The 72,089-nt window shown below is 46.7% G+C and overlaps 1 protein-coding gene across 3 annotated transcripts; it reads right to left on the bottom strand.

Annotated features, from left to right (window-relative positions):
* Positions 1 to 38,556: 38,556 nt before the first annotated feature.
* Positions 38,557 to 71,826, bottom strand: LOC149343522 (uncharacterized). Of its 3 annotated transcripts, XM_089545958.1 has the most exons (5): positions 71,280 to 71,826; positions 62,363 to 62,428; positions 54,006 to 54,080; positions 53,135 to 53,188; positions 38,557 to 38,930 (listed from the first exon to the last, which is right to left on the bottom strand). In XM_089545958.1, the coding sequence occupies exons 1-5, from the start codon at positions 71,340 to 71,342 to the stop codon at positions 38,829 to 38,831; spliced, it is 360 nt and encodes a 119-aa protein (XP_089402084.1). In that variant the 5' UTR covers positions 71,343 to 71,826; the 3' UTR covers positions 38,557 to 38,828. The 3 variants fall into 3 exon arrangements, with proteins under 3 accessions (XP_089402084.1, XP_089402086.1, XP_089402087.1); XM_089545960.1 differs by lacking the exon at positions 53,135 to 53,188; XM_089545961.1 differs by lacking the exon at positions 62,363 to 62,428.
* Between the last annotated feature and the right edge of the window lie 263 nt (positions 71,827 to 72,089).

The following is a 72,089-nucleotide window of genomic DNA, read 5'->3' as shown; positions in this document are numbered from 1 at the left end:
AAAATTTGCTCGTGCTTAACTATATATCATCATGACGCTACCGCTCTCCGCGCTCGCATTGGCTGCCGCTTCCCGTCGTTGCGTTTGCCGCGAGCGGCCCACCGTTGGCATAGCAGGCTGGACGCAGGCGACGAGCTCCGATCGGACGTTGCGACGCTGTTCGCAACTGCGCGCCGCAGATCGCGCTCACTTTTCGCACATGTGCCCCCACCTTTAAGTGTAGTTCGGCAATACGCTGACAAAAACTAACCGAGCGAGTGGCGGTTAGCAGCAAATGCGGCTCGCTGGTGCGTCGACTGCGCTCACGCGGCTGTGGCTGAGCCCCGCTCATCGTAAGTCACTGTATTTTGGTATGACATCACTAAAACGTTTATTTTTCTACCTACCTTGTGACGTCAGCGTTGATGGCGCTAGCGATGGGTCTAGATCTTGAAAGTTAGCATTTAGGCAATCTTTGGAACCGAATTAAAATTTTTTTAAACGTTTGTTGTGTCCAACACTTGGCTTTGAGTGCCCTTGCATACATAGGAATCCCATAGCAGGCTTTTTATAGCTTCAAAATTTGGTGTCTCCACCCCTTTAAGTTTACCAACTATCAACTTGATGTGACTGATGACAGCCTGTGCAGTTGTCCTTCAGAACTTCACCCGACCATAACGCTTATATTGGCAGCCAGCTCCGGCGGCAGTGGTTATGTCTTTATGTTGCTCCACACTTGTGCGCCTTTTTTCTTTCTTTTGACTGAAACGGGGGTACACTCCAGCCTCTGCTGTTGCTAAGAGCACATCGCCGGTCGGTTTCGGCATTACCAGCTCCCAGGATTGTTTGGATGTCTTACAGGCGATTGGCCGTTTGGGTGTGGCACAACCCCGGTGGAGCGCCTCACGGACTGTTTTTGGGCGTCCCACAGGTAAATTGCCGGTTGTGCGGCAGCCAACGCATAATTCAAACCAATCTAAATCATAACCTTAGCTTAGTCGGTTTTCTGACGCACACGAACCTACAGCTCACACGCGGATAGCGGGGCCCTCAAAGTAGATGTTGTTTTTGCCTTTGCCAGGTGAACAAACATAATGAGGGACAACACACGGCGGTAACAATGACAGATTGTCCTTTTTGAAGCCTTTTGTAGCCTTTTATATCCTTTTCAACCATATTTGTCTCACTTTCTGTCCAGAGCTTAGCAAAACATGCTCTTTTCAACAGAGGGGTAATTCATTTCTTCTCTTTCTTTAGGAGCATGAACGGCCTGTTGAAAAAGAGCTCCTGGCTGTGCGGAACTCACAGCAAATATTAAACGCATCAACTGCTTATTCCCTGCATCAAAAATATTTGCAAGCACTGAAAGGAGTAGGAAGGAAACTTCAGGAGCAGAACAACATTAATGATCGATGGCTGATGTTTTTTTTTTTTTTTCATTGCACCGCATTTACAGAAAGGAAGACAGAGGGCTTTAACATCAGATATCGTGGTGGGATCTGCGCACACAGGCAAAGTGCGGAGAGCGACTGCTAAAAAATAACCAAACATCATGCATTTTGCTTTCTGTTTAGCAGTCACGTTGCTTTCTACGTTGAAAGAGGCATCAACCGGAAAATTGCAAGTATGCGGCAAGAGTCCGGGTGAGTGCCGATAGCCCACGCGTCTTTTTTCTGAAAAACCAATTTACGTAGGCCGACAGCTCATACGATGTATGGGATCTTAAACCCAGAAGCTGCCCGAGGGCTTTGGCGAACACTGCAGCGGTGGACGCCGCATTATAATCGGCCACGTGGTGTTTCAAAGTTTCTTCAATAATATGTTCAAAATTTACTTGTATAATAGGTATACAGAAAGGGTTCTCAAAGTTAAGCACCGTAGTGGGACTTCTTACAATAAAACGAAACAAAAACCAATTAAATGAGGCAGCTTACGCATCGATATGAAAATGTTAATTAGCAATGTATAGAAAAAACACAAGTTACTTAAAAATAAACTGAATTAACCCAAAGCGACATCACTGATTATGCGGATGAAATGGGGCCGCTTCGGCCGATTTCCATGCCGCGACCTCAAGCTGAGCAGGCCTACGCCACAGCCATAGGGCTACGTGTCGCCTAGAGCGTCTGTTGCTGAGTACACGGTTTCGGTAATATTGTGTTTGACTATAACAAACTTTGGACAAAATTCTGAGAAAAGCTAGATAAAAGAAAAGGAAGTGCTCAAAGCAAGAAGCAAACATTGATCAGAAGCTTGGCGCTTAGTGCTGGAGTCACAGTCATAATTGGCCTTAGACTCGGCTATAATCGGATATGGCAGCTTTGCAGAAACTTAATGTGCTTTTCGCGTACGGCAACCGATTTCAAATACAAAAACTCCTAGCCCCTTCGCTTTATCCTCTTGCAAAGAGAAGTTTTGGCAGCGGGCTCTAACCACGGCCCATATATTGTGCCCACTCTGCTGCAGATCCAGATACCATTATCAGTGATTATGATCTTAAGGCGTCAGTTGCCGTCGGCTGCACCGTTTGCTACGAAGAAAATGCTCTCTTCAGCTATGCCCTTCGCTTTATCCTCTTGCAAAGACAGGGCTGTGTAGGGGCCTCTACACCACGGTAAATCTGTTGTATGCATTCTTCTGCAGATCTAGATTACCAGTGATTATAAACTTCAGGCATCAGTTACCGAGTACTGCATCGTTTGCGACGAAGAAAATGTCTGCTCAGCCATGCCATTCGAATGGCCGGCAACGTGGAACTGGTTTTTCAAGGCTTAGGCGCTGCGTCATTGCAGATGGGGCAACTGAGAACTGAGAAAAAATCTTCAGCTAAAGAGCCGGAAGTACAGTAAAACGAACATGCCTCTTCGGGCCCCAGTGGGGACGTCGCTATGCGATGTAAGGTTTGCTACTCGAAATAGAAGTCGAATAAATCGAAAAATATAAGGTCTCTGCATCTCTGAACGGCATTCTATAGATATTCCCGTATTAAGCTTCCAGAAAGTTCACGTTTCTTTGAAATTATAGGACCGACAGCAACCTGACAATAGTGCAAAGGTAGAACTTGAGGCTTATAGAATTAAAATATAGACGTAGGTACAAACATATGGACATAGATGGCAGCCTGCCTACGACATTTGCGGCTTTAATCACATTTTTCTACTTCGTAATATTATTAGGGGCAGATGGTTGTAATCCTAGTAATGGTCTTATATCAGCTTTCTAGCCAACGTAGATTCTTCTACTTGGTTCTATTTTTTTTTATTCTAAGAGGTTCATTTTTGAGCGGCATGATATTAGTAGTGCGAAGCCTCTCTCCCGATCCCTTGCTTACAGGTGGATTTTAAAGCAATTATTAGGCAGAGGAGGTTTGTGCTTCTTGGCGCATTACCCCATAGAGGAGGATTCCACTACCGTTATGGGATTCAGAGTGGAAGAGCAGCTGCGCGCACGTAAAACTTGCTCTGGCTGTGGGGAAAAGGAAGGCGGAGCCACGCTTTCACACGTCTACGGTGACGCTTGCGTTACCTTATCTTACCTTCTCTGCTTCAGAAAACTACAGTAAGGCACGTTGACGGCCTAGTTGGTTTTGCATCTTAAAATTTGGAAAAACCTTCTAGGCGCCAATGATTTCACACTTTAGCTGAACCCTCTTTTTTAGCCTCCCCTTTTTTGCCCCATAGGTGAGTACCGGTAAGATACAGCTCTTGTATACTTTTCTCTTCAGGAATATTGTTAAACGGCCATTCATGATCTGAGAGAACCTGCCATATGCGATACACCCAAATCTCTTTCTTCTAATTATTTCCCTCTCATGATCCGGATCAGCGGTCACTACCTGCCCTAAGTAGACATTTTCTCTTACTGCTTCCAGCACCACGCCATCAATTGCGAACTGCTGTTCTCTTGCTAGACTGTTGAATATTGTTTTGTATTTCTGAATGTTGATTTTGAGCCCCACCATTCTGCTCTGTCTAATTAATTGATCATGCTTTGCAGTTCATGTCCTGAGTGACTTAGCAAGGCAATGTCATCAACGAATCACAGATTACTTAAGTACTCTCCATTAACTCTTATCCCCAACTGTTCCCATTTCAGGCCCCGGAATACCCCCTGTAAACAGGCAGTGAATAGCACAGGCGAGATCGTGTCTCCCTTCCTGACACCTTTCCTCATTGGAATTTTATTGCTGACTTTATGGAGAACTATGGTACCTGTGCAATTGTTATAAACATCTTCCAATATTTTCGCATAACACTCTTCTACACCCTGATTCCGCAATGCCTGCATGACTGCTCAGCTTTCTACCGAGTCGAATGCTTTCTCGTAATCAATCAACGCTATGTATAGGGGCTGGTTATATTCTGCGCATTTGTCTATTGCCTGATTGATAGCGTGAATATGTTCTATTGTCGAGTATCCTTTACGAAAGCCTGCTTGATCGTTTGGTTGATTGAAGTCTAAGGTTGTCCTCACCCTATTAGCGATTATCTTAGAAATTTCCTGGTAGGCAAGAGACAATAAGCTGATCGGTCTGTAATTCTTCAAGACCTTGACGTGTCCTTTCTTATGAACTAAGATAATGTTAGCGTTTTTCCAAGCTCTAGGTACGCTCGAGTCACAAGGCATTGCCTATAGGGGTTGACTAGTTTTTCGAGCAGAATCTCTCCTTTATCCTTCAACAAATCTGCTGCTATCTGATCCTCACCAGCTGCTTTCTCCTTTTGCATTGTTCCTAAGGCTTTCTCTACTTCCTCCTTCGTTACTGGCGGGAGGTCCTATTGCTGTGCTCTACTGCCTCTTTCAGTAATATTCTGATTGCAATCGCTGCTCTAGAGGTTTGCGTGAAACTCTTCCGCTAGTTTAACTATCTTATTCATATTGATAATGTAATTGCCTTCTCTGTGTATTATCGCATACATCTGGTTTTTACCTATGCCTAGTTTTCTCTTCATTGCTTTTAGGCTAACTCCGCTCTTTAGACCGTGCTCGATTTTCTCCATGTTACCCTTCCTGATGTCGGCTACCTTGCGCTTATTTATTAACTTCGACAGCTCTACGAGTTCTATTCTGTCTATGGAGTTAGACGTCCTCATGCTTTGCCGTTTCTTAATCAGATCTTTAGTCTCCTGAGATAGCTTCCCGGTATCCTGTCGAACAATCCTACCGCCTACTTCTACGGCGCACTCCGTAATGATATCTGTGAGACGATAGTTCATTGTTTCAACATTACGGTCGTCATCTTGAGTTGAAGTGGGAAATCTGTTGTCCAGCGAAATCCTTAATTCCTCTACTTTCCCTCTTAACGCTAAATCGTTAATGTATTTCCGCTTGACTAATTTCCTCAGTTCGCTTTTCAAATCTAGGCTAATACCACTCTGTGGTCGCTAGAACGGACCCTTCCGAGGACCTCCACATCCTCTACTATGCCAGGGTGAACACACAGTATGAAGTCTATTTCATTTTTAGTCTCACCATTGGGGCTCTTCGACGTCCACTTCCTGTTGGCTGGTTTGCGGATGAAGGTATTCATGATCCGTAAATTATTTCTATCTGCGAACTCTAGTAATACCTCTTCCCTGCTGTTCCTAGCTCATATGTTATAGTGACCTACAGCCTTGTCTCCAGCTTGCTTCTTGTCTACCTTGGCATTGATGTCGCCCATCAGTACAGTGTGCTGTGATTTTGCTTGGATCATCGCCGATTCCATGTCTTCATAGAAGGCTTTAACGATCATGGTCATCATGGCTTGATATAGGCGCGTAGGCCCGCACCACCTTCAGCTTATAACTCTTATTAAGACTAATTACGATAGCTGCCACCCGCTCGTTAATATTATAAAACTCCTCTATGTTGTCAGCTATATTTCGATTGAAACTATCTGCAAACATGTGAAAAGTCGAAAGTAATAAACTCAAAGTTTCACGTCAGTCCCGCGTACAATGTTTCCGAATTGCCGAAATCAGACTATCGAAGCGCCAGTTGGGATTCTTGAGTAGACAACTGATTTTCCTGAGTTTCGCTGTTGCGTCGGGTGGGTGCCATTTCCGCACTGTCTGCTGTAGCACGTATAATTTTGTATTTAAAAAAAAGAAGCCTGCCGCGTTTTAAAAAAAAGGAGCTACACATTCTCCCGCACCGGTTCGGAACGGCTCCTTTAGAATCATCCCCGTTCGTGTTCAGTTTCATGGTAATGAAAAAATATACGTTCGGCTGGGTTCCGGTTACGGGTTCAGGTTCAGTACCGAATCTTCACCCTCTGTACATGCCCGGATTGCTCCGCCTCAATCCGTTCTTGGCTCACCAATAGTATCACCAACAGAGTTTTTAATACCTGTTCCGAAGATCACATATGCCTCTATAACCTCTCTATCCTTTCATTTTTAAGTGCTATTTTGCGGGTGTCACCAAACAACGGAATAAACTCGTGCTGAGCACAACGAGTACACAGGTTTTCTTATTTAGCAGTCAGTGTACGATCCCACGAATGTTCGCTTATTCTTTAATTACTGCACCTTCCTGATGGGCCGATGTAATGTTTGCCGCAATTTACAACTTTGCAATCTCATGTAGCCAATATTGCATCGGCCAACCACGAAAAAGCATTAATTGCTAATTAGGTGTTCTGACTGCGCACCCAGGGCACCTGGCACCACATTGTGCCCGGCAAACATGTCACCTTTTGCATGGTGAGACCAGGATTATAGGACCTGAAAGTTAAAGGATACAACGGTAAAAGCCATATGAATATATATATATATATATATATCACAAATTGCATTACACCTGAGATGACATGCTGCTTTCGCTGATCGAGTTTCGAAATTTTCAAATAGCGCGCATAAACATTGCATAATAATTTCTCGTCCCCCTGAAAGGCTCTTTGAGAATTTTGTTGTTGCACTCTAAAGCATTATCTTTTGTCATGATGAACGAAACACTATTCTGAGCCAATAGAAGCCACAAACTATTGCAGGTAATTGAAATATGTGAAGGGATGTGTAATCACGCGGGCTAGGAAGACAAAGAGAACAATAATACTTTTTTTCTTTCTTGGCAGTATTTATTGAAGGCGGAGAAATTTGAAAGCCTCTCACAGGCATTCATATAAGGCTGAGGTTGAGCTTTTCCTTCATTCTAGGTTGAGAGAGGGAACTGTGAAAAAGGCGGTGAAGCCTGAAGAGGTCACATTTGCTAAATAGTGAGCACAACACAGAAATTCAAAGCAATAAGAAAGAATAAATAGGAAACAAAATAGTTATATCAAAATTCAGTATAACCGCGTAAATATCACATGTTTACAGAGGGAGCGCACGAAAAGTCACGGCAGTCTATAAGCATGGCACGAAATAACTATATAAAAGACTCACACCACGTATTTCACGTGAGAACAAAAGATTCTTCGCGGGAAGATAGAATAAAATTGTTATTATTCTATATCAGCAAGGATTATTTGCTTTTTAAAACTTTTTCAAATTGTTTTTTGAAAGGACAAACTTGACACTAGAAGATGGGTTGTTGAGAACAACCAGAAAGTGGTAATAGAGCTTTTGTTTCATGCAATTAGTTTTTGTTATATGGATTAAGTTTCTTTGTTGGTGGAGGTAATAATTAGTAGGAGGACGGTTAGGACCGATGTGAAGGATACGAACGACCATTATTTTGATTTTTTATTTGATTAATTGGACTTTAACATCCCAAAGCGACTCAGGTAATGACGGACGCCGTAGTGAAGGCCTCCGAAAATTTCGACCACCTGGGGTTCTGTAACGTGCACTGACATCGCACAGTACACGGGCCTTTAGAATTCCGCCTCCATCGAAATTCAGCCGCCGCTTCCGGGATGAAACCCGCGTGCTTCGGGCAAGCAGCCGAGCGCCGTAACCACCTAGCCACCGTGGGGGGGGGGGGGGGGGGGGGGGGTCAAACGACCGTAATGGCAATACTGACGCAATGAAAAAATTTAGGCTTGGTTTGCTTTGAGTAGAGTATGCTTATGAAACATGGCTGATGTTGGTAAGTTCTCTGGTCTGCCAAATTGTTAACATCAATAACTCGTAGTGTCTCTCTGGCAGAAGAAAAACTTCTGGAAATTACTGAAAGTTGTGGTGCCTCAGATGAGCGCACAATATGACAATTTGATAAAAAAAAATAGTACAACCGGCCAAAACTTTAGCTGGCGTGCGCGACGGCCGCTTTTTCGGCGCTCCTGCGCTTTGTGACGAAGCAAACTTGAGGAAAGCTCAATATTAAGCAGGGGTTTAGTATGCTTCCGCTTAAATTTCATATCTTAGCAAGTTTGTGCCGTCATAAGCTTCAGGGGCACGGAAAACGCGGCCGTTACGCACGCCAGCCGGCTGTACATTGGCCATAGCGACTTTAAACAAAATGAGTAGCTGGCGCCTGACCCGGTAAGAAAACGAACAGTTTTACTAAGATCTGCAGCAAGTTTTGAAACATGCGGGTTCCAAGAAAAACGCCCACTGAACCAGACACCAAGAAACTTCACAGGTGTCATCTGTTGTAGTTGTGTGTTGGTGTATTGTGTGTAACGTGTAAGCGTGTAAGAAACTGAATGGTCTGAAAATAATATACCCCGTTTTGAACAAATTCCAATAAATTTATTCGCCCAAATCCAAGCACTTAATTTCACCAAGTAAGCGCTGAAAATATTTACTGAACCAGGTAAGGTACGGGCTGTGAAGAAAAAAATCGCGTCAGCGGCGTAATTGATCAAATATGGTGAAAACGTATTTTAGTGATATATCCTTTAAATGCGCAGGACCTAAACAAGACGAAGGGTAGGCTGATCTAGCTGCCTAAATTTTGACATGAAGGATAACAAACGCCTTTTTCGAACAGGTGTGGTGACGACTGCTCGAAGCGGAGCTTTCGGAGCGCAGCTTGTTCAGAAATGCGGCCAAAGAATTGCTCGGTTGCACGTGTACAACACAACAGTCCTTCCAAAGGCAAGTTTAAACGATGCTTCCGGTTCCATTAGGACTACGTATTGCGGTTTCTTATCCAGAGGTGGTCCAGAGTTGCGCTGGACCCTAGCTTTCTTTTATCAAGTGAAGAATTAGCGGCCGCTTCTAGACGCATACCGTATTCTCCTTTCTGGATTCCGGGGAGTACCTCGGACGTTCTGTATTTTCACGCCCAGACGGAATCTGATTATGGTGACCGATATCAAATATTCGCGGCTTGAGCTATGTCGCGGTAATGATAGGGAGAGGTGCGCTCGTGCGTTGGCACAGAAAACGTTATGGTAGAAACCCGGCGCTAAAGCAATAACCACTGGCGTCGAGATTTCCGCAGAAACGGGGCACTGCAGCATAGGCCGCCGGCGTACATTGGCTAGCTCCATTGGTGAGTGGACACTCCGTTGCGCTTTCAGGTGCATGGCGGTGGAGACCACCTGCAAAAAACTTGCTTTCGCATAATATTTCGTGCCCAGGTATGCGAAACCTCCAGCCATGTTTTCTTCTCAGAGGCTTGTTGGCCGCTGAGGTTTGAAGAGTTTTTCGGCATTTTGTTGCTTTCGGGAGCGTTTTTCTCAAACTGAATCTGAGCAAGCATGGCGTTATTCTCATGCGCCTAATAAATTTTTCATCTCGGTTCCACGTTAGTCGGCTTGTCTATTGTCTGTGGCGTAATCACCACACGCCAGCCTGTGGGAGCCACTGAAGCAGCACGAGCCTTCCACAAGAAGTGACAACGGAGAAAACCACTGTGGTCGCCCTTAAGTAAAAAAAGTGTTACAAGGGAACTGCTGTCTCCAAAGGTGCCACACAAATGCATACCTCAAGAGGACCATATTCGGCCTCGAGAGAAACCCGCGACAGTGTCGATGACACCGCCGGCCGCGTCGACAATGGGTACCCTCCAGTCTCCTTGAATGCCGTGCACTTGCAATGACATTCGAAGGTGCAGAAGACCGGTGGGACTAGTGCGGCCGCATACCAACCTTCAGCAATTGGCACATTGCTATGAAGCCATAGGATCTCTTTGCACTTCACGAACCTTCTCGCACGTGCTACAATATTCACTAGACTTCCTTGACAAGCTGAGATACATTTAGCAAGATTTCCTATAAACCTTTTCGAGTATCTTGCTAAAGGAAATGGCGGAGCTATTGCTGCAAATTCGCACCCAGCACCCGAACCAGAAAATGACCGCGTAGGTCAGAGAAATGACACGCTTATTCAGTAGTGCTGACACCGAAATGGCAGAGCAACAGAAAGTTTACCTCCTGATGCGGGCGTCAAAGAGCAACATTTTGCCGGACTCGTGCGGGATTTCCTGAAGGTAGTCGCTGAAGTATCCAGGGAAGCAAATACTATCGAAAATAATTTATACGCTTGGATGTTTATGTAGAACAACTGCCGGTAAGTTTTAAAAAATGCACCCGCACAGAACATCTGCCTGGAAGTGCAACTTGAGGGAAGTTATACGTGAAATCGTCCGAGTAGAACGGTGCCGTCTGGCGCCGACACAAAAGGAGCCTCAGGTGTTTACACTTACCGTCTAGTGTACTTCTAAACAGATACAATCTGCAAAGCTAACGAAGTGAGCCTGCTGTTCATAAGCCAGTACATCAGGCGTTAAGCCAGCGTAAAGTACCGACTTAGAGCAAAGAACAAAGGGAAATCTCTTAGGCTGCCACAGTACACAGCCGAAGACGTCCCGTGAGCCCAATTCAATAGCCGTGTGTGCCGCTTCGATGACTGCATTCATCACCCACCCACCCATGCTTCAACAAGCCACCCACCTTCCTTTCACTTGGGTGAGGGCGGCCATATACTTCGGCACTGCCTATGCAATGAACCCGCCGCGGTGGCTCAGTGGTTACGGCGCTCGGCTGCTGACCCGAAAGACGCGGGTTCGATCCGGGCTGCGGCGGCTGAATTTCGATGAAGGCGAAATTCTAGAGGCCCGTGTACTGTGCGATGTCAGTGCATGTTAAAGAACCCCAGGTGGCTGAAATTTCCGGAGCCCTTCACTACGGCGTCCCTCATAGCCTGAGTCGCTTTGGGACGTTAAACCCCAATACACCAACCAAGCCTATACAAGTGCATGGATGCTTGCAGTTTCTTCTACGATACACACGATCACTATCCGGTCAGTGACCACGTGAGGCAGGAGAGCACTTCCGTCAGGCCAGCTAGACGCTGAGACGCCCGTCAAAGTCCCCGCCGCATTCATCTGCGCGGTTTGCATCGCCATGTCTCACCTACGCAGTGGCCGTGCGAGGAAGGTCCCACTGGTCACGTGAGGCAAGCTAAAAGCAAGATGCTTTAGAAGTCGGGTTGTTGACCATGAAACGACGAAGATCCTCCACCGACCGCGTTGCATGAAAAGTACGCGCCCTCTACCACGCCCCTGCATACAAACACAAGCTCTACAACGAGGCGAATCGATGAAAATTGCACTGCAGTAAATTTTGAATGGCAAGGGCTGCTCCGGCCGTTACCACAGCGCATGAACAGTTGAGCTCAAACTCCGGGCTGCTGACCTTGAAGTGGCTACTGATGATCGCACAGTAACTGCATTGATGCACACAGAAGCCGACTCTTCTTTGATCAGTGGACCATTTGCGGCCGAGCTCAAGAAGGTGAAGACTGCTGGGGCGGCCCAAAAGTACACAACACTAGATGCCACCTTACGATGCCATCGAGATGGTGCACCATGCTAGTAAAGGAACGGACGGAACTGTCCTGTTATCTTCGTAGCCTTCAAGCAATATGCTCAAGAAGTAGCCTCAGGCGTGGGCTTCCTGTCTGAATATAAAGTGATCGTCGACAACCGTTCGAAGCTCATCAGAATTTCGACATAGGACGCCGTACCTTCGAGACAGAGCTGAAGCATTATGTTGTCCTGAGGGACCTCGATGAAGTGGGCGTCCCTCCGCGGTCAAGCCTTACTGTAACCATGGGTGTCCGGAATACCAAGACCGCCGAAGACATCATCGAGGGAAACGCGCAGTTTATCTTAAACCGAGGCTTTCGAATCGCGAGACGCATCGCCAGTTTTCGGCATGGAAAATATGAAGTGCTGGTGGCAACTATCAGGGAATAATACCGACACCTCAGCAGAGGCACTACGATTAAATTTTAGACCAAAAACCTGACGTCCCAAACGCCTTTGCAATCTGCGATCGATACGCAGAAGATTCGCCTAAATAAGACCACACGTCTAGTTTGGACGTCAAGTCGGCCCTGCCGCGGAACGTAGACGATCATTGATAAAGTGTTTGATGTTCCAGAGAGAGGTTCTGTTTGTCGTCAAAAGTATGGCAAAGGCCAAATGTCAACCACTGAATTGTACTACACGAACATGCCCGTCAGTGCACGGTAAGAACCCCAGGTGGTCGAAATTTACGAAGCCCTTCACTGCGGCGTGCCTGATATATTAGAGTCGCTTTTGGACGTTAAATCTCCATAAACCGAACCACAGCGTATAACCAGGATGAAATGCACCACCTCTGGAACTTTCCAAGTCATCATTACCCCTTTCTATATTCCATTGACCCACAGCTCAAATCAAGACAACCAGACGGGCTTCCGCGTCATCTAGAAACAATTTATGATCGCCTCCTTCTTAATGTTGCATTTAGGAAAAGTCTATGATACCGCTTCAAGCAAGCAGAAAGTCTGTACTGTGTCAAATGCGATTCATTTGAGTCTGTACTTCATATTCTCTTCGAATGTCCATCGTACGCCAATGAACGTGCGCACTATGAGTTACAATACATGCCGCCCGTCACTCAAGTGCCACTCAGAGCGGACTCTATATTAAGTCATTTAGGCTGCTACAGGCAGCAGCGAAGTGCAATGATATTCTTATTTGCCTATTGAGACGCTATTGGTGTTTTAGATAACCTCTAAACTGGCCGAAAACTTGGTAATCCCGCAGTACACGACCCGCCTCGACTTCGGTCTTATCCTAAGAAGCCTTCATGCAGTGCACTATTGCGATACTACCATCTACAATGACCGCCCTCTTTTCTAGCCCCCGTCTTCCATCTTTACTTCCCTATTCCCTCCCCTACGCAGAGTAGCATGTCAGCTAATATTCATGCCGGATAAAACCCCTACTTTTCATTAAAGAGCTCTCTCTATCTCTTCATGTTATCGAGCTGGATCCCACTTCGTGGACAAGACAGATACTTGCCATCTCTCTTGGCTACGAAGCGTTTCATCGAAAAATGAAAGGCTCCTGCGTCAAACTTTAGCTTGGCAAGAAGAAAGTTTTGGGAGCGAAAGTGTGCTAAAGTGTTAGAGCAAAGGTAGGGAGGTTAAAGAGAACAATGTTCTGGCTGGCTACCCTGCACTGCCGGAGAGGGGTGAGGGGGGGGGGGGGGGGCATAAAACTATAAGAGGAAGTAGAGCAATGCGCTCGATAGCAAGCGCTACAAGCAATCACAGCCCCCACTGAAAGCCACAGGCCACCGCAGCTGTAGGCTGCCCACCATGAGGGCTGTGGAGCGCTGCGACCTGAATAGAACGAAGCAAAGCTGCTCGCGGTTGTGGCAGATAATGTGGATGAGAACGTAACACATCTGGACTTAATCTTGGAACAATGAGGCTGGAGGATGCGTTGTGCCAGCTATTGGAGCGCTGCATGCAATGGATTCAACCAATCCAGCATCTGCAGTGCATTCTGTGCAGCTGGTGTGTGCATGCTGGAAAGTAAGGCACACATGATATTCATGAATGTCTTCGTCATCTCAATAACGCGCTCCTCTGTGACTTGGGCCGGGTACTGGCCTACTTACTCCCCGACCAGCAGTAGGCTCAGCACAGTGGGTGCGTGGTGGCTGTTCCATCATTGAGGGTGCGCAATGCTTCGGGAGCGATGTCAAGTCACTTGCCTGTCCGGTCTTGCATCGGAGTCTGAGCCTGCTGCTTGATTACTAATAGGCTCGGGACTCTGGGTGCGCAATACCTTCCTAGTAACTGCGGGTGTGCGTAGCTCAGGGAGGTGTGGCTAACGCCCGTGTCCGACAACCGTCCCTGCCTCCCCAGTCACATGGCTCCTGTTTCTTGTATGTTCCTGTATGTGGAGTGTATGTTCCTGTATGTGTTCCTGTTCCTGTTTGTGGAGAGAGAGGGCAAGTTGCGAAAATTCCTAGACGATCCTTTGCAATGATCACTACAATATCAGAGGTTCTGTGACGACCGTGACGACATAGTCGAACCTTAGCGGAAGCTTTATGTGTGTGGAATTGTCTCTTGTCATTTGTTTAAGTATAGCCCGTTTCCTTTTTAGGCGAGAACAATCTCTTGAGGCAGCTTCATGTGAGCCGCGGCAATTGGTAACCTTTAGGGCTGTTGTCCGGCAAGCATAATGGTAGTAAGCAACAGAGGCCTCGGCGTTGCTTAAGGACTTATCATCAAAGACTGACGACATCGGAAGTGCCTCACGAGTCCTCCCGTCCTGGAGTCGCTCTGTCTTTGCATTGCATGGTCTCTACGGCCCTAGAATTCAGTCTCTTTCCAGGCTCCCGACTTCTGTTGCTGAAAGCTCCAGAAGGCTGTCAAGCTTTAACGTTGTCGAAGTTGTTTCCTTGACACCAGCTGTCGAACCAGCTACAAAAGACCAGTGCTACTTCATGCATATAGCACGAGGTAACTCCGGAAAAGAATGTCATAGAGCACCGCGGAAAATTATGCCCTGCTCGTGCCCCCAGAATTCCAGTTCTGTGATGTTGATAAAAACTTGTTAGTGCCGTGGTGTCGGTCGTCAAACGAACAGGCGTCAACTTGCGAAGACTGCAAAAATAGTCATTCTCCCAGCGCGTCTTGTTCCCGAAACGTTTTTTCAGCGTAGCAATGGCGTAGACATAACAACTCGTGCTTGTAGGAAGGTCCGCGATGACTGCAGAAGACTTGCCTTCGAGAAAAAGCCGCAAACAGTGAGATTTGTCGGAGGCAGTGAGGCCGTGGTTTCGGTGGATTATCTGGTCGAATTACACCAGGAAATCTCTCCAGCGGACCAAAAGCAGAGAAAAAGAAGCTATGGTAAGCTTCAGTAGCTTGATTCTCGTCGTTTCGGAGAGGCGGCGACGATTTGAGCAGTGGCTGGGGAAAGTGAGGTCCCCGGTGACGAGACAGCCCCATGGCTAAGAACGTCGATAGTGCATGCATCGCGCTTTCTTCGTGCTCAATGGCCGCTGCGTACTCTTCAAAAGTTGCAACATCACAGATTATTTTTCGAGCTCTTCGCTAATTATTTTGAGTCTTTCAGGCGCGTTAATTGGCTTAGTGGCACAAAATCATATGCCCAAAGAGCACTGTCCTTCTTTAAAAGTCATGTTTTCTGCGCGCGTCAAGCGGTCAGCTTAGATTTCACCCTCTCCAAGGACAAGTCATGTTCAGATGCCTCAGAACGTCATGGCAGGAGTGCAGGGTTCCGGCCTCTATGTTTCGGATGAGTCACGGGTGAGCACCCTAAAAGTGAACATTGGTTCGTCTAGAAATGTCTTTATTAGCAATGATGCTCTTTGCCTCTCTTAAATGTGGTGCACCTGGTCCAGTAGGTCTGAGCGCACGTGGCCGGATTGCTCACGGCCAGCGGTCGTGTGCTGGCGTGACATCGACGATGTGAAAGACTTAATGATGTGTGCCTGAAGACGTCGGTTTTAATTCCACAAATATACCAGATTACATCGTACTTGTAACCAGCCGGAGGGACGACGCTTACAGCAGCATGGTCAGTGCAAGAATGAACCACTGTTTATTGAAGGCACAGCTTTTATAGGCACGAGCGAGAGCGCTGTACCTACTGCGCATTACTGTTGCGCATCGGCGCGATGCAATCACTGATGTGCGGCACTGATACGAACACGACACGTGTCCGTTACATCCTCCCTCGGGAAAGAACAAAATGAGACACTTCGATATAACAGTCACAGTTAGGGCACTTGATTAAAGTGTTCGTCATAGCGTAGCCTCTGTGGGGGCCGGGAGGTCCGAGTTGATCTTCTCACGGTGGGCGACGATGGGATGCTCGACGGAGAATTGTATCCACTTGCTGGTCGAGACGATTCCTCACCGTTTGTAGCAGAGGTCACTCTAGAGGATTGTGCACCTGATTCAGCTGGTGTCGTAGGTTGCTGTGTACGGGGCTGGGAACCCGAACAAGTGTCTTCGCTGTCACTGGTGTACTGCTCCGCCGTCCTAAGCAGATGCCGGCGGTTCCGCCGCAGCTTACGTTGATGTTTGGTTTGTACCAAGTAGGATCGTGGAGCGCTTTCAGCAACGACCTTCGCTTTACGCGACCAACCAGCAGCATCCTGAAGTCGCACCGTTGAGCCTCGGTGTAGTGCTGCCAACGGCTTTCCAGCCCTGGCTTGGTGGCGTTTCCTTACTTTAGTACGAGCCACCCCGCCGAAGTCGGGAAGGTTAGAACGAAGTCGCCTTCGCTGAAGAAGCTCACCCGGAGAATGCCCATCTTCCAGTGGTGTAGAGCGATATGCAAGAAGACCAAGCCAGAAGTCCTCCCGGGCCTCGAGGGTCTTTTTCAGGATCCGCTTCACGATCTGCACTCCTTTTTCCGCCAAGCCGTTCGACTGCGGATAACGGGGGCTCGATGTTATATGATGAAAGTGATATGCTCTGGCAAACGTGGCAAATTCATGGCTCGAGAACTGGGGTCCGTTATCTGTGCATACTTCCACTGGTATACCATACCGGGCGAACATGGCGCTAAGGGCTGCGATCGTGGTTTCCGCAGTTGTGTTGGCGAGCATGTCGACCTCGGGAAAATTAGAAAATGCATCATACGCAACCACGTACGACTTACCCGCATAGGAAAAGATATCTACCCCAACCCTGTACCAAGCACATTTTGGAACGGGTCGCATTAGCAAGGGTTCTTGTGGCTGCTTGTACGCATATTTTCTGCACGTTGCACAGCTTTCCACCCGGGCAGTGATGTCGCCATTCAGACCAGGCCAAAAAATAAGTTTCCGAGCCCTCTCCTTACATTTTTGCATCCCAAGGTGGCCCGCATGAATTCTTTCCAACATGATTCGTCGCATACTTTTCGGTATGACGACTTTAGTGCCTTTCAGCACTACTCCATTAACGACAGAGAGTTCGTGCGAAAATGGCTTGAGTTCACCTGTCACTGGCTGCCCGTCCACCAAGCATGCTATCACAGTCGGGAGGTAGCAGTCCCGTGCAGGTTCCAGCTGTAGCGACCGCAGCGTTTCGGAGGTGACCATGTAGCCCAAGGACTGGACGGCGTGAACCTCAACGTCGTGTGTTGCGCCAACTTTTTCCTCGCCCTGATCCTTTGTTGACCGTGACAACATGTCAGCGAGAACCAGATGTTTTCCTGGAATGTACTGCAAGACTAAGTCGTACTTTAGCAAACGCAAAAAAATCGTTGCACTCGTGGTGGCATGTCAGCAATTTCCTTTCGTGCTATCGCTACCAGCGGTTTGTGGTCCGTTTCGATAAGCACGTTTCTACCGTACACGAACTCGTGAAACCTTTCGCAGCCAAAACATATCCCAAGTTCCTCTTTCGCAATTTGGGCATAATTCTTCTCGGCTTGCGTAATAACACGAGATGCGTATGCTACAGGCCTCCACTCACCACTGTAGTCTTGCAGTAATGCTGCACCAACGCCGTCTTTTGATGCGTCATAGGTAATCTTGGTTTTTCGCTGCGGATCAAAGATTGCGAGAAGGGGGGCGGTGGTCAGGATTTGTGTTAGTTTTTTCCACTCCTGCGCCTGGTGTTCCGTCCATTGAAATTCTGAGCGTGTCTTGATAAGCTCACGTAGAAGCGTTGTTCGCTCGGACAGTCGTGGGACAAATTTACTAAAGTAATTGAGCACACCCAGCATTCGCTGGACGTCGCTCTTGGACGTTGGTGTTGGTATATTCACCAAGGTCTTGATCAGCTTAGGGTCAGGTGATATGCCCGTTTGGCCTATGATATCGCCAAGGAATCTGACTTCTTTCACCCTAAACTTGCACTTCTGGATGTTGAAAGTCAAGCCGGCTTTCTCGGCGGCTTTTAGCGCTGCTATCAACCGCTCATCGTGTTCTTGTCTACTGGAACCCCATACTAAAATATCGTCAACATATACCAGTACGCCGGGTAGGCCATCAAAGACTTGGCTCATACTCTGTTGAAATACCTCTGGGGCGGAAGAAATGCCAAAGGGCAGCCGGAGAAAACGGTATCTCCCGAACGGCGAAGAAAAAATGCATATCCTCGAAGTCCGCTCATCAAGGGGTATCTGATGATAGCCCGAATTTGCATCAAGGCAGCTGAAGTACTGGGCATTTGTTAAACGGGCTTCCAAATCTGCTCGCCTAGGAAGCGGGAAATGCTGCCTCTGTATGTACTTGTTGATGGCCCTGGGATGCATACACACCCTTAACGTGCCATCTTTCTTCTTTGCCAAAACTAAAGGGCTGACCCAGTCGGTAGGCTCGTTCACCCTAACAATGATGCCAGCACGTACCATTCTGTCGAGTTCTTTTTTAAGGGGTTCTTCTAGCGCCACCGGAACTCGTCGCGCTGGTTGCACTACTGGTATCGCTTCAGGTGACAAGACCATACTGTACGCCTGCTGCAAACACCCGAGGCCCTGGAATATGTGCCCGAAATTTTTCAGAAGGTCATCAGTTGCGGTCTTGTCTACGGCACATACCCTACGCTGGACTAGCCCCAGAGCTTCACTCGCTTCTAGCCCAAGTATGGCTTGACGCCCATTTTTCACCACAAAGAACTTCACTGCGGCAGAAGTGTTCCCAAGACGGACTTCAAGCGTACACGTACCAAAACACGTTATGATGCCTCCGTTATACGCCCGCAGGACCGAATTAGTCGGCTGCAGTTCTTCTGCTCCCCGCAGCTTTTGGTAAATGGACATACGAAACAAGCTTGCTTGCGATCCGGTGTCCACTTTAAAACGAATCGCACAGTTACGAACTTGAGCTTTGACCATCCAATCCCCCTCGCGCTTTGCCGTGGTGACTTCTAGGATGTCAAAGTCCGCGTCTTGCTGTTCTCGCACTTCACTGACCCCGGCTGACGCACAGCAACTTGCGAAATGGTTCAGCTTGTGACACAAACGACACTTCTTTCCAAAAGCTGGGCATTGCTTAGGTTTGTGCCAGCGGTTGCACTTACGACAACGAAACTTTTTTTGCTTCTTTCCCCTCTTTCGAGGGAGCCGCGCGCCTCGAAATCGCGTCGACACTGTCGTCCCCTCTGTGCCAAACTTCATTCCGCTGTGCTAGCGTATCTGCTGCTCTGCACATTTCCTCTGCTTTTTTCAACGTCAGCTGGTTGTCCCGCAGCATCTTCTCACGTAGTCGAGGATTACACGTGCCAAATACAATCTGGTCCCTTATCATCGATTCTTGCAGCGTGCCAAAGTTGCACTGTGCCGCTTGCTTTTTTAAGTCACGAACAAATTTTTCAAAAGGTTCTCCCTCCGCTTGCTTTCTTGAACGGAATACGTATCTTTCATGTACTTCATTGCTAACTTCGGCACAATAAGCATCAAACTTACTCACCAAGGTGCTGTAGTTCGTCTTGTCTTCATTGTCGCCAAACTGGAAGTTGTTGAAGACGTCCAAAGCGTCGTCGCCAGCGATGCTCAACAGGAGTGCCGCCCTTAATGCTTCCGATCTGGGCTGGTCCTTAGTCGCCGTCGCCTGCAGAAATAACTCGAATTTCTGCTTAAAACGCTTCCAGATTTCTGTTACGTTACCAGTCAGCCGCAATGGCTCTGGTGTCTTCAGCAGGTCCATAGCACGCCGGACGCAGGGTCGATTTCCATAGGCCTCAAAGGGCCACTTCTGACACCATGTAACCAGCCGGAGGGACGACGCTTACAGCAGCATGGTCAGTGCAAGAATGAACCACTGTTTATTGAAGGCACAGCTTTTATAGGCACGAGCGAGAGCGCTGTACCTACTGCGCATTAATGTTGCGCATCGGCGCGATGCAATCACTGATGTGCGGCACTGATACGAACACGACACGTGTCCGTTACAGTACTCAACAATCCTGGTCGAAAGCATTGTTGAACAGGAACCTCTCTATAAACGCACATTTTTCATATATTGCAAGATTTCACCATAACAATTAACATATCGGGAGATCTCCTGTCGGCAGGATTGAATTTTTTGCTATTAAGGATTTTGACGCCGTCGAAAGAGCTCCGCATTGGTTTTATGTGTAGTCTTAACTGCTCGAGCCGAGTGAGGGAAACACCGGAAAAGAAATGTTTTGCTACACATCGGAAGAACGGACCACTGCCTTCAACACTTCCTTAACAATACCTTACAATTTTCAATACTTAAACTTTCTTCCCAACAATGTTGGACACGACAAACAGCTGATATTTTCCCAGCGGTATTTTCAGCGAACTGCGCTTGACATGGTGCATGATGCACGGTCGCTCAAGCTTCTCTGCGCTATTCTTTCGAGTCAAAAATAATGATTGGCATTTTTATCTCGCAGGCAATGCTAACAACATGCGTTGGACTACGACTTTGCTACGCATTCCACGAAACACGTCACAAAAAGGTAAAATGTTTCGAAAAAGTATTTGTTCGCTGATTTCGTTTCAGTTATGCGGGTTTAACGTCCCAAGACGGCTCAGGCAATCAGGAACGCCGTAGTGAAGGGCTCCAAAAACTTCGGCCACTAGGGGTTCTTTAACATGCGCTGACATCCCACAGTACACGGTCCTCTTGAATTTCGCCAGAATCGAAATTCGACCACCGCGACCTTGATCGAACACGCGTCTTAAGGGTCAGCAGCCGAACACTATAACCACTAGGCCACAGTGGCGGACTATTTGTTGGTTGAAAGTAAGCGGCCGTCGTAAAACAGTTAAACGATTCTAAAAGGTTTGTTATTCACAATTTTTGATAAAAAATCTTGCAGAAATAAGGCTCATAAGAAAGTTTTGCACTGGGTGGTACTTGTTTTAAAATAGGCACGGTGATGCAAAGGACCCTTTTGCATACATTCAGAGAAAAAATCAGGCTTATTGCAGCACTTTTTGAAAAGGAGTAGGAATATAACTTTAAAACATTGCTTACCAGTTGACCGTGGACAACCTCGTTCCAGGAAATAGCAGATAAATTTAGCTTGCAGAGAATGAACTTATAATTTGGGGAAAAGTATGGCTGTCAATAATTAGTTGATATTGTCACGCAGTGGTGACTGCAGTATGGAGAGCAGAGAGACCACGAAAATGGCTTCTAAAAAAATTCATTTTTTTGCGAAGCATGTTAACGTAGGTTTCGGGCCTTCGCGCGACGCCCGGCGGTGGCCACCATTGACCTTGAAGTGAGATCACATGATGTGACGTCACGTGATAACGTCACACCGTCTGCAGATGGGGCCTCATATCGCGCCGTCGGACGTCGCCCGGCGGAGGCCTCCGCGCTTCAGTTCGCGCCGTCGCGCGCGACGCGGCGGCGGCGCCACCATCGCTGCATTACGTGATATGTGAGGTCACGCCAGGGATGAAGCGGCGCGCGCCCGCCCCGCCGTCGCGTCAGTCTCTGTGCCCGCATCCGCGCCAGCGTCTTTGCGCCAGGCGTGTATGCGGTCAAGATGCCTCCAAACGCTAAGGACGTTAATAATAAGAATGCAAAACGAAGGCTGCTTCGCATCCACGGGGCTTAACCTTGATAAGCCTCCAACTTTTTTTTTTGGAAGGGGGAGGAGAGGGGGGGGGGGGGGGGGGGGGGGGCTGATTTGCGCCCGCAAAGAACTGAACGAGCCGTCGGCGGCGTAACAACAAGCGTGCTCGGCGGTCGTCTCACCGAACGACCGCCTCTATCGGCCGCACTCAATTTAAAGCTGATGGCTATCTTTCGAGATAAAGCGTGCAGATTTACTAGAAGATTCTGGAACAACGTACAAGCGGCTCCGCATGGATGCGATTAATCGAGATAAATCTGGTCGCGTCTCGCATCAGAAAAAAAGCGTGAAAGCGGCTTGCCGGCAGCTTTTAAGAATGAAGAAACAACTACTACAAAGATTTGCGGCATTACTCCACTCTCAAAGAAGCATCGACGAGATGCTTTAAAATATCACGCGACTACAAACAAATATAGCGAATTGAGCAAAAGTAAACCCGCGTGTGGAAACACAGCGTTCCTTAGCGCGCATAGTAGGATTTTAGGCAGACGACATTTACCACTTCTGGTTGTACGCGGCGTGGAAACGAGCGTGCTCAGCGGCCGTCGAACCGAATGCCCTAGTGTGCAACTAAAAGGGGCAGGGTATGATGTAACAATTACTGCTGGTGTTAAAGATAATCTAAAATCGATCAAGCCATGTTTAGGCCATGTGTCAAAGGTTATCTGTTTTGTGTCGGTCAAGTATTTTTTTTTTTTGGTAAGCCGCAGCCGCATTATGCCATCGTGGTAATTATGCACTTTTATATATGACTGAATTGTAAAAGCGCATTTCCTTTCGCGCGACTTTTCGTATTATCTTTTTTTCAGAATGAAACCACCTTTAGACAAGGTATTCGAAATTGCCTAATCAACTGTGCTAAGGTGGTTTACGACTTAAGACCTGTAAGTGCCAGTAGCAAAGTTTTCTTATGCCGCTAGTACATAACTGTGCAGACGACCAAACTGACTGAAGCCACAGTACTAGACTTTTATAGTTTTTGTGGCTAATTAAGTTCATCATTCTTTAGGTTGACTTTGCTGCATTACTCACTTTGAAATTGTGGACTTAGCGATTTTCACTCAGGCATTAATGTATTGCTGAATACGGAAGCTAATCCTTGCAGGGTGCATGCGTTGTTGTTGCAGGAACCACTTCGACAAGTACCGCTTCCTGAGGAGAGAAATTACGTCTAGGCTGTTTTAAAGCTACGTAGTTCCGACATGCACAATACTGAAGTGAAGCAAGTTTCATGTTTACGAAAGAATTCCATTGTATAAAGACAGGCATACACAGGAGGGCAGGTGACAGACCCTTCGAGTTTTTTAACTATTGTGGGAACATTTACATAAATGTAGATCTGAAATGCGGATGCATCTTTCTCGAATAGCGGCGCAACGAATTCTAGTTAGAGAACTGGGAGTTAGCCGGTAATTTGAAGGTCAGAAGTAGAATATCGCAGTAAACATGCGAGAGCACGCCGGTCCGGAACAGTCGCGTGTCTTTGGCTGCGCTATGCATTGGAGTTACAACCTGCCGTGTTTTCGTTCCGTCTGCGGAAGGAAGTGGTCCGCCAGTCATGCAAGCGAAATGCAGTCATGCCAGTCATGCAAGCGTATTTTGGTCGAAGGCAGTAGAAAAACAAAAGGCATCGCCTCTCATTAAATTGGAAGTCGTGAAAGAGGGTAAAAAAAAAGACTCCGTATACACAAGGTCTTTTTCTTTTCAGACAACTTTTCCCTTCAAGCCAGAGGAATTCGAGTCGATCGTGGCAATTTTTAAAGTACGGATCCTTTATCACTTACTTTATGATCACCTCGCTTTGCGTTGCTTCAGCGTAAAAAGGCACTGCCCAGGAACAGGCGTAATTAAATCGCACATCGGTTTTTCGGGCTCACCTCAGTCATTACAAGGGACTTAAAAGTGGCCATAGACCACTGTTTTGACTGTAGACTGGTAACGACGCGTGTAAATGAATGCTGCAAGAGACGCCTACAGCATTAGGCATGCCTAGTGTTTGCAGTTAATTATGTCTAACTTCATAGAGGCTTGCTTCCTTAAGGGGTCTGAGTCGTTCCGCCATCACCTCTTTGCCCCTTCTTTCACTTCGCATCTGCCACCTTAAAGGCGTTCATGGCCCTAGTTCTGCGTGTTGTAAGTCATTCTTCGACCGGACAGTTAGTTAGCGGCTTTAACAAAGTGTTGGCTGATGCCGGGACCCGCGATGCACCCGAGCGCTTCGAGTTAATAACCGACGAAGTAATTAAACGACGCTCTATCTCACCTATCGTGTACAAGCCCAGCTTTCTTGGACATGACTTTTAATTGTGAGGCAACCCTGAAATATTGTAAGATACAGTTGAGAACATGATAGGATTGGTCTAAGCTTCCGATGCATAACAAACCATTGCTTTCGTAGTTTGTCCTCCGCTAGCACTGAGTATGTAAAAATACTATAAAAAGTTAATGGGCTGAGTTTTTAATAACAAATTTCCAGAATCTCGGTATGTATTTTGCGGATCTTCGGATATATTGATTGTTATCGCGTAATCGTACGATGTACAAAAAAACGCGTTCAAAAATATCTTCACGTCGAGACAGTGAGCTTGTCCATAATTTCTCGAATATGTCTAGAGGACCTCTGAGGTACTAATAAATAAATACATATATATAAATTAGACCCTATCAGGCTGTGTCGCATAACACCGCGACTATGAGCTTTCATAGGAGGGTATCTATACAGGGTGTTTCACCTAAGACTTTCTGCAATTTTAAAAAAATAAGCTATTTGAAATAGATGCGCGCTTTTTCTGGCATAGCATTGTCAGTGGTGTAGTACATCAGAATGCAGCTAAGACGTGCTAACTAGCAGGCTTGTTAACCAATATTTAATAGTTAACTTTTAAACTATTACCGTTTGGCTCCTTAATTATTGAGAGGCATGTAGCCCACCGTAAGTAATACCCATATCAGTTTTTAGAATTTCGAAAATGCGTTACCCTTGGCGCTGTGGCCCAACAAATTTCGCCTACATCGCGCCAAAATACATGCGGTTTGAGAAGCTTGCAGGCAAAGCAACCTCTCCAGTGAACCTAACTCGTCGAAATAGCCAAAATTTGTTGGGCCACAGCGCCGAGGATAATCGCGTCCTCGAAATTCTAAAAACGGATATGGACATTACTTAAGGTGGACTACATGCCTCTCAATAATTAAGGAGCCCAACGGTATTAGTTTAAAAGTTAACTATTAAATATTCGTTAACAATCCTGCTACTTAGCACGTCTTAGCTGCATTATGATGTATTACACCACTGACAATGCTATGCCAGAAAAAGCGCGCATCTAATTCAAATAGCTTATTTTTAAAAATTGCAGAAAGTCTTAGGTGAAACACCCTGTATACGGAGACTGCTGTATTCTGACTCATAGGCTGCAAGTTTAAAATTATGTGGTATGCGTGAAAAGTTCGAGATTGAAATCACCGCAAAGAGTGTCCACTTTGCAGAGAGACAGCACGTCTAGATTCACCAACTGACGAACAGCGATGCACTACTTCAGCACGACGCACTAAACAAAAGCCATCAGGCCTCGCTTTAGCTATGTATTGAGAAGAATGGTATAACTCATTTTTTGTGCTATGCGGCGCATAACCTGCAGATAAAGGCTATATATTGTCTGAAAAAAAAATATGACAGTCCATTTGCGCAGTTCCGCCAAATGCCAAATAGACACGCTAGAATTTCGGTTGGTAAAATATTTAGGGGAACCCCCCAAGGTGGAGTAGACCCCGGTGGAACCGGGTTCGAACCCCGTACCAGGTCGATTTTTTCTTTAACTACGAAGTTTCTGAGAAAGCTGTATAGCTTTCCTCTGTAGCTGTATGGCTGCGCTCGGGTGGATGTCAATGAGTGATTACTCCCATTTAGAATTTCTGTTTCTCTTCCGTTCTGGTGTTGGGAGCCATCGTTCACTGATGGAAGCTGTTCGGATAGCGATAATGAGTTAACGCTCACATTTCCTGACTTGCTCATTCTCTACGTTAATAGGTACCTGGGAGTCCTAATAACACTCCTAGCGCAGTGGTGCAGCGCCTAAGCGTTGCGCCACTCCACCACAATGAAAAGGGTTATCGTCGATGGGACTCGTGAGACCCGGGCTGCACTTCCCGAGCGACCTCTCGCAACCAGTCACGAATTGAACGACCGCCTTCCACGGTGGGCAGCTTGCGCACATTCAGGTGGGCAGGTGGGCAGCTTGCCACAAAGCAGGCTTCAGAAAGACAGACAAACACACGACGGTTAGATGCGGGAACTGGCCACTATAAATGCTAGCGTACTAAAGAATTGACCGGATGGACACTATTAGTTTACGCTTGATTTAGCGACACCTGTTAAAAGGAGTAGGCAATGAATTAAAAGTCACTTGTAAATGTTTTCAATGCTTAGAAATGCTGCTAAGAAGCACTTACACCAAGTATGAGTGTTCGGAACTTAGCCGGCAATTTATTATGAATTTTTAGAAACCGCGTCTTTTAAAATTCGCGGGCTCATTGGTGTCTCCGTGGAGACCGACTTTGAAACTAAAATCGGGCAAATAGACGTCACTAGTGCCGTGACGTCGCAAGGCCACCACACGTTGTCATTCGCTGGAGCCACGGCAGCCTTGACGTCATGGGCGCGCTTCTGGTAGCCGTGAAAATCGTCTGCTCGAGAAGCCGCTCGACCCCTCGGGCAAGCGCGAGCCAGGGCATTGCCTACACGCATATGTTTTCAATTTACCTCTGCCGCCTGTTTCTGTCGGGAGTTCGGGAGCCACTCGCAGTGTCACTGTGACAAGCAAATAAATCCGACGTGCGCCCGCGTGCGCCGCGATCAAGGATCCAGAGACCCTGCCGACGCTGCTGCTGGGGTGCTGGGTGCGGCAACCGGAAGTCACAAACCGAACGTCAGCGAATGACGCATTCATGGGCAGGGCCCAATCCCAGAGCTGTTTTCTTTATTTTTTTCTTGGTGCTCCGCGCGTACGAGTTGAGGGGGGAGAGGAGGAGCGTGATTTTTAATTGTCTATAACTTCGTTGTTTTTCATGCTAGCCCAAAAGTTCTTCCGCTGGGGTGACGAGTGCTGGAATGTCTAACTCTCGTATGCATTACGTAATCGCAATTAATTTATTGCATAGTCCCTGAAAGGTATTTATACTTTACGATATATTGTGGTAGAGAATATGAGAGCAACCGCACACATGTATAATTCTAGGGCGCTCTTTTCGTGAGCTCTTTTAGTACAGTGGCCATTCCCCGCACATAGCCGTTGTCTCACTGAAGTCTGCTTTGTGGTAGGCTACCCACCTGACTGTGGGGAGCCTTCTTGTGTGTGTGTGTATAACTATATATACCTGGCAGGTTGCCATTTGCCACTAGGCAACCCCCCCCCCCCCCCCCCGCCCCCTCGTTTTTCGGCAAGCTGCCTACCGCGGCAGGAGGCTGTTCATTTAATGATCGGTCGCGAGAGGTTGATCGGGAAGTGCAACGGGCAGCCCTCGCTTTTTCATGGGAGTGCTGTACCGCTTAAGCGCGGCACCACTGAGCCAGGAGTAGTATCAGGGCTCCCAGGGACCTATTAATGTAGAAAATGACCAACTCTGCAAACATGAGCGTTAACTCCTTATAACTATCCGAACACCTTGCATTCGTTAACAATGGGTCCGCACAGAGAAACCGAAGTGAAACCGAAGTGGCTGAGCTACGCAAAATTGACCGTCATTTCTTTTTTAGTTTTCCTTGCAGTCGTTTGTCGTCTAGGTCTACTCTAGAGTCCTCCGCTCTAGAATCGCAGCACCGCCGATGATCCTCTTCGCGAGCGGCGCGTTTCCCAGCAGCTTCCGCAGGACTGCGCTACATTGCTCCTCTCTTGTCATACCCTTCCTCCTCCTTCCGAGGTAACCACCTTCCTGATGGTTACCGTGCTTCGCCTTCTACAGTCTCGCTATATCCTGCTTCTCTCGCCGTACCCTCCTTCCATGGCAATCCTCCTTCTCCCTCTAAGTTAACCGCTCTCCAGCTGGTTTCCAAGGCCACCAGGGGCTGGTTGCGCGTTCTCGTGCTCCCGCCGTATACCCTCCTTCTTGCACGATAATCATCCTCCGGTTGCCGATATCTAGCGTATACCGGCGTACCCTCTACCTGCCGCCGTCACCACGTTCCGGACGCAGCTACCGCTGTAATCATTCAGTTGCTACGAATTTCCAAGCTCTTCCCATAAAGCCTCCATCCAGAGTAACCCTCCTCGTCTTTCCTTGGTAACTCCTCTCCAGATGGCAACTGCCGTGCGTTTGCGCCTCTTTAAACTCCCAACCTACTCTCCTCTTTCCAAGATTAGCATCTTCCGGTTGGCAATTCCGCCTCCTCTTAACATGGTAACACTCTTCCGATAATTCCTGTGGTAACCAACTACTGGCTATGCATTTCTTCCTTCACGTCATTCTTCCGTCATTGCACGGTTACCCCCTCCGAGTGGTTCCCATGGCAACGCACCTAAGGCTTAAGCCGACGGCTACGAGAGACCCCGACATATTACTACGACGCGAAACGCAGGAATGCGCGCTTAACAGCTGTTGCTGCAATAACCTGACCGATTATACAGGCTGTTTCACCTAAGACTTTCTGCAATTTTTAAAAATAAGCTATTTGAATTAGATGCGCGCTTTTTCTGGCATAGCATTGTCAGTGGTGTAGTACATCATAATGAAGCTAAGACGTGCTAACTAGCAGGTTTGTTAACCAATATTTAATTGTTAACTTTTAAACTATTACCGTTGGGCTCCTTAATTATTGAGAGGCGTGTAGCCCATCGTAAGAAATATCCATATCCGTTTTTAGAATTTCGAGAACGCGATTATCCTCGGCGCTGTGGCCCAACAAATTTCGCCTACATCGCGCCAAAATACATGCGGTTTGAGAAGCTTGCAGGCAAAGCAGCCTCTCCAGTGCACGTAACTCGTCGAAATAGCCAAAATTTGTTGGGCCACAGCGCCGAGGATAATCGCGTTCTCGAAATTCTAGAAACGGATATGGACATCACTTACGATGGGCTACATGCCTCTCAATAATTAAGGAGCCCAACGGTAATAGTTTAAAAGTTAACTATTAAATATTGGTTAACAAGCCTGCTAGTTAGCACGTCTTAGCTTTATTATGATGTACTACACCACTGACAATGCTATGCCAGAAAAAGCGCGCATCTAATTCAAATAGCTTATTTTTAAAAATTGCAGAAAGTCTTAGGTGAAACACCCTGTATAAGTGGTGCCGCGAAGCTGCGACATGGGTCGCCTTCCCATTGAGATTGTGAATTTAATTTTGCAACGTGGAGGTATTTGTTTCGGCAGAGTGCTCCTCTCATAGGCTTCCTGGGGTGGAAGTCAGATTCGTCCCGCTCCTGAGTAAGCTTCAGGTTAATGGCGGCGGATGGAGTGAATCTTTTGGTTTGGTGGGTGGACGCTGTGGAAGGTATAACTGGGTGGTGCTTCTGAAAAGTGTAGGTGGATGGAGGGCGGAAGTTGGGATTTGGGCTTCCTCGCATTGGTTTCTAGTGGGTGGCGGCTTTCTGGAGAGTCCGCATAGGAGGCATTTCTTGAAGGTGGGGCCTCCAGTCCGTTGCTGTAGTCCGCCAGGGCAATTGCGGCAAGTGTTCGTGTGCTTGCTGTAGCTACGATGGCTTGACGGTCGCTGAAGGCATAAAAAATGCGAAAAAAGAAGATTGTGGATAATCTGTTTGCTTACATTGACAAGGTTATTGATAACTACCATGAAGATAGTAGGTGGATTGCGGTCAAGTATAAGTTCAGCCGTTTTTTGAAGCCTGCAACTTGCACTGGCTGTTGAAACACTTGGAATCTGGTAACAAAACATCTAGAAACCACTAAGTAAATGAAGCTTTGCTAGGTTTTAATGAAGGGAATAAAAAACCTTACAGTAAAACCTTTTCTTTAGTCGTATGATGTTTTGTTTCAAAATGCTTTGTTAAGCTGCAGCTCTCCCTGTTTCGCTTACTTCTCGTTTCACGCATGGGCGGGATAACAGGCGCCTTTACCCTTTAATAGCTTTGAATATTTCACTTACTGCTTCCGTACTAATTCTATTTCATATCATTCTTTTTTTCAAGTCATGCATTCAGTCCCACCTTATACCGACGGACATTTCGGTCTTCCTTGGAGGAGTGCGCTACTTTATGAAAGCTGCCACCGTTTCCGCTGCACAAATCTAGACTGTACGAGATTCATGGCTAATAAATTTTTGAGCAAATATAAATAAAGCCTTTGTGCCACCTCTCGCCTTCATTATTTGTTTATAAGCAGAAAATATAAATAAGGCCCTTGGATCATACCTTGCGATCAACACTTTACTGCGAAATTATTTCTAGATGCCCTTCCCGGTGTCTGTGTATGTGTGTGAAGCCTCTGAGTAGCAAGTGTAACTGGCTCATTTGGTCAGGGCACACTTCAATTGCGCAGTGAGTGCCCGCCGCGGTGGCTCAGTGATTAAGGTGCTCGTCTACTGAGCCGGAGTACCTGGTTTCGAACCCGACCGTGGGGTTGGTGGTGGTGAAAACTTTTTGGAAGGGGCAGGAGGTATGTTATGATCAGCCCGTAAGGGACTGATACCTACAAGCACTAGGTGAAGGTACCTAGTTTGCGACTCCCGATAGTGGCGCCTGCTTTTCGATGGAGGCGAAACGCAAAAGACGATCGGGTGCTGTGCAACGTTAGTGCACGATAAAGATTACCAGGTGGTCGAAACTATTCCGGAGACCTTCTTCTTCTTCTTGTTCCTCTGAAAACATGACACATACCGGAGACCACTACGGTTTCTCTTTCTTCCTTTCTTATTTCACTCCCTCCTTTATTCCTTACCTAACCCCATGGTTCGGGCACCTACCGAGATACATGAGATTTTTTTTATTTATTGCCTGGCTTTGGCTCATGACATTGCACAACAAAAATACACATAACGCTATATACATACGACACAGTCGTGGTCAGCCAGCACCAGACTGGCTTCGTCAGCTTAAAATTCCCGCAACATACAAAACGGCTCTAGTCTTGAGAGCCACTCGGGAGGCTCCGCAGCTGCTTTTTGGATTGCAAGAAACCAGTCCATGCTTTCCCGAAAATAAATTCGGGCCGGTCGTGCGTCTTTGTCACAATGGTAGCCTGCCATTCTGGAGCGCCATATACAGTGGAGGCCCAAGAGCATTATGAGATCAAAAGGTGCCCCATCCTGGGATACAGGAGATGGTTACTGCTTCATTTCCTTTCCTCCAAACGAATTTTGTAGGCAGTGGAGTCCACCTTCAAATTGATGCATTTATGCTCTTTTTCTTTTCTTAACAGCAGCGGAAGGCTTCGACCATTCATTCTGAGAAAAGAAAGCAGTATTACATCATCGTTAGTAACTTTATTTCCACTCTCTGGAGCTAAAACCCCAACATGCTCCCTTGGTCAATGGCCACGTCCGTTCGATTATTGTTAAGTGGCGCTGGTGTCCACTTGCAAAAAAAAAAAACCTTATTTCGCGCAATATTTCGTGCGTAGCAATTCTAAACCGCCAGCCATATTTTTAAACATATTACGACCGCTTAAGTCTAGATTGTGCATACTGTGCGGTTATATTAAAAGGCTAGTTCTCAGTACGGAACATTAGACCTAGATAAATTCACAGACACACACAAGTTGTCTTCAATGCGGCTAAGCGAACTGTTTATTCTGGTTTTGAACACCACAGTGGTGCAGGAAGTTTATGCCTGCGTGCGTTTTTGGACAGTTCGGTTTTCAAATGAGTGCTTATATTCTGTTTCGCGCAAAAATCTGTGCAGGGATTTGATAACGGCGCTCTTACCGCCCCCTTGTATCGTGCTGTCTACTTCGGGCTCATGGGTCAAGATGCTCGAAAGCGAGTGCGTAAAATGCCGATTTCGCCTTGCACCAAAACATTTTTTTATAAATTACACATCCAAACTTTACCTGCCAACTCGCGGCTAGATAGGAAAAACATTTTTGTGTCTTCTGTAAACTGCCGTTTGTGCAATGTGCCTGAAGCAATTGAACATTGTTTTATATACTGCAAACGCATGATTTTGTTTTGGCATGTGTTGAAGAAGACGCTACAGAAATGGTTTCTCCTAAATTCCACACTTTGCGCTACCTTATTGTTTGCCAACATGACTCGAAACCCAATGATATGATTCTTCTGATTAAACTTCATAGACCTTGAAAAATTTGCATGCAAGACCGCCACGTTGAACCTGTTGTTTCGCCCAGAATTCATTTTAGCCAAATGCTGCTTCAGGTAACGAACATTTACAAAGAATTTGACTTTTTGGCGGATCGGTTTCTTCTCCTGATGCGCTGTATATCCTTGCCGGCCTTTTAGTTCTGCTAGCTATCTGTTTTCTATCATATTTGTTCCACGTAGCGCCTACCTAGTTTCTCTGTAAATAGATTTTGTGTGTGTGCATACACGCACATATATATGTATACATATCCCTTCTGTACATAACCATGCAGAATGAATACCATGAAAGAAAAAACAAAAGCAGCGGTGGACAAGTGCTTGAGAGTCCGCCTCGCATGCGGGAGGTGCGGGGTTCGATCCCCAGTGCCGCCGGGTACCCACCAGAAATACAAAAGCTAAAAGCTTTCCCTTGGCCTGTTCCTCGGCTTATCTGGGGTAAAATACTTGGAAAATGTGTCTTTTACTCCAACTTGAGTAGTCGAAAACACCTTTTTCCACGGCGCTCCTTGGCCACAGATGCCCTTGTGCCATCATCAACATCACCATCATCATCATCAGCCTGACTACGCCCACTGCTGGGCAATGGCCTCTCCCATGTCATATAGACGCAGGGCAACCGTTAAGTTAGAGCATGTCATCATGATCCCCAGCCTAACTACATCTACTGCAGGAGACAGGTCTCGACCATTTCCCTCCATTAACCCTGTCTGCTGCAACTGGAGGCCATCGTATCTCCACAAACTTCGTAATCTCATTTTTGCAGCTGCCTTTCTGCCACCTCCTGCTACACTTTCACTAGCATTGATTCCACTGAGTTACCCTTAACGGCTATCGTTACCCTGCGCTCGCAATACATGCCCTCTCCATGCCCATCACCTTCTTGGTTTCTGGACTGACATAATTAACTAGCGTTATTCCCAGGGCTCCCTCTGCTGTGTTACAGTTTCTTAAAGTTACACGTATATTTGCATTTCCGTAGCTCGCTGTGTTTTTAATTTAACTTCAACTTTTCCGCCACGCTGCACAGTACTGGTCATTAGATGAATACCGGTAAGATAGTGTTGTTAGACACTTTAGTCTAGTGGGGTGTTAGTAAGCTGCTATTCATTACCGGAGAGTGTATGCCAAATGCATTCACTTCACTTGGGGCAGCTTATGACGAATCTGAGGGGCACGGTGATTGCGTTCGTTGTATCTGAAGTTTTTAGCAATTAGGCTCCTTGTATGACAGCCATAAATACTATGTCTGGCAAACTGCCGCCAGAAAATAGCCAGTTTTTCTCACTTCGTGAGGTGTTCATTGTTGGACAAAAAAAAATGCCGACAATTGCGTTACTTTCTAATGCAAAATTTGAGCGCAGGTGATCCGCTGTTTCAACTTTTCGATAGATTCAGGCAAATATTTCGAGCAAGGCAAGTATGGAAATTAGAGACAACTTGTTATTTTTCACACATATTCCTTCTTCAAGAAACACTCCACTAATTGTTCTTGATTGTCATGAAGGAAGATTTGTGGTCGCAGAAATAGATGGATATATGCTCGACATGCTGCACCAATGTCTGGTTCTCAAATACGAGGTCTGCGCAAATATTTCGCGACGTTGTCACAGCTGTGGGAGCCGTTACGAGCGAGAGGAACGGGATGTTCTCCCGCATAAGTGGTAAGAAATTCCCGCTTGTCTTTATATCTACATTAAAGTCCCCACCACGGTGCAAGAATATATTTAGGTGCTGACACTGTGCCCGGCAGCGCGACCAGATCGTGTTCGCACCTCAATTAGTGCTTATCTCGAATTCCGACAGATGGCGCCAGGCGGGAGCCTTGTCTGGTCGCCGAGTTGCGGCGGCCGTAATGTGCTTTGTGTTAAGTTCGTCAAGGCGCAGGAGGATTCAAACTGCTGGTGACACGGAATAAGTTTAGGCTACTTCGTGTTTTACTTGACGTGACTGCATTTATGGGTGGAACAGCTGCGAGGACGAGGTCCTGTGATCCTTCCAATCTCAATATCGAAATGCGTTCGTTGGAAAGTTTTTTTCGTTCATTCTCAAGAATGCTGAGAGCATAGTTAACTATACTTACTCTTAAATATTAAAGGTCGGCCGCAATGCTTGTGGAAGGTTGAGGTGGGTGGAGGTTGAATGTGAGTGGGTGGCGATTGAGGGTTTGCAGTTGGGATATGCATTCTTACCGGTCAGCGCCCGGATATACGCGCTCACCAGCGTGTGCTACATTATCCTTAGAACAGGCACAACAAAGCTCAACATTCTTGAGCTGTTTTACTGAATGGTTCACTAGTTTATGAATATTTATATTTTGCCGCCTACCATAGTGAGTCAGATCATCTACATGCAGTGGTCGAATTAAGACAACAAATTAGCTGCAAAAAAACAACCTAACATGCAAGTTCAAATTTGCAGGGCACACTTGAGCTCCGCTTTAAGGGTACGGTGCGATAGCTTTAATGGGTTAATGTTCCTATATGCGAATTTGGTCTTTGTGGAGTTGACATTCTTATACCCCTGGGAGTACTTACAGTACACCTGGTGCAGTGGTGCAGCGGTTAAGCGATACGCCACTGCCCTGCGATGGCAGGTGCTGCCACCTGTGGGCCTGTGGGACCAAGGTTTCTTTTCGGGCAGTCCGCTCATAATCCGATTGGCCGGCTCTGATGACGCCACAGGGTCACGTGACCAAGGTGCCCCACCTAGATTTCTTCTCCGGAACTCTTTCGCTCACAATGCCGACGATGCGGATGCCGGATTTTCTGCAGAACGGGAGCCATAACGCTGTTGCGTACAAAACTGTTCTTTGAGCGACTAGCCCATGCGACCGCCATCGCTGTCCCATCATTGAAGGAATTCCACGCTCTGCCAGTAGTACCGGAGAACTTCCCCTGTCAAGGTGTTTTTGAGGGTCTGCCTTATAGTGGCGTAAAAGACAACCTTCTTGAAAGCTTCGTTTGCAGAAGAAGCGAACTGCAGCTCCTACTGTGCTGCAAAAAACGACATGCCCAAGACTATTTCATCTGTAGTTTGCTCTAAAACGCTGTGTCAATCCACATTTTCAGTTAACAGGTTCCGTAGTTGTACTCCACTCAGTCCGCTGGCTGGAATCTACGCGTGCATGGTCCGCTTGGCCGGGAGCCGGGAAGTGTAGAATAATACCACAGAGTTAAAATACTTCTTTTTAGGGTGAGCCACGCATTCACCCATGCATTGAAATGGGTAACGCTTGAGCACACACATAATCAAACTATTTGGATTGGACAACGGCTTGGACCTTTTCTGGCCTCTCAACCTTATTGAAACGTACTACTGCTGGAAGGGAACGTTTTAGCCGTTGGAGCAAAAGTATACCCAAAAACATTAATGTAAAGTATCCAAAGTTTGACTTTCACAACACTGCGTTCATTTACTCAGCTGCTGAGTTTTACGCCATTCCGTACAATTTTATGCAAGGTCAGGAAGGACAGCTGACCATGCGAGTGAGCAATGCGACTTAGAGGTCTATTAAGTAAGCAGAGACGCTCATCCGCTTTGTGGAGAGCAAGTATTGGTCGCGTGTTCCTTATTGTCTTGAGGGTAATATTGCTGCAACGGCAGCGTACTAGCTTTTTGATTTCGTATATATGGTACAGTATGCATAACCTGGGCTATGTACAGAAACGCCTCTTTGTAGGTATTCCACTCTCAAAGCCAAGTTGGGCGACGAGTTGGAGAATCGTACTTTCTGCTTATTTTGAATATTGTTGCGACAACTGGTATCTGTGTGTAGAGAAAAATGTCACATGATTTCACTGGGCATGCATGTATGAATGTGCGGAGGTATTCACCTCTAGTGTTGAAACACAGTTCCGCAGTATTTAACGTGGGCATGGCTGTGAATTTAATGATCTCATCATTATTCATTGTACCTACCTTTAAATATCCCATCTGCTACATTAGACAAGGGGGAAATTACATTACCTAAATTCACATAAAGCTTGCAATTAGTCTTTTAAAAAGTAATATTGAGGTGAATTTATGTCAAATAGCGCGGCCAGTGTTTTCACAGGTTGTTACTGTGCATTATGGCGTTCACTCAGCGACAAGAGATAATGGTGAACAGACTATCCCATTCCATTTGCTCCACAAAAAGCGTGCTACGGCCGCAAGAACACTTTGCATGAGGGTGGTTTGGTGCTGAGAACTGTATTTTTCCTTTTCTACTAAGATGTCATTTACACACTCACAGAGACGGCTAACCCAGTGTTTTTTTTTTTATTTGCAGTTTAGTCTCCCCGTTTAAGAAATAAAATTGAAACTATATAGTAAATGGAAAACCAGAACAAGGAGGAGGAAAAGAGAGAATAAAACCTCTCGAAAAGGAATATGTAAATCAGTGCATCCAAATGCAGAAATTAAAGCAGAAGAAATGCAGGAGACAACCCTCTTCTATACAGAACACGAACCAAGGTAAAAAATGTTCACATAGTGATGGGTATAACAAACCTCGGCAGGGCTATTTTCTTCTAGACCAGTCGAGTCCAATGCTTCAAAACCTACCAGCACTCAGTGAAATAAAAGCATAAAACTTAAAATTTTGGTTGAAAAGGAAGCAAGCAAAGTGAAATACTCTCTTTGTTTTTTTGCGTCGATTGACGAACCATAACTGTTTTCTGTGCTCTTCATGAGTCTATGATCATCTTAAACATAGAACAAGACGGAAAGCCTTTTTTTTTCTGTGCGACTGGCAGAACGCGTGTTTGATCAAACTGTTATATAGCTAGCGTACAAACTGTCAGTCTCTTTAAATCTCTGCTTTTTTTAATCCTTCCTTAATCTCTTCTCTCACGGAACGGTCCAGGCATCCACCCCTTTGCGTCTGCTAGCGTACATTTTTTCTTATAAATGCTTATAGTTCCCGGATGAACACTTTCTTTGCTTTGCCAGAAAGAGAATGTTCATGGGGCTACTTAAGCTAGGAATAAAGTGTTAATTCTCACTTAACCGGCCGGGCAATACTGCTAACTCCGCGCTTCCCGCATTGGAGCAACGCGTAAACGCCTCCAATTTCTTTCTTAGAAAGGAATGAGCACAGACTTGAGGACACTTTGGAGCAGCGTCCCCAGTGCGCGCTCCCTAGGTGGACCGGCCACATATTGATGGGCTGACCTTTTCCGTCCATAGGAACCGTGAGAGCGGCGTTTAGAAAGAGTTTGCCGGCACCTTACGACAGCGTGCACCACCAAATGAGAAGCCCTGGTTGAGCGAAGTGAGCAGCTCGGGCTGTGTATAGAGGGCAGTCTCGTGAACATGGATAAGGGGCGCCTACATATAGGATACAGGTAATGAGGGTAGCATGAGACACGTGCACGGCGTGGACACATTATCGCTGAACGGGTTTAGGCGACGTCAAAAGGAGCAAGGTGACCCTATAAACGGCTGTCGATGCAATAAATCTTACTGACATACTTTATGCTCCAGTAGTTTTTGCAGCTTTAGTTGTTATCAACAGTTTGATCAGTATTAGCTCATTGTAGTCGTCAGCAAGCCTACTGCCAGCCACCCATCGGTCGAAATGCTACTTCCACCTATGAGTTCAGCACTTTCCCATAGAGCGTCAACGCGCTAACCGCTAGCCACCACTGTGCAGGTGTGGTGGTAAGAGCAGACTTCTCAGTATCTAGGAAGGAGAAGCGGTGGACTCAAGCAAAAAAGGAGGACTTAGAAGGAACTTACGAAGAAGGCTTACCCTCATGGGCTGACAGAAAAGTCGGGCACACGAGAGACGAAGGTTCGGCTCCATGGCGGGGAAAACAACGTCAACAATCAGGCAATATCGGCTTATATGTCTCTTGTACTTAGCGATCACAAGACAGCTAACACTGGGTCATTGGCATTACAAACTGGTAATTTTCTAGCCACTTTAGTGCAGGCAATAGCCCCCTAACCAGTGCTGCCGTTCTAGAAAACAGGGGGTACCAGCTACCTAAAAGTTAAAATATGTACAGCCCGAAAAGTCTGCGTCTGAGACGTCGACGCAGCACTTCTAGCGCTATCATGCCCATAAAGTTCCCGCCGATGAAGACGAGAAATGTCATGCTCGAAACGTTTCGGACAATGAGAGCACAAAAATAGCCAGCCAAGCTGCACAACGGAAAAGCAAGACTGACGTACTGTATACTTTGGAAAAATACTGTACGTGTTCCATGACGAATAGCAGAATGATTTGCTTAGATATTGTTCCATCGGCAGAAAGAATAAACGAACCAGAGGTGTAACTGAAGAGCAGGGCAGCTTATACTCCAGTTCTTAAACATCTTGTGCGACAAGGCGGGCTAGCATGCTTAGGATCGGCCGACAGAGTAAACCGTAATAGCTATACATTTTCAACGCTAAATCTTAAGACCGCTTTCTTGGCTACTGTTTCTGTTAATTGTACCTTCTGCATTGCGCTATATAATTGCATTGTTAGTGAAAAAAACCATTGGCAGACCACAATGAGGCTCCCAATTATTATGAAGTCCTATGAATTTCTTTTCAGAAATGCCTTCTAACAAATTTCTCTCTGCTGCATACTGAAAAATGAAATTTTTTAGTGGTTTTGGTTGTGAGAAGAAGTTTTAGTTGGTGACTACTAAGTGCCAAGTCAGGCCAGGTGATATTAGATTGATATGTTGTTTGTAGAGCACTTGATCATCCTTTGAGCAAATAAAAGTCTATAAAAGAAAGCGTAAACATTATTCCTTAGCAAAGTTTTTTTTTAAACTCTTACATTTCATGAATTTTTTTATTGCATATTTTCCTGTTTTATTTCTTGTAGTATTAGTATTAGTCAGGTTTATTAATGTCCATCCACAATCTACGCGAATGTGGCTCGCAGATTTGTAGATGTAGACTGAAGCAGGTTAGAGCACCGGTCTAGCTAGATTGGCTGTCTTCAGCAATGAGCGGACGATTCCAAGCGCAACAGCTACATCCGTGGGGATTGCATCACCTTGAAGGCAGAGCTACGGAAAAGAAAGAAGAGAAGATCACAAGGAATGTTGAAGAAAGGTTCACAACTAAGAAAGTTATTTTGCCATGATGTTGCACAAAAAGGCAAGCAAATTACGAACTCTATCTAAACTCGCTCTTAAATTAGCATGCGGCAAAAACGTTATATTTCACGCGGGGACGGTACAGCAAGAGTTTTCTTCGTGCGCATACTTATGCTTGCAACCTGGCGATCGATACATAGATGTATTCATTAGTTTATTGACAGTCAAAACACTATAGATTAATGAAAGCAATAGTAGCAATAGGCCCTTTGACTGCACAGAAGCAGAAGTGGTTGGAGGCATGAGCAGACATCAGTGGTTCCCGGCAGGTGGTGTGAGCAATCAGGACTACCACAGCCATCGGCAGTGGCTCTGCCCCGATTGCGCCGATCTCTGCCTATTTGTTCATGAGAGTTCGGCTACTATTACTTGGGTTTATGCTGATACTTGGAGCAATATATAGCAGTGCTGCATTTTGTTAGGATAGGTTGTGTCACGCCATCATGAATGTATCAGCGTTACATGACCATGGGGTTGGATACACTACGTCTTTAGGTTGTAGTAGTTTCCCTGTAAATGCTACCTGCTTTTTACTACCTCTATAGACTTAGGGTAGTCTAAAGCTGACAGACTGAGCGTAGGGCACCGCAGCCGGAATGGGCCAGCCCATCTGGATCGCGTTGACAATAGAACGTACATTATGTTCGCCTTCATCACCGCTACATGCGTTTCGCCCATGCGTTGCCCATCTCACGTTGCTTCGGCCTTCTACACAAACTTCATGAAAAGTGAATACGGCCGCGAATATCTTGTGAAGTATGAAAGCGTTGCTGCTCCTATTCTCGGCATACTAAAGAAAACACCGTCCGCAAACCGCGACGAAACGGATGCTGAACTTCACCGAAAGCTTCCGAACTCTTCTCTCAGTTGGTACTAAAAGGAAAAGGCTTCAAATTGGATAGGGGATCATACGATTTGGCGCGACAAATCTTGAATATAGTATTGATTCGGTAAATTTTGCCTTTACATTGATTGCATTACTTAGTCATTATATGAGATTTCGCCGCCATTGCCATTAATATTCCGTTAACGTTATATGTGATAGCACATTATTCTTTCCAACTATGAGGTTTTCAAGCACCTGATGTTTTTTATAGATACATCGGCTCATTTATAACGTTCAGTACTTTTTATACAGTGTTAGGGTAATATATAGCGATTTCAATATGTACTGAAGCAAGTCAATGAAGCACATACCACTTCTTCCCCTAGAAGCATACCTACTCAAGAGATGCCCCTCCTCTTAAGTTCATTTACTTTTTTTACCTAAGTGGTAACGACCTAGTGAGTTCATGTGTACCTGAGCACTTCTCATAGGCAAAACGATAATCGCGGTGCGCGTGAAAAATGTCTAAGATTAGAAAAATATTCTTGAAGCATGTGTCTGAGAACTGTCATTTTGTGTTCATTTAGACCCGCATAGTATGAGGTTCCAAGACACCAAAAATCTTGTCGGGCCTTTACGGGGCTCAGTCACATGTTCATTGCTGTTCTGGAGACGCCCTGGTGGAGGGGAAAATGTGTCCATTTGTGTGTACCTTATTTTATTATATGCAGTTGCAACACATGTTGCAATGTGCATAGTCTTTTGTGTAGCTGGAGCGTGCCTTTTAGTCTATCTCGCCGTGGACAAGATTGTTTGTATTAACTTTTGAGTGTCATACGCGTAGGTAAATGTTACCTGCTAATTGTTGGTCTTTCGGTTTCGTGCATGGTTACTTCGTTTCCCAAAGGAAGAACTATAATTAGTATTGTAGGTACTGATTTCGGTTCTAATTTCTTGGAATCTCTTTTGTCTTCTCTTCTGTATGCATGCTTCAGAACTGGTAATTCAGCGTCACGTGATCGAAAATTATTAATAACTGTGTTCACTTTTTCTTGAGTGCTGTTGCTCATCATCCCTACTCGACTGGTGAGCCTCCGTTCGTTCGCCAGGGTGCGCTCCGGGCCGTGCGCTACAATTCCCTAATTGTTTTCTGTTGCACCGCCATTTCGATGGCAACTGGCATGGACAGCAGGTGCCGTCGAAATCGTAAAAGCAAGCGGTAACTGCTTTCGAGGCGCGAAAAAGAAAGTAGAGGTTGCTGGAAAGGTTGGCTTGCCTGCAATCTTCTCTAAAGCGCACGTATTTTGGTGTGATGTCGCCAAAATTGTTTGGGCCACTGCGCCAAGGCCTCTGAGATACACGCCTCTCAGTAATTAACGGGCCTAAAAGTAACAGCAAAAAAGTGAACCGTTCATTGTTAATTAACCAGCCTTCTAGTTATCACATCGTAGCTCTATTCTGGTGTACTACACCGTTGACAATGATATGCAGAAAAAAGAGCCCTTCTAATTCAAAATGCCTGCTGTAAATATATTGGTAAGTCATAGGTAAAAACCTATGCATATATATCCCGCGTTATTTGCCTAAACCATTCGCTCTCTTACTCTAAGTTAATTATAACATCCTCCTTCTTATAACGTCCTCGTGAATACAGTATGCTTAGTTTTTGTTTTTTGCTTCCCTTACTAGTTGTTCAAGAGCAATAATAAAAATCTTCGTTTATGAAAAATATGGCCACTCATTCGAACACATTCAATCCGCAATTGGGATTGAAGAGTGTCGCCTTAGAGCAGCGACAATGATGAACAAATAGCGCTAATATCAGCCGATATAGAAGAAATAATTGAGAAACGCCACATGGAAAATTGGGATTATAATCAGTTGGAACTGCTCATCGCTACAAAAATGAAACAAGTGAAAGGAGTTAACCGCTGGAGAGGAAAGAGGAAGCCACGAAGCTGGTGGAATATGGAAATTAAGGAGGCCATCGAACAACGACGGGTGGCTTCAAGGGAACACAGAGAAGCAAAGAGGGCGCAGTTATCTGTAGAGGAAATAGGAAAAAAATGGGAATCTTATCGACAAAAGAAACAGCAAGTTCAGGTCCTAGTCCAGGCTAAAATAAAGCAGTCCTCTGATAAATGGCTGGCTGAAGTTCGCGAGGCAAATAAAGGGGGGCCAAGAAAATTCTGGAACCATATAAGCTGGTTGGGAAAAAGAAATCAAAGAAAGCAGGAACAGATTTTAGATGCTGAGGGAAAATGTTTGGAGGGAGACGATGCTGTGGACTACATTACGTCATTTATAGCTGCGTCTTTTAGCGACGCCAATGGGGTAATCTCCCCAAGTGAGGTGGCAACACAGGACAGCACAAAAGAGAACAGCTTAGAACTGACTAGTCTTAACTGGGAAAAGGCGGAAGCGAATATTCCTAAAACCACATCCGCAGGGATAGACGAAATTCCAATTAAGCTGATTAATGAACTTGGCCCAAGAAGCAAGGACGCGCTGATAAAAGCATTGGAGGCAGTCATAACAAATCAGCAAATTCCGCACAGCTGGAGACAGAGTAAAATGAATTTGATTTATAAAGGGAAAGGAGATAAGATGAACATAAAATCCTTCCGTCCGATTACGATAACATCTGTTATGTACAGGCTGGCAATGCAGGCGGTGAAATTAAAAATGCAGTCATGGGTAGAAGGGAATAGGATACTCGGAGAACTTCAGAATGGGTTCAGAAGGGGTAGGCGGTTAGATGATAGCCTGTTCGTGCTTACCCAATGCATAGAAATAGCTAAGGCGGAAAATAGACCTCTGTTTATAGCCTTTCTAGACATAAGCGGTGCATACGATAACGTGAACAGGGAACTCCTGTGGAGCATATTGAAAGATTTAGGTATTGGTGATGAGGTAATTGATTTTCTACAGGAAATCTACCGAGATAATGAAGTTGAAATTACATGGGAAGGGAAAAAAAGTACCACAACTGTAGGGGTGCACAAAGGATTAAGGCAAGGTTGCCCTCTATCACCGCTGCTGTTCATGCTTTACGTGATAAATATGGAAAGAAGGCTAGAAGAAAGTAATCTGGGTTATAATCTATCGTACAGATTAGGCGGAAATGTAGTTGAGCAGCGACTCCCGGGTTTAATGTATGCGGACGATATTGTACTGTTAGCAGATAGCCAGGAAGATTTACAAACTTTGGTTAATTGCTGTGGAGACGAAGGAGACGCTCTAGGATTCAGTTTTAGTGCAACTAAATCAGGTGTGATGATTTTTAACGATACAACTGATCAGGTGCTTACAATACAAGGCCACGAAATACCCAAAGTGGCCGAATACAAATACCTCGGGATATGGCTAAACGAAGGGCAGATATACACGGAAAAGCATGAACAGGCTCTTAGGGCAAAAGGACGAAGAGACGCCGGGATAATGAAACATAGGGAATTATGGGGGTACAACAAATATGAAGTACTAAGAGGTATTTGGAAAGGAATAATGGTGCCGGGACTTACTTTCGGCAATGCGGTTCTGTGCTTAAGGGCAGAAGTTCAGTCGAGATTAGACGTAAATCAGAGAGCTGTTGGAAGATTAGCACTAGGTGCCCACGGCAAAACCACAAACGAGGCAGTACAAGGGGATATGGGCTGGGCATCGTTTGAGGCACGGGAAGCTAAGAGTAAAATACTATATGAAGAACGCCTGAGGAAATTGGACGATAACAGATGGGCAGCTAAGGTATTTAAATATTTATACAGAAAGAACGTTGACTCACAGTGGCGGAAAAGAACTAGAAAACTAACCAGTAAGTATGCCGGTCATGAGGACGGAGAAAGAAAGAGCATTAAACGACAGGTTAAAAACGCGGAAGTTAAAAATTGGATGAATTCAATGGAAAAGAAACATAGTGTAGAACTATATCGATTCTGGAAAAGGCAGATCAGGAAAGAATTTTTCTATGATAACTCAAGAGGCAGTGCCCTACTTTTTGAAGCAAGATCAGGGTGTCTTAGAACGCGCAGCTACAAAAAGAAATTTAACGAAGAAGATGACACATGTGCAGTGTGTGGTAGATCTGTGGAAACAATTGAACACCTCATAATCAAATGTGATGGTATCCATCCGGATGTCGATGCAGGCACAGTCACTCTTTCTGAGGCCCTAGGGTTTAAAGATAACAATGGTCATGTAAATAAATCTGCAGTGGAAGTCAGCAAAAAGCGATTGGAGGATTGGTGGTTGAAAAGCAGAGATGTGGCATAAGGTTAGAATAGTAGGAAACCGTAGGCAAAGTTGATGGAGAATCTTAATGAGAATTGCCAACACAGTAAACAAAAAAATAATAAATAAAGAAAAGCTGAGCATGGTGGCAATTGCCACCACCCCGTTTCAAAGGGGGCGCTCCTATCCATCCATCCATCCATCCATCCATCCATCCATCCATCCATCCATCCATCCATCCATCCATCCATCCATCCATCCATCCATCCATCCATCCATCCATCCATCCATCCATCCATCCATCCATCCATCCATCCATCCATCCATCCATCCATCCATCCATCCATCCATCCATCCATCCATCCATCCATCCATCCATCCATCCATCCATCCATCCATCCATCCATCCATCCATCCATCCATCCATCCATCCATCCATCCATCCATCCATCCATCCATCCATCCATCCATCCATCCATCCATCCATCCATCCATCCATCCATCCATCCATCCATCCATCCATCCATCCATCCATCCATCCATCCATCCATCCATCCATCCATCCATCCATCCATCCATCCATCCATCCATCCATCCATCCATCCATCCATCCATCCATCCATCCATCCATCCATCCATCCATCCATCCATCCATCCATCCATCCATCCATCCATCCATCCATCCATCCATCCATCCATCCATCCATCCATCCATCCATCCATCCATCCATCCATCCATCCATCCATCCATCCATCCATCCATCCATCCATCCATCCATCCATCCATCCATCCATCCATCCATCCATCCAATGCGAGTACGCACTGCGGGCACTAGAGGAGAAAACGGGAAAAATAAAAATTATAAAGTAGTATTGTTTTAACGCAGAAAAAACGGAGTATACGTGCGAAAACATGTGTTAAGCATGGTTGGCTCTTGCTTTTTCTTTGCTCGGTCGTCGGTACGACTGGCGACGCTATTATAGACTCAGGCTAAAGGGATACTGAACCGTGTTTTTGAAGCTGCTCTTTTACATGTAAACAAGAGCTTGTCTGCTTAAAATCTATTAATGTGACAGGCATTTTAGCGAAAAAAAAAAGCGGATAGCCCGTTTTTTTGGCGATTTATTGCCGTATCGTTGCACCTGGCGGCCGCATGTGGAAGCTGCGACTAGATGTCATAACACCCTCGCACCCACTATTCCCGCACCACTATTCCCACTATTCCCGATTGCCATCGCTACTCGATGGCTTTGCCAGTTTTGTGTCTCGGACGTTGGGAGCTTTATCCCTTGTTCCACCGAAACTGCAGTGCAGTGCGACATCGCGCGCGACTCGACCGGTTGCCTGTCGGACGAGGGTGCCATGAAGTCTTGCTCCTCACCTCGCGCCGGCCGGGAGGGCTTCGCACGCGCTCATAAAACATCGAAAATAAACCCATCCGCTGAAAAATATGCGAATTGCGCCCAGATGTCGGTGTAATCGCATTTTGAGAACATATTCTTAGCGTTTTTGTTCAATTTTAAGATTTTGCTTCAGTATCCCTTTAAGCTCTCATCGAGGTTAAGCTGATCTCAGCTGTTCGCACAGCAGACGGAAGTTGATGATGACGACGTTGTACAATGCACAGCGCGAGAGTGTGTTGCAGTTTGTCTGAGGCGTGATCGGGTGCAGCGACATAACAGTGCCCTCGTGCAATGGCCAGCGCAGGGGATCTGTTTGCACCACCTCGGGTTCGAAACCGATTCGTGGTAATATTTATTTTATTTCTACGTGCACTATTGCTAAGCTATGGTTTGCCAAGGGCGCCTTTAAGGTCAAGCTGCACACAAACTCGACAAGCTGGTTATACATTGCGAAGCAGTGCTCTCCCACTAAAATAAACGTATGCATAGAAGCGCGAACATTTCTACAATAATGTATACGATGCATAGCCAGTAAACGAATTATAAATACGCGATGAATGAAAAAATGCTCTAAAGAAACGGTATGCACAAGTTTGAGACTTCTTTGGAGAAGAAACGGTAACTCAAATTCAGAGAGAACTTAGGGAAGAGATGAAAAGTCGCAAGTTTCGGAATCGTTTCTTCTCTGACATGTCTGATCAACTGGCCCTGTTTAATCTCTTCTAATTTTTAGAGATAATATACATTTGTTAGCTGAGTGCGAGAGGTCAAAGAGATTACATAATCTGGTAACAAATTAAATATAGGACGGACATAACGGCATCACGTTTCTTCACCACACTTAGTGCTTATTCTTGGCACAACATCGCTTGGTACACTGCTTAAAGCTATAACTTCAATTGTTTTAATAATGTGAGGGACTTTTCTTATGCATTTAAAAGTACTGTTTACTTGAACATGACGGGAGCCAATAGTCTCTGAAACCAAGAAAAATAGAGGATGATATTTTTTGAAATTTGTTCTTATCATCGATTCGAGACAAATATAAGTGGAAGAAAAAGAAACACTTACCACAGCTAAGTCATTGGTTCGGATTACACCAGCGGCATTTGGTTGTTTTTTTGTTCTCTTTTTGTTTATCTCCCATAGATGAAAACCACAAATCCAAAAAAAAAGACAGCCCCTATGCTCATTGGTTTTGGAGACTTTTGCTCCGGCCATGTATGCCATAACGAGCGCCTCTTTCTATTCCCTTGTCTGTTGAATATTGCTTAAACAGTTAGTCAAAGGAAGGTAGTCCTGCGGCTTTAAACACTCTCTCCAGTCGTTCCTTATCGGGTTTGTAAAGTGCATTCCTGGGTAAGCTTTCAAAAAGAATATTTAGTTGTGTTCCCCTCGTGGTGGATAATTCATTAAAAGTGCACATATCGTATCTTAACAGACTCTGTACCGGACCGAGCGCTACTAATTTTCATACTGATAAAGCCATGAGCTGTTTTGTATTGGAAATCAAGCATGCTACGCTAAGTCCCTTACACACATGCGCCGTGTGTGTATTCCAAGACAAGCTATTAACTATACTGATGCTGAGATGTATCACACACACAAGGCACGCGACTAACAGAACAGCCAGAAGAACATAAATTTTTGCTATGAGAACGAAATGAAGCTATCACATGGCACAGTTCTGTGTGAGTTGGTGAACAAACGAGGTGAGATTTAGGTCAATAAATTTGTTTTCGATTGCACTGAGTCGATCGGATAGTTCAGAAAGAGCAGAAAAGAATCGCCTTCCTTTGGAAGAGGAAAAATTCAGGGGGCACTTTGACTGTCTAAAGTGGGTAGAGGCGGAAGCGTTTTCCGCACCACCTTCGCTGTTTCTGTGGCACTGTTGGCGTCACATATATTTGAGTACTAATTACTAAGTGATGGCAAATCACGACTTAATTGTTAATTACTGATTAATGCCTGAATACTAATTAACTGCTAATTAGTGACGCTTAAGCTTCGCCTTTAGGAGTGGAACGCGACAGCGCGTTGTAGCGCTACCAGGGAGTCCACGGAACAGGAACGCCACCACCCGTTCGGCGCGATGCCTTGCCCTTTGAACGCAACGCTTTTTGAGGAAAGGAAATGGCGCAGTAATTCTCTGTCATCTCGGTGGACACCTGAACCGCACCGTAGAGGAAGGGAGGTGGGAGTGAAAGAAGATAGATAAAGAGGAGCCGTAATGAAGAAAATGAAAATTGTATTTGAGGAATGGAAATTACGCAGTAACTGTCTCACATGTCTCGGTGGACACCCGTCACAATTCAGGGGGCACTTTTTTGACCTAAAGTGTGGTCCCTGATGTGTGGTAAGATGTTAAGCTTCGCCTCTAAGAGTGGAACGCGACAGCGTCTTGCAACGCTGCCAAGGAGTTCATAGAACGCCATCGCCCATTCGGTTCTACGCCTCGCTCGTCGTTAAATTGGTTTTTGAGGAAAGGAAATGTATCTGTCTCTCATTTGTCGGTGGACACCTAAACCTCGCCGGAAGGGAATGGAGGAGGATGAGAGTGAGTGAAGACACCGTATTCACTAGACGCGCCTTTGTTCATTCCAAACCAACGAGCTTGCATGGCGGAGTGGATAGCGTGCTCGTCTCTCACGCCGAAGACCGGGGTTCGATTCCTGAGCTCGACCAATTTCTTAATCGCTTTTATTTATTTATATGACCTGACTAGTGAAGCTAATTAGGCTAATTGGGTAATTAAGCAATTAACTAAGCTCAGTCCCACTTACTTGGAGCGTCACTAATACGATCCCTTCAATTGGTTGTATGGTTACTAGCCAAAGTGCAATTGGCCCCGTTTGAAATTCGCGCACTGTGACGTCACGACCGTTTCCATCAATTGAAAAGCGTGACATTTTCTTTCGACAACTGCTGCTTACAACGATGAGACATTAAAGGCTTCCGCCTTAATATATCGTCAACATATTGATACCGTTATAAATGGGGACAATATTACAGACAACATTTTCATAAAGTTTAAAGTGAAAAGGAGCTGAGATTAAATCTTGCTGAACTCTACACAGAAGGATGGTGGTGTTGCTTTTGAAATACCCTAAAGAAGCTATTCGGAATCGTTCAGAGATCTACCTTCGCAGAGAACAAAAAAAGCAACACATACGGATACAACTTGCTGGTCAGTATTTCACAACCTTAATTACAGTGGTGGATGCAATCTTAATATCTAGAAATAAACTAAATCACAGTTTGTTTTTCTCGAACCGTAGAAAAATGCTTCCCATAGGAATAATAACGAGATAGCGTCAAGAAGCTTGAGCAGCAGAAAACCAGGCGTCGACGTCAGCATCGTTCATCGTTAGCGAACAATCCACGAAAAATCCCCAAAGAAGCAACATAGGAGGCAGTTGGGCCACCTGGGCCACGTTACCTTGCGGCTTCATTGCAACCTGTCCACCGTGGCAGGTGACAGTTGAATTAATAATTGGTCGCTCAGGAACAGCTACCTGGTCGCAACAAGGCCCTGCCGGTGGCAGCACCTGTCATCGCGGGGCAGTGGCTGATCGCTTAACTGCTGCACCATTGCCGAAGGAGGGATATGAGGACTCTCAGGTCTCTATGAATGTCAAGGATAGAATGACCAAATCTGCATATATGGTAATTAACCCGTTACGCTATCGCGTCATACTGTTAAGGAGGAGCTTAAGTGTCCCCTCCAATTTTATTGCGTAAGCAATATTACGACAGGTTTCAGCCCTTCGCGCCGGGGCGGCCGCGAGGCACGTTTGACCTTGAAGAGCGGCGCGAGGCGCGGCGCACTACTGCGTCGCTGCCGAGTGGAGGCGCTGCCCTCGCCGCGCTCTCGCCAGCTGCGGAGTGTGGAGAGGACGCTGGAAAAAAAATCTCTGCCTCTCCCGTAAACGAGAGTAGAGTAAGCATGAAATGTTTACGGGCCTAATGTCATCTCGGTGGACACCCGAACCGCACCGTACAGGAAGGGAGGAACGCCACCACCCGTTCAGCGCGATGCCTTGCCATTTGAACGCAAGGTTTTTTGAGGAAAGGAAATGGCGCAGTAATTCTCTGCCATCTCGGTGGACACCCGAACCGCACCGTAAAGGAAGGGAGGAACGCCACCACCCGTTCGGCGCGATGCCTTGCCCTTTGAACGCAGCGCTTCTCCCCCGGATCACGTATGACAACGAAGTGTAACATGGCATTTATGTGCTTTTTGCACGCGTTATTAGAAATCGGAAATTATAATTCCGTGCATTATCAAACCCACAGCTCAACTTATATCTTGATAAACATTGAGAAGGCACTGGCAGCAGTTATTTTTTGTCTCGTTTGGAGACCAACCGGCGCTTGCATGCCGGTCGCGTAGGAGGGCTTAGAGAGTCTCGTTAAATTCGGCCGCTTATCTGATTTTTTCAGCAGCGTCCGCTCCGGCGGACGCAGTTGTTGCTGCGACGCGCGTCTTTTCTTGCCTTTTCTCTTTCCTCTGATCTCTTACCTCTCCTCTCTCTGCACGTTGGCAGCGGTGGTGGCTTGGCTAGAGCCAGTAGCAGGCCCGTGCAATTTCCTTTTCATCCTTCTCTCAGTCACAACAACAACAACAACAAATCTGGTTAAGTCTCGTACCGTGCCCGGATGTTCTCGTTTTAGAGCCCGGATGACTGGAATTCAGTGCCCGGATTACTGGAATTCAGTGCCCGGATGATGGCTCTCGGTCTGGGCGTGACGTCACCACACTGCCGACAACGGGAGCTAAAAGCATTTCATGCTTAAAAAGGGGGGGGGGGGGCATAAAGTGCGTTCGCTCACTTGCCGGCTCCGTCGTTATGCCGCCTGATAAACAGAAAGGGAGACTACGTAGGCTCGACGAAGTCAGGAAACGACAACGGGCTTCGGAGACAGATGAAGAACGCGAAAAGCGCCTTGCTAAGCGGCGCGCTCAAGACGCTGCTAGAAGGGCGCACCGCGCCTCTGTCGAATCCGAATTGTCTACAACCGGTGACGATCTCGAATGGAACGCTGTGGATGCTTACGCAACCTACCAGGTTTAACCAAAGCTAAACTCCAGCAAATTTTTTTCTTTAAATCGTTACCCTACTGTTGTGCGCCCCGATCTCGCCACCTCCACGCACGTTTCCGTGCACTGTTGTGCTGTGCGAGGGCCACTCCCGACAAAGCCCTATTCTGCGTCATTCTCCTCAGCAGAAAGACCATCACTCTGCTGCGAAAAGGCTCTAACTAAGTAGTCAGCTTGTCCTGCCTCAAGTCGATGTATCTCTAGACCCCAGTTGAGCGCCTCTTCGTCTTCCGACAGCGTACTTCGTCTTCCAACCTCCTGGTGCCAAACGTATGCGCCACTGGCACTTTTGCCGTTAACGACTTCCAATCTAGGACGGCCCTCTAGCACATTCCTTTCGCTGCGCCAAAATCGGTCTCTGCTAGGTGGCATGATCCGCCGCCTGATTTAAGAGGTTCAGCCTGATCCATCCATCCATCCATCCATCCATCCATCCATCCATCCATCCATCCATCCATCCATCCATCCATCCATCCATCCATCCATCCATCCATCCATCCATCCATCCATCCATCCATCCATCCATCCATCCATCCATCCATCCATCCATCCATCCATCCATCCATCCATCCATCCGTCCATCCGTCCATCGATCCATCGGTCCATCCGTCCGTCCGTCCATTTATTTATTTATTTATTTATCATCATACCCAAAGCGCCATTGTCTGGCATTAAAGTGGGGGAGGGGGGGTTGTAGAAAAAGTTCACAAATGCCACCGAGTGCAGGTGGTTACAAAAAAAAGATAACATTGAGATAGAAAGAAGACGGAATTATTATACATAAAAAAATGTCTCAGCATAGAAGAAAATGAATCATTTGATAAAATTGACATTACTTCCTCAGGCAGGTTGTTCCATTCCGAAACCGTTTTAAGGAAAAAAGGCATTTTAAAAAGGTCAGTCCGGCATCTGTATTCTTTAACTTGAAGTGAATGATCTCTTCGTAAGGACACGTAATCAGGGTTGGCTGTATATTTGGTTCTATCTATTCCAGTTCTAGAATGAAATATATTAAGAAATAATTTTAAACGCCATCCATCCATCCATCCATCCATCCATCCATCCATCCATCCATCCATCCATCCATCCATCCATCCATCCATCCATCCATCCATCCATCCATCCATCCATCCATCCATCCATCCATCCAAACATCCATCCAAACATACATACATACATACATACATACATACATACATACATACATACATACATACATACATACATACATACATACATACATACATACATACATACATACATACATACATACATACATACATACATACATACATACATACATACATACATACATACATACATCGATCCATCGATCCATCCATCCATCCATCCATCCATCCATCCATCCATCCATCCATCCATCCATCCATCCATCCATCCATCCATCCGTCCGTCCGTCCGTCCGTCCGTCCGTCCATTTTTGTGGCAACGCGCACAGATGCGACAGTACACAGAGCAGCAGTTTAAACATTCGAGAAGAAGGTTTCCCAGATTTTCCGACACTGGCGAAACCAGGTCTTTCACTTTACGCAGAGTATTGAAATTCTGCGCTGCGTTGACTGAGTACGCAGTCTAATATCCTGATTTTTATAATAAGGGAGTAATTACTCATTGACATCCACCCAAGCGCAGCCATACGGCTACAAAGGAAAGCTATACCCGGATGAATTTTTCTTTAACTGCGAAGTTTCTGAGAAAGCTGTACAGCTTTCCTTTGTAGCCGTATGGCTGCGCTTGGGTGGATGTCAATGAGTAGTTACTCCCTTATTAGAAATCTACTCCACCTTGGGGATTCCCCTAAAACATTTGACCATCCTGATTTTTATGTGCGGTAATATCCAGTGCTTCATTCAATGGCAACAACTACCAGTACCAGTTCTTCAGTGATGATCATATGTGCTGTACTACTTCATGAACGGCCGGACAGCGCACACTTCGTAAACTTCTGGCACTTGCTTCCTAAAAGCTGTAAAGCGCCATCAGTGGTTTCTATCAAATTGTATCATATCGTACAATACGCGACCTGGAAACACTTTACTCATACATGTATTCGGAAAACCTTTTAATACGTAGATATTATTAAGGCGCGCGAGATTCCAGAGAATAAGACGTTAAATTGGGTTATTTTCTGAAGGCTTTGTTGCTACAGGTTTCATAAACAAAGCATACGAGAAACGAATATATATTTACTGCCCAATTTTCGTTTATGCGCAGGGCCAGTAGATAGGAATGCACGACATAAAGGAACAGCGGTAAAATTTGAATATATCATGATCTTTTTCTCGAAAGAACATTCAATTTATGCTACAGAAACGAAAACCAGCTTTTTTTAATGCAGAAATATAAATATCTGTTCGCTTTCTTTTAAGTAAAACATACTGGCTGCTTTCGGCTTTCCGTTCACGAAAACGATTATCGCCATCGAGGGAGAAACACTTTTACGTTCCATTTACAATATTATCTAAAAAGTACGTCTGACTTCAGCTTCCAGCGAAACTGAAGAATTCTAAAGACATACGTTTGCACACTTACAACAAGAGAATCGCGCAGAGATTTCAATTCTTCGTCTGTGAAGGGCAGCATGTCCTAAAAGAAAAAAAAAGTGAATCTGGGTGTAAATAATTGGCACTAGATACAAATTATGTTCCTGGCTTTCGCATGCCATTTTTCATAGATAGTTTGTGGCCTTCTGTGTATTTATGTGTTACCAATCTGATGTAGTTATCTCTGGAAAAAACGACAATAACACCAGCGCTGCTCAAAACGTTCAAAAGAGAAAAAAATGCTGTCTTATTGAACGGCTCAACAGCCGCTAATGTTGGACTCAGTCCGCGAAAATGCTGCGTCAGTCTGTGCACGGTCTGCACTAGTAGGGATCATAGAGCACACGAGGGAGTGCCCCAAGAAATGAAAGCTAGCGCAGTGTTCGAAGGCAGCACTCTTTTGGTAAATCGAGCAAAGCAACCAAGCCGAATGAAAATACTGAACTGGGACCCGGGAAAATAATTCAATCACGCAAGAAATGTACGGCTTGTCTTTAGAAATGTTCTCTTCTATTTGACTAGCTTGTTTATTTCTAAAAAGTGAAATTTGACTGCCAAAAAAAAAAAACAGAACTTACGACTGTATGATGAATCCGCGATCTTGGAGCCGGCTCGCGAACACACGAGGAATTGAGTCGACGCGGCGGGATTCAGTCGACATAAGAAAAATTGCTTTTACGGCGTAAAACTTTTTCAAGAAGTCTAAATCATATGCGACGCATGGGCTCCTGAACTGTAACCACTAGAAGATTTTTTTTTGTATTTTTAGCTGCGCACATTTTTGTGGAAAAAATACTTGACTAAATAAACCAACTTGAAGATATTCCCCTTCGGATGACTTGAAAACTAGTCGAACTTACCGGTTTGTAAGCCTGAAGCAGTCCTGCGATGTTGAGAAAGCAGTCTCGCAAGGACACCTTGTATGCGGCCATGTCCTGAGCAAGAAATTTTTGCTTTGTTCCAAGCATTACGGCACTGCCATCCGCATTACAGCATAGGCAATTTGATGTGTTGTGAAGCAGGATAACAGTCGACGACGTTTTTAATTGCAATTGGAAGGGTTCTAAATACGGGCAAATGATTAAACTGCAACTAGCAAATGCACTAAAGGGAGACTGAGATTATGGTTTTCAACTCAACAGCTTCAAAGAGCATTCTCCGAAAGAGTAAAAGGAGTGAAGTTAGCGATTAAGCCTTTATAGATGTCCGCAAATCTACTGAATACAGGCACGAGTGTCAGTATGCAAGGATGATGAAGCTCAGTAACTGAACTTCAGGTAGTTAGCGATGTCATACAAAGATTTCTGCTCTTAAATAATGTAGTGATGATGACATATTCAATGATTTCTATACTGACGCTGCGGTGAACTTTGTGTTGTTTTTTTTGTGCTTCTGCGAACTTCTTTTAGGAAGTTATGCTGCCATAGTGCGCCAGCTTTAAGGTCACGCTATCGAAAAAACTCGTCTATATGTGTTCGTGAAGAACAAGTGCCGTCTGCCTACAAGACCCTCAGAAAAAACAGAAGAGGAAAAGAAAACATGCGGCGTGCGACCTCGAACGGCGTGAGGAGAAGGGAACGAGAAGAGAACTGACAGACGGCGGAGGAAGCGGCAATAGCCTTAGCTATAGCGAACACGCCTGCTGATATTATATTTAGCGACTCCAAAACAGCCATTCGCAATTTCGCGAGGGGCAGTATCACATCTACCTCACTCCGCATCCTTCAAACCACCCGCCTTCCGATTAGACAGGTTGAATTGATCTGGGTCCCGGCCCACTCGTCTAATCCGGGGAACGAGGCGGCTCATGCGCAAGCCCGAGGTTTCGTCGACCGGGCAGTGAGCACGCCCTCCGAGCCGAATTTCACGAGAGACGGGTTAATCTCATTTCATGACATCACCCATAACTTTAGGCTGGAGAGGCGCGCATATCCCCCTCCCCACAAATCGTTATCAAAAGCGCAGGAAGTCACCTGGCGCCGTCTTCAAACACGCTCCCTTCTCAATCCGGCTCTGCTTGCCCTCATGTACCCTGGCCAGTACGATCCAAACTGCCATAAATGTGGTGAAAGGGCCACCTACGACCACATTCTGTGGAATTGCGCAGATGATCCGCCTCCGGCGGAGTTGATACAGCTCCCTTCTCCCGAGCGGGGGGAGGCCGTGCTGGTCAGCTCGGACCCCAAGATCCAAGTGCGGGCAATCGAGCGGGCCAACGAGGTCGCCGCTAGCCACGGGCTAGCGGCTATCTAGTACGTGCCTCCGCAACCTGCTCTCGACGCAGTAAATGTTTTACAATCCAATCGAATGACAGGTTTGCAGAACAACGGTTCCAGTAGACCTGGTGGACCAGACCTGCGAAGCCGTCTCCGCCCGGTTTAGCGGAACCGGGTGCCGTTGGAACAGATCTCGCCGAAGTACATTGATTAAATTGGCATAGTTGTGTAAGTGCACACCTCAATCGGGCTTTCAGGTACAGGCGTGAAAATAAGTGGAAAGACCACGGCTCTGGCGGCAAGAGCGGTTGCGGGACCGCACCACGACGATGATATATCTCGACGCGCTTCCTCTGAGAGAGTGCCTCAAGTGATGACAAACTTCGCCCTCACTTACGGTCGGGTGTCTATCAATCATGTTAGATATAATAAAGCGGAAGACTTTAATGCCTCATCGTTGTAAGCAGGAACTGTCGACAGAAATGTCACGCTTTTCAATTGGTCGAAATGGCCGTGACGTCACAGTGCGCGAATTTCAAACGGGGCCAATTGTACTTTGGCCACTAACCATGCAACCAATTAAAGGGATCGTATAGTGATGCTCCAAGTAAGTTTGAGTTTAGTTAATTGGTTACTTAACCGATTTGTCCAATTAACCTTCCTAGTCAGAGCAGACAAATAAATAAAACCGAGTAGGAAATTGGCCGAGCTTGGGAATCGAACCCCGGTCTCCGGAGTGCGAGCAGAGCACGCTACCACTCCGCCATGCCAGCTCGATGGTTTCGAATGAACAAAGGTGCGTCTAGTGAATACGGTGTGTTCGTTCACACTCATATTACTCCCTTCCCGTTACTGCGAGGTTTAGGTGTCCACCGAGATATCAGAGACATTTCTTTTCCTCAAAAACCAATTTACCGACGAGCAAGGCGTACTTGTCCGCGTTTCAGATTGGTCCAAATTGTCGTGACGTCACCGCGCGCGAATTTTGACGGGTGTCCACCGAAATATGTGAGGCAGTTACTGCGAAACTTCCTTTCCTCAAATACAATTTTCGACTAGTGTCTACTGAGATATGTGAGACAGTTACTGCGTAATTTCCTTTCCTGAAATACAATTTTCATTTCCTTCATTACGGCCCCTCTTTCTTCTTTCACTCACACTTCCTCCCTTCCTGTACCGTGCGGCTCAGGTGTCCACCGAGATGACAGAGAATTACAGCCCCATTTCCTTTCCTCAAAAAGCGTTGCGTTCAAAGGGCAACGCATCGCGCCGAACGGGTGGTGGCGTTCCTTGGACTCCGTGGCAGCGCTACAACACGCTGTCGCGTTCCACTCCTAAAGGCGAAGTTTAAGCGTCATTAATTGGCAGTTAATTAATGCAGCAACAAAATGTGCAGTGAACAATCGCGGAGCAGAATGCAGCACTCAGGCTTTCGCCTTTCAGCACTTCAACCGCTAAAGTTCCTCGTAATTTTTGTGGTGTGCCGTTCAGCTAATCTGCTGCTGTTGGTCTTGGCGAAGGGGAGTGAATGAAGGAGCACAAAACATGTCGCACTTTGCGGTAGCCAATCAGAACTGAAGATGTGTATCCGAATCGCCGTACGCAACACGCTTCCCGGTTCGATAAGTAAGAAGGTTTGCTCCGGATTGCCTATTGGAATACGCTATTACACGCGTTAGATGCCGAAAGCATCGTGCGAGATGCCGAAACCACTCTTTCTTCAATACGGAGAAAATACGAAAGATCCGTGCAACTACAACCAAACCGGAATTTGCCACTCTGGAGCAGCCATGACGGCTCAGTGGACATGGTGATCGGTTTCTGAGTAGAAAAGCGCAGGTTCAGTCACGGCTCCGACGGCCGTGTTTTAACTTAAGCGAAATGATGGAGGCCCGTGTAGTGTGCGATGTCAGTGCATCTTAAAGAACCCCACATGGTCGAAATCATGAGCGGCCCTCTACTGCGCGTCCCTTATAGCCTGGGTCCCCGCTGCTCCCCTCGCGGACAAAACCAGCTTTCAAATGACCTCTGAGCCTGCTAAAGGCGGTACCCTTCGGCCAACGTGGTTCGAACGCGGTTCGAGCGCATGCCCTAGCGCAACGGCCTTTCTTCACCCCTGAGGACAAAGCAGCTCTTCCGCACGACACACTGTCGCCTGCACTGATCCGCTGGCACACAGCAACATCAGCAGCAGTCATAAACAAGCAATCATAACATCTGCCCTCATAGCGCACAAAGGACCCACGTGGGCAGCATATGAGCATTCATGATTCAAGCCCTCCCACGGCCTATGCTGGGTCTATATAGCTGTTTTACGCGGAGAGCCCCATTTTGGAGATGCCAAGTTTTTATGCATAAAACCCCATTTACCTTAAAACAAAACCAGGTGGTACGCATGCGGAACGCCCACATACCAGCTCCGCCACGGTCAATGTAGGACCTCGAACACTTTTATGCGGACCGCTTCATTTCGCCTAGCCCACCTTTTTCCTGCAAAAAGACCACCTTTTCGTTACGTCTTCCCTCGAGAACCCAACAAGCAACCTTCGCGGGCAGGATGCAGGAATGTGGGCTCAGTCTTTGGAAAGGCGGTATAGGACCACATGAAGTAAACAGGGGCAAACCCAAATTATACTTCCTCTCAGGGGGCCCACAGAATTATTGGGGGGTTCCTACTGGCCCACTTGCCCATGTGGGACCTGCAGGAGGCCCACGGGTTGTGCTACTCGGGCTGTGATCAACGAAGAAATATATGGAACCACCTTTATTCTTCACGAGTTGACGTGCGACTCAAAGCGGACTGATGAGAATCGAAGCAGATGCGAAATTAAATAAAGGAGCGCGAGAAGCTCAGCGCGTTAGTACCTGAGTGCGGCTTCGATGGAAAACATCTGAGAACGACGTGTCGAGGGCGGCAAAAGGTGGAGTAGAGCATCCGAATCAAGCTGCTGGGAATTGTCAATGTCATCACGGGTGAGAATAGACTCAGTGAGCTGGGTGGTGCCGAGGCATTCATCTTAACGTACTGCGGGAGGAGATGAAAACGGGTCGGTTACAAATGACGCGGTCAGGAACGCTTAGAGGAAGAGTACAGTGTAAAGCAGGAAAGAACATTTGATGAGGACAATATTGGGCGATGGTGTAGAAAATACATTAGCGTCGCGAACAAAGTCAATAGCTTGGCGACGATGGAATAGCATGCTGGAAAGTCAACATCTTCGGCAGCGACAGATCTGCAAGAAGCAGCGGCTGACGAGGGATCACCGAGAGCAAACAGCTCCTAACAGGAGGTCCCTACTTACTATGATGTCAGGATAGTAGGAAGCGAAAAGTATGAACCGAAATGTTTATGCAACGTCCTGAATAACAACTCTATAAGCGTAAAATGCTAGCGGCCCAATAGGCGTGGCGCTTGCCGCGCGCAAAGAGAATTTAGAAAGTCGTTTCTTCGCTTTTCAATGGTGCGGCAAAGAGTTACGGCCATGGTTCAAAGCGCAGCACCGGTGTCGAGAAGCGCCAGTACAGCAATGCCCTCTGCCCATCCTTCGATCAGATTTGTTGCAACAATAATGAAACCTTAGTGATTTCACCGGCGCCGAAGTTCTCGCCTCAGGAACTGCAGCATCTAGTTTTCCTCTTTATAAACAGTGGAGCGCCGTCTCCTAAGAGAACGGGAGCAGCGGTGGGAGTGAAGGTTAGTGGCAGGCGGAGACCGCGCATTGGTCTGGTGAAAGACGACCACTTATGGACGGGTCTGCTGGCACTGACTACTGATTCCGAGAAGGTCAGTGTAACGTGAAGCTCAGGGAGGCAATGGGGATCCTTGAATATGAACGATGGCAGTACCGGGCCCCATGACCATGCAATCTGCGAGAGTGTGGCGATTATCACTTGTATGCCACGGATTGGCTAACTGTGGAAGAAGTATCAAAAAAGACATCGGCGCTAGTGGGGCATGAGGGACAAACTTTTAAGCCTACAGTACCTCGAGGGCTGTCTAGGTGGCCTCAGGCATGTGACGGCGTCGGTGTAGGTCTGTGGTGCAGCGAAAGGTTCAGGCTGATGGACTGGTGGAAGGGATTCATACAACCGTTCTGTATTGACATATCAAATGTAAGGAGCCAGGTGTTGCGACGGCTCCGGGCTGTTTGGCAGAAGGGACTGTTGACAAGCAGCTTCCTCACCACAGGATAGCAGAAGTTGGCAGCAGCGGTCGAATGGAAGATAACTTTGTTCAACTTCATAGCATGTTCCTACTTGATATAGTAGGAACACAAAACAGCTGCCCACCCTGTCGTATGATGTGCGACAGTCTTCAGCATTTTGGCCGCCGCGGTGGCTCAGTGGTTATGGTGATCGGCTGCTGACTCGAAAGATGCGGGTTCTATCCCGGCCGCGGCGGTTGAATTTCTTTGGATGCGAAATTCTAGAGGCCCGTGTACTGTGCGATGTCAGTGCACGTTAAAAACCCCAGGTGGTCGAAATTTTCGGAGCCCTCCACTACGGCGTCTCTCATAGCATTAGTCGCTTTGAGACGTTAAACCACATAAACCAAACCAACCATTTTGCAGCATTTTTATCCTGTGTCTTTCTGAAGCGCGCTGGGTCCTGCTGGCCGAGAAAATGCAAAACATAGGGCAGCCGGGCCCACTATCAGGGCTTGGAGGTTGGAGCCTTCTGGCAAGTTGGATGTCTGTAGCGTGCGCCTGCGGAGGTCCATTGCCTCAAATCGCACCTGTACCGATGTACCACGGGTTTCATTTGGCGACGCTGAAGGGAGCAGCGCCGGAAACAACAGTGGTCAGCCCGTTCTGGACGGCTCTCGCTTTGAGCGATAGAAATTCAGCTTGGTAAAATGTGCATTTTCCGTACTTCAGTGGAAATCGATGCTTAAAATACGCCTTTTAAACTAAATTCAAGTTCGGCTTAATATTTCCCTGCCACAGGTTTCAAACTTTTTACGCCCGCCCAGACCGAAAATAATTCCCCATCACAGTTTTTAACTTAATGGTCCTGTAGCTTAGGCTCAAGGATTCCTACATGAAAAAAAGGAAAAACAGTCTGGACTTTCACCAGTTTGGTGCTGTAAATGGTTGGTGCTAGTGGCACCTCGATTTCATTTTTGAACCTCCTCTGATTGATAACTTTTCCGCTGGATGAAATTCCTGTCTCTCTCTCTGGTTTATAAAAAATCCGTTTCTATTGAAAGCAGCGTCTTTTTCATCTCTGAGGAGCAATACGGCGATAGGGGCCAATTTCTATTCCTTCTTAGAGTTCCATTGTGTGGACGAGGAGGGCTCAGTACAATATCAAAATCTGCAGAATGCCACATTTCTTAATGTGTAGTTTCGAACACAGTCCCTTGTAAACCAAGCACAATTCTGTATTTCTCTGCCCTCAGGGCTGGTTTAAATATCGGAAGAGTGTTTTTATCCCCATTGTGCTTGTTTGCGCGATATGCCATAGATTGCCTAATAGAGTGCTGAATTTTCTGTGTTTATTCATTACAGCTTTTAAATAATGTCATGTTTCGTTACCGCCGTCGGACGTGGACCTTTGTTCTGAGCGAAGAACTTCTGGCACGTTAGGTGTGTTCTACCGTGCTGATTTTCAGTAGGTTAACATTAGCAAAGAAAGATATTTTTCCGCCACACTTTGCAGCTATAGGACTTGATTATCAATAAAAAAATTCAGGACATTAAATATAGAACAAAGCGCCAAAGCACTACAGTGTTCGGTTCCCGATCAATTAATGGAGCGAACTCCTCACACATAATGTTGAATGCAGTACACAGCCTCCGCCTCGTGTCTGACATGACGTTTAACATGGCGCTCTGTTCTGCTTTTGTGCTGTGGCTACCCTATGGTATAGGCTTTGAATTATTGATACAAGTCAACGAAGGGCGTTCTGCGCAAGAAAAATAAAACAAATCTCAAGAAAAAAATTAGTAGCTTTCATAATTTTGTCTATCATCTGAAAACAATCGGGAAAGCGCCAACGTAGACCTCACAACGCCTTGTCTGTCCATTTCTTTGGTCTTGACGTTGCTCTACGCGAGGGGCGCTACAGTCTCGCACAATCTCACCGATAGCATTTCTTTTCTCGTTCGAATATTTTCTTGTTATTTCAACAAGGTATGCGTTTGTAGTTAAATGTTCTGTTCTACACAAGCTTGTGAAACTTCGCAATTCAAAAGAACTTGATAAACAATGTGCGCTGAGGATGTTTCTGTTACCGCCAACTGTTGACAGCTCAGCTATATAGCCTGCTCATGACACGGAATGAGTCGCAAAACGATGTAGGACCACAAAAAGGTGCGGACAACAGAACGGGACTGACAACCGTGCTTGATTCAAGAGTTACATCTCACCATAAAAACTAGCGTTTCATGGTCAGAACAAATTCCACTGAAATACCATAAGAGTGAGGAGATGGAAGGAAGCAGCAATACTATCGCAACGTGTGTAGATATCTAAATAGTTTTTCTCTCAGGCAGACATATAAGATCTGATGGAACCAGTGCCACATATTCTGATAAATTAGGCTGCCTGAATCTCCCTTCCTTCTTTACCCCTATGTCGCCTGCTGTTTTGACGTTGTTAATAAACGAATGCAACCGGCGCATTCAGCGGTGGCGAAGCATCTGCTTTCTGTTTGTGTAATCCAAGAAAGCATTGTGTCCCGAATGTCAGAAGCATCTTGTATACCGAACCTGTGGCATATGATGTGAAACGATTGATATGCTACATCGTGCCTGCTTCATTCCTCGGCCTGCCTTCTCATATATGCGAGCACAAGTCCGAAAGCTTGCAGGGGAATAAAAAAACAACGTTCACCCTGTTCCTGAAAGCCACTTTCTTATTGTTCTTAATCTTGGTACCGCATTTGTTTTGCGGATCTTTTTAACTTACATAAGCTCTATTTTGCCAAACTCTTTACTTGCGCTTGAATGGTTTAGTAAGCGTCATATGCAATTTCTGAACATTGTTGAAGGCCTTACCTTGTTCTTCTCTCTCTCATAATATGCATAGCAAATTCGCATTTCGATGCAAGCTTTTTCCGCCATCTGTGGAGTAGCAAATATAAAAACATATACTAGAAGTCTTTAAGTGCGAGAAGGTTTGGGGAGGCTAACATACTTCATGTGGTTTTTTCCGTGCACTGTACCCATTTATGGAAACGACTGAACTGGCTATCACAGGAGATGGAAGAGAAGATAAGAGACACATGCGCTTCCGTCCCGTCTGTGGGTGCTGTTCTGTCGTTTCCATCAACATGCACCAATCAGCCCGACTAAGAACTCTCCTTGAATACACCAATTAATGCTGTAGCATCATTTTCTGCACAGTACTGACATGCGCTGTATAGGGGCGTATACCACTCAAGCTTCTTCAGTAAGACTTCATCGTCGCGAACCTCTCAGGAAGCACCTGCTGTCCAGGCTGCCGAGAAGATGACAGCTTTTGAAAACATGGGGTCATGCCAATTGTCGTTGTCTTTGACCCCACCTTATGTAAAAATAAATACATTGTGCCATGGCAATCTTCGGCCAAAGCCCTTTGCACTATAAAGTTCATCGTTGTCTATTATAGTTGGCTCCGGTTCGTAGTTGTTCCTAAAAGGCGTAAACATGAAATACGCCTGTGGGGGTTATTGGATGAAAGGCAGAACAAAGCATGATACTGCCGAATTCTGCCGAGGAACCACTTAGAAAACAATGGGTCTCTATAACCAGAATCATCAGTAGTATCTTCGAAGAAAGAAGTGCTGCGTGCCGATTAGTAGGTGAAGTAATATGTCGCCCATATTGCTTTGCAAGCTTTATCTTAATGGGCTTTGTTTACACTTTCACTTTGCCTCCCACGGCAGTGAACCATCAGAAGATATCCCCGAACCATCAGAAGACATCATGATGAACACCATAGATCAATCTCCTTCAAAATTAACTAGGTGAATTTTGGAATCGGCAGCCTATGTCGGAAGTGAATATACACTTCCTTGGTAAACTCCCCTTGCTGACATGGCTAACACAGAACATTATGCCCGCAACAGCCGACAAAAGCTCAGCGTCGAGCACGACGTTGGGTTTCACGGAAATGAGAGGGGCGCGGCATGAAGCTGCAGACAAACAGGAAACAAAGGAAAAGAATCGCATGCGACAAGTCAAGAATACTAGCCTTTAATCACGTCCCTACGAGCATCGAACTATGGTAATCAAGCAGAGAAGTATTGGAAATAATTGCTTATTTTCGTGAGGAAGATCCTCACAGAAATTAAGCCCTTTAGAGAAAGGTTGCAGGAAGTGAACATTTATTTGCAACCTGCTTATGCTTACGTCTTTGATCAGCATATATAAACGCGAAAGAGGTATTTGAATGTTTTATAGCGGTGTGACGATATTGCCTCGTATCATTGTAGTGTCCGTTCGTTCGCGCAAGGCCGCAGGAAAAGGGTGTTACCATTTGTGTTCGCGACGCGAGAAGCGACCGGATTAATCTCGATTGATCACAGCCATGCCGAGCTGCATGTACGTGTTTCCAGATTACTCTAGATGATCTCGACCTGTTATCTCGAAGTTTGCTTGCCGGCTTTAAATTGAACGATGCCGCGAGCAGCGGGCATTCGTAGTTCGACGACTGACGAGCACGTTTGTTGCTTACGCCGCCGACGAGTGATTCAGTTCTTTTGCGGGCGCAAGTGAGCCCAAATAAAAAGCTTCGTTTACAAGACTTGTTGGTGTCTTCCTGACCGCTGGACTGCCGTCACTACAACATGACATCTGGTGGAGGTGCTGGGTAGCCTTCTATGTACAGGACACCCCCAGCAAGTCGTGACGCCAGCCCTCTGAGTCATTCACCAGAGGACCTGACTCCAGTACACCGCGCAAACCGACGTGTGCTATGCGACGCACCTGAGTTCGGGACCCTGCCGGACCCTTCCCGGAAGCGAAAGCAAGTACCAACGTCCACCATGAGCTTGCCCCAGACGACCACTCCAATCATTCTGCAGCAGCCCCGGGTGCCACCAACCTTCGACGCTTCGCCTGGCGCCGACCCCGAAGAATGGCTGGAGCAGTTCAACCGTGTGGCTGTCTTCAACAACTGGGACGATGCCATGAAATTTAGGTACGTCTTCTTCGCCCTGGAGGGACCATAAAGAGTCTGGTTCGAGAATGAGGAAGCCAGCCTTGCCAACTGGGAAACCTTCACGGACCAGCTTCTGAAGACCTTCACAAATGTTGTGCGCAAGGAGAGAGCCCACCAGCTGCTACAGTGTCGCATACAACACCCAAACGAGACCGTTGCAGTGTATACTGAGGAGATGAAGCGTCTCTTCCGGCGTGCCGACATGAACATGAAGGAAGAAGAGAAGGTGAAGTTGCTTATGCGAGGAGTTAAAGAGCAACTCTTTGCCGGCCTCGTCCGGAACCCACCCAAAACCGTCGAGGAATTCGTAGAAGAGTCATCCACAATGGAAAAAACTCTTGACGCCCGAGCCCGCCAATGTTACCGCCAGCAGCGCGTCTTCTCAGAAAACTGCCTGGACACCGTTAACAGAAATAACCTGCGGGAGGTTATCCGCCAAGTTGTGCGAGAAGAGCTCCGACGATTGCTTCCAACGGGAACGCAGCCGCAGCCTTTCATCGCTCACTGACGTCGTGCGGGACGAGGTTCAACATCCTTGGGTGTGACGCCGACCACCACGCAGCCTCTGTAGCCCACAGCCATGACTTACGCCGCAGCAGTGCGCCGTCCTGCTCCTCGACGACGGGACCCAAGCCCCTATCGCCCTCCGTCAGCTGCGCTGGACCGCCGCCCTCTCGCCACAAACCGCCCGTCCTACGAGAGTCGCACACGGCCGAGGAAATGCGACGAGTGGAGAACACCCGACCAGCGCCACCCACTATGCTGCCACTGTGGCGAAGCTGACCACATTCTCCGGTACTGCCCATACAGGAGAATGGGCATCCGAGGATTTTCTTACGACGCCCCACGACCCCGACCCGGCCAGCGACTAGCTGAAATCGAGGAGTTTTTGCGTCGGGAAGAATACTCATCGCCGAGCCACCTTTCGCGTTTTCCGTCGCCATCATCACCGCGCTATGTATCTCCTAGCCAAGGCTACGCAGTGCGTGGACGCTCCCCCAGCCCCCGAAGGTTAAAATAAATAAAGCAGCCTCTGGAGGTGAGGTTGCTTCTGAGCGCAAGAAAAAATATCCTCCATCGACGAAAACGCAAGACCATGCCTCAGCTACGACGACAACACCGACGACGACGATGACGACGCGGCCAGATTCGAAGCTTTTACCACCGCCCAGATCAGTAACATCGGAGTACGCCCACCGCAGCTTCATTGCTCGAGGAAGCCGAGATCGTACACCGAAGACCATGTTTAATATGAAAACGCGAACACGTGACCTTGAAGTTACGGTCGACGGTCACGCGGTTACTGCCTTGGTCGACACTGGAGCTGACTACTCCGTAATGAGCGGGCCACTCGCTGTCCGACTCAGGAAAGTGACAACAACTTGGGATAGCCCGCTGATCCGCACCGCAGGAGGTAACCTTATTACGCCGTCGGGACGCTGCACCGCGAGAGTTACAGTAAATGGGCGAACCTATGCTACAACCTTCCTGGTCCTACAGAAATGCTCGCGAGACGTGATTTTGGGAATCGACTTCCTGAATGAACATCGGGCGATCATCGACCTTCGATCCAAGTTGATCAAGCTTTCCACGGACAAAGCCATATCTGCCGCGACGACAGCGACTCATCACATTGCCTTAAACGTCCTCGACGAAGCTTTGAGCGTGCCGCCCCGATCAAGTGTCGTCGCCTGCACAGGTACTGGAGACATCGAAACCGCCGAAGGTGTCGTCGAGGGGAACACCCAGTAACTCCTGGATCGAGGATTGGGCGTCGCAAGGGGAGTCGCCGAAATCCGAAATGGCCAAGCCCAGGTGCCGCTAACCAACTTCACCGAAGAATACCGGCATCAAAACAAAGGTACGACGATTGCCTTTCTCGACGAGCTGCCAGACATCAGGGACATATTTGACCTCTCCGACCAACCCATAGAACCATCTGACCAAGGCCATCAACCAACGTTCGATATCAACCCAGCATTACCACGGAGCAGACAAGACCAAATACGCAGTCATCTTCAAAAGTACAGCGATTGCTTCTCTTCAGCATCGAATGTGAGACGAACCCGGCTTGCCAAGCACCGGATTGTCACAGACGAACACGCCTGACCACTGCGGCAGAGCCCTTACCGCGCATCGCCGATAGAACGCCAAGCTATCCGCAAGCAAGTAGAGGAAATGCTACGTGACGACGTCATCCAGCCATCAAGGAGCGTCTGGGCAGCATCAGTTGTCCTAGTGAAAAAGGAAGACGGCACCCTTCGCTTCTGCGTCGATTACCGCCGCCTGAACAGCCTTACGAAGGATGTATACCCCCTCCCCCTCATCGACGACACACTGGATCGGCTATGCAAAGCTAAGTACTTCTCATCGATGGACCTGAAGAGCGGCTACTGGCAAATTGAAGTCGACGAAAGAGATCGCGAGAAGACTGCGTTCATAACGCCAGACGGACTCTTCGAGTTCAAGGTGATGCCATTCGGCCTCTGCTCTGCCCCAGCGACGTTCCAGCGAATAATGGATACGGTGATCGCAGGCTTGAAGTGGCAGATTTGCCTAGTCTACTTAGAAGACGTTGTTGTCTTCTCCTGAAGATTTGAAGACCACCTCAGAAGACTTGGCATAGTGCTGGAAACGATCAAGTCTTCAGGCCTGACACTGAAACCAGAGAAGTGCCACTTCGCCTACGAGGAGCTGCTGTTCCTTGGTCACATCGTAAGCAAGGATGGAGTTCGCCCAGACCCTCAGAAGACGACTGCGATCGCAGAGTTTCCACAGCCTAATGACAATTGCTATACGCAGATTCCTTGGATTGTGCGCTTATTACCGGCGATTCGTCAAGAACGTTTCGCGCATCGCTGAACCTTTGACCCAATTTACCAAGGCTGACGTGCCTTTTAAATGGGAAAGGCCGCAAGAGGAAGCTTTCAACGAGCTGAAGCGCCGCTTACAGTCCCCTCCTGTGCTCGGGCACTTCGATGAAACGCCGAAACCGAAGTTCATACCGATGCAAGCAGTGTGGGCTTAGGAGCGGTCCTCGTTCAGAAAAATGGCAGACAGGAGAAAGTTATCGCGTACGCTAGCCGTTCACTGTCGAGAGCCGAAGCCAACTATTCGACAACAGAGAAAGAACGTCTCGCCATTATTTGGGCCACGTCCAAATTTCGCCCCTACCTATACGGACGACCATTCAAGGTTCTGAGCGATCACCATGCTCTGTGCTGGCTGGCCAATTTGAAAGATCCCTCCGGCCGCCTTGCTCGTTGGAGCCTGAGTCTTCAAGAATTCGACATAACTGTAGTCTACAAATCTGGCCGCAAGCATTCCGATGTAGACTGCCTATCGCGAGCCCCCGTAGACGCAGCACTGGAAGAGGAAGACGACGACGCTTTCCTAGGACCGGTAAGCGCCAGCAGTTTCGCGCAGCAGCAGCGCTCGGATCCTGAGTTGCAAAGCCTCGTTGATTATTTGAAAGGCAAGACCGCATCGCCTCCCCGGGGGTTCAAGCGCCATCTGTCGTCCTTCGTCCTTCACAATAATGTCCTTCTGAAGAAGAACTTCGCGCCCAACAAGAAAGTCTTCTTGTCGTGCCCAAAAATCTGAGGCAAGAAATTATGCAGGCATGTCATGATGAGCCGACTGCAGGGCATCTCGGGATTGCTCGTACCTTGCACCGCATCCAGGAGAAGTACTATTGGCCGCGGCTAGCTACCGACGTTTCCCATTACGTGAGAACGTGCCGTGAGTGCAAGCGACCCAAAACGCCTCCGACTAGAGCAGTCGGACTCTTGAACCCCATACCACCGCCAACTAAGCTCTTTCAACAAATGGGGATGGACCTCCTCGGCCCCTTTCCGACTTCATCATCAGGTAACAAGTGGATCATCGTGGCCGCCGACTACATGACCCGCTACGCCGAAGCAAATGCGTTGCCTAGTGGTACCGCAAAAGAAGTTCCAAAATTTTTTGTCGAACAAGTTCTCCTGCGACACGGCGCCCCCGAAGTGCTCATCACAAACAGAGGAACGGCATTTACAGCGGAGCTGACGCAAGCCATTTTAAACTACAGCTAGAGAAGCCATCGGAGGACACCTGCCTATCATCCACAAACCAACGGTCTCACAGAGCGTCTGAACAAGATCATCGCAGACATGCTCTCCATGTACATCGACGCCGAACACAAGACGTGGGACTTCATTCTGCCCTACGTGATGTTCGCTTATAATACTGCCGTCCAGGAGACAACCAGGTTTACTCCATTCCAGCTGGTATACGGCAGGAAGCCCACGACAACACTCGACGCAATGCTCCCGCACGTTTCCGACGAACACAACCTCGACGTCGCCGCCTATCTTCATCGCGCCGAGGAAGCCCGAAGACTTGCGCGGCTTCGCATTCAAGACAAGCAGCACACCGACGCCCGACGCTACAATCTGCGCCGACGAGGCACAAATTACAAGCCAGGTGATCGTGTTTGGATATGGACACCAGTTCGCCGCCGTGGATTGAGTGAAAAGTTGCTGCGTCGCTACTTTGGCCCTTACAGGGTTCTCCGTCTCATCGGTGACCTCTACTATGAAGTCATCCCCGACGGCACGACAGCATCTCAGCGACGCCGCACACGCCCGGAAGTCGTACATGTCGTACGCCTGAAGCCATATTATGAACGCTAAAGGACTCAAAGTTTGCATTCTCCGCGTTTATTTTCATTTTAAAGCATCGAGACGATGCTTCTTTGGGAGGGGAGTAATATCCCGTATCATTGTAGTGTCCGTTCGTTCGCGCAAGGCCTCAGGAAGGGGGTGTTATCATTTGTGTTCGTGACGCGAGAAGCGACCGGATTAATCTCGATTGATCACAGCCATGCCGAGCTGCATCTACGTGTTTCCAGATTACTCTAGATGATCTCGACCTGTTGTCTCGAAGTTTCCTTGCCGGCTTTAAATTGAACGATGCCGCGAGCAGCGGGCATTCGTAGCTCGACGACTGACGAGCACGTTTGTTGCTTACGCCGCCGCCGAGTGATTCAGTTCTTTTGCGGGCGCAAGTCAGCCCAAATAGAGAGCTTAGTTTACAAGACTTGTTGGTGTCTTCCTGACCGCTGGACTGCCGTCGCTACAACATGACAGTATATTGCACGCTTCTGCTGCGTGTTGCTGTGCACACCACTTGCGAAGCGCCGGTCTCGTGGTGTGCTGCTCAAGATTGTCGTCAAGAACAAAATAATGTCCCTGGGTTTCCTGCATATGCAGAAGAACTTGCTTTGGGGCTAGTTTGTTCATGATTGAAGTTCAGAATGGGGCAAAAGACACACACACAGGAAAAATAGGGGTTGACACAAAGAGCTCTTACTAAAGAGTAGGAGCTCTTTGTGTCATCCCCTATTTTTCCTGTGTGTGTGTCTTTTGCGCCATTCTGAACTTCTATCCTGTATATGTTACCCCCCCCCCCCCCCTCTAGTCATTTAAGCTGCATTTGTGAGATGTGCTCGCCAGGCTCTCCTTGAAATCTGAAAAACTGTTGTGTGCAGCGTCGCAAATCTAATGCTTCAAGAAACCTTAAACTTTGTTACAATGAACTGCCGTCCAACGAAAACAGTCGGGGTGTAAACGGCTGCGCAACATTTCGTAGCAAGGCCGTGTCAAGGGCACCTATTGGTTGCAGCGTCCGCGGTTGTTTTGTGCTCGCTACATTTTTCGAGGGAAGACTGAAGGAAAAAATGAAGCCCACGCTGCAGTGGCCGACGGAGTTCCGAGACATTTTAGTAGCAGTTAATCACAGGGGCCGACATGGCAGCTCTTCAGGAGAGAGTTCGAGCGCAGCAAACAGGCATGTTGGGAAAGGCAGTTCATACCGAGAAATTCTGCTGGATAATTCCGTTGCAAAAGCAGCCGCAGGCCCGTGAGCGCTGCGACTACTTCACACGAATTACTAAATAGTTCCTAAGGAGGCGCGTTTGTTTTTTCTAAGTTGCTAGCGCCTGTATTCGCTAAACGCAATCACATGTTTCAGAAGCATCCAAGCATTTTGGAGAAGCCAATGGTATTGCATCGTTTAGCAATAGACCGTTGCTGACAGTCCGTTCGTACACACAATTTTTTCTCACTTTGTGCGATTTTATTTTCTACGAGGGCACACGTTCACTGAAAACAATGTCTTCTTAACGATAACGCTCAATTTTATGACAAAGTTTCGCTTATTCTTAGAAAAAACGTGTGTGATTTGTGGCGTTTACAACTGGTGGTTCCCCCCATCCACATGGTGGGCATTTTGTTCGCAACGAATTGAGATGGGCTTTGGTGCAGCCGACACATTACTAGCAAGCTGTGTCGTTCGCTGGAACAGCAATATGAGAGACCTACTTGCAAGCCTTACCTATACGTCGATAGACAGCGCCGCGGCCGCCGCAGCGGAGCAACATGAAACTTTCGTCGTCACGTGCGGTGCCGTGCATTCGAGGGCCCGTACCAGATGATACTATTATTGAGCATATCTAATTTCAACGCACCTCCGTCAAGAAATGAAAATGCGTATACTGGGACGCCTCGGACAACTTGTCCATCCGCGTTTGCTCATAAGGAAGCAGATGCCGTATGTTCTTGATGCTTTGATAAATACGAATTTTGTAGCTTTGAGAGGTAAAGGAGATGGTTTTGATCGGTTAGCACTGCTCGACATTTTCCGACAGCCCCCGGAGACTCGCAGTGGAGGAGAGAACTTGCGGCCCATTGTAACAATACGTAGTACCTGCAGCACAGTCTGAAGGCTTACCTTGACGAGGTTTGCTGTTGTAAAGCGGAACCGCACAGCAATTCTCTTCCCGCATTTTTGCATAAACTTGCTGGCGAATTGGGCACTTCTAGAGGTGGTCAAGATACCTGTTCAAAAATTGTTTTTTTTTCAAGATCCAACACATTGTGGCACAATACAAAAACGAAGCACTTACGCCGTGACTTTTTACGCCTCCTGTTTAATGAAATGTCGGAATGCATCTACACTAATTTGTTCGAAATTTCAGTGCGCAATTCTTCTATAGAAGACAGGTAGTAACAATTCCTTTCAGTTTTTTTCAGCTCGCATTGAGGAACTTAGCTCACATCGTATCCTCCTAGTATAACCACATTTCCAAAGCAACGTGTATAAAATCTTATCTTTACCCTCAGACATGAGCTTCTTTGAGGAACGCTGTCTGCTTCTTGTGATTACTTTTTGTGCCTTTAATAAATCCGTAACCAATTGGTTTTTCAGCCTCAATGCGTTTAAACACACTAAGCTGAAAACAAAGAAGGAAAGAAAATGCAAAGGATGTTGATGTGTACGGTCAAAGCTCGTCCTTGTGACGCAGTCCTTTTCTTTTTGCTTCCCAACAGCCTGAGAAGAAACGGTGATTTTTCGTCAAGAGACGAGGGCACAGCCGACAACTCCAAAAAGAGGAAATGCATCGCACTTCGTGAATCTCTGATTTCCACATACCTGTTTCTGGTTATCGCAAGCAGTGCAAAGGAACAGAGGATGAACATATCGTCATCATCATCATCAGCCCGACTTTTTTCACTACAGGGGAAGACTTCTCCCACATCT

This window comes from Amblyomma mixtum, chromosome 5, assembly GCF_055824585.1.
Source record: "Amblyomma mixtum isolate Tamu chromosome 5, ASM5582458v1, whole genome shotgun sequence".
Taxonomy (NCBI): domain Eukaryota; kingdom Metazoa; phylum Arthropoda; class Arachnida; order Ixodida; family Ixodidae; genus Amblyomma; species Amblyomma mixtum.
This window is presented reverse-complemented; position numbering and strand designations above follow the sequence as displayed.

Coding starts and splice junctions, on each gene's coding strand:
- LOC149343522 (XM_089545958.1), bottom strand. CDS start 71,342: ATGCAAAAATGCGGGAAGAGAATTGCTGTGCGGTTCCGCTTTACAACA. Junction 62,429..71,279: donor CAACAGCAAACCTCGTCAAG/GTAAGCCTTCAG, acceptor GCTACTCCACAG/ATGGCGGAAAAAGCTTGCAT. Junction 53,189..54,005: donor TGCTTCAGGCTTACAAACCG/GTAAGTTCGACT, acceptor TTTTTCTTTTAG/GACATGCTGCCCTTCACAGA.